This window comes from Xiphias gladius, chromosome 7, assembly GCF_016859285.1.
Source record: "Xiphias gladius isolate SHS-SW01 ecotype Sanya breed wild chromosome 7, ASM1685928v1, whole genome shotgun sequence".
NCBI lineage: Eukaryota > Metazoa > Chordata > Actinopteri > Istiophoriformes > Xiphiidae > Xiphias > Xiphias gladius.
Genome location: NC_053406.1, coordinates 24558796 through 24625683, shown reverse-complemented (window position 1 = coordinate 24625683; position 66888 = coordinate 24558796). Strand labels below are relative to the sequence as shown.

General features: G+C 44.0%; 4 protein-coding genes across 16 annotated transcripts; 2 read left to right on the top strand and 2 right to left on the bottom strand.

Moving 5' to 3' along the window:
* Positions 1 to 6287: 6287 nt before the first annotated feature.
* Positions 6288 to 20838, top strand: rasgrp4 (RAS guanyl releasing protein 4). 3 transcript variants are annotated; one of them, XM_040129887.1, is made up of 17 exons: positions 6288 to 6799; positions 12712 to 12884; positions 13624 to 13735; positions 13954 to 14016; positions 14131 to 14262; positions 14386 to 14527; positions 15151 to 15324; positions 15460 to 15576; positions 16446 to 16721; positions 16814 to 16894; positions 17189 to 17293; positions 17419 to 17528; positions 17667 to 17817; positions 17928 to 17964; positions 18056 to 18187; positions 18297 to 18499; positions 19735 to 20838. In XM_040129887.1, the coding sequence occupies exons 1-17, from the start codon at positions 6783 to 6785 to the stop codon at positions 19843 to 19845; spliced, it is 2136 nt and encodes a 711-aa protein (XP_039985821.1). In that variant the 5' UTR covers positions 6288 to 6782; the 3' UTR covers positions 19846 to 20838. The 3 variants fall into 3 exon arrangements, with proteins under 3 accessions (XP_039985821.1, XP_039985824.1, XP_039985822.1); XM_040129890.1 differs by lacking the exons at positions 6288 to 6799; positions 12712 to 12884; positions 13624 to 13735 and adding an exon at positions 13744 to 13873 and having other exon boundaries at positions 13961 to 14016; positions 14135 to 14262; XM_040129888.1 differs by lacking the exons at positions 6288 to 6799; positions 12712 to 12884; positions 13624 to 13735 and adding an exon at positions 13744 to 13873 and having other exon boundaries at positions 13961 to 14016.
* Positions 20839 to 20903: 65 nt separating this feature from the next.
* On the bottom strand, positions 20904 to 35101 carry hnrnpul1 (heterogeneous nuclear ribonucleoprotein U-like 1). 4 transcript variants are annotated; one of them, XM_040129883.1, is made up of 17 exons: positions 35083 to 35101; positions 34820 to 34918; positions 34053 to 34318; positions 33264 to 33524; positions 30635 to 30848; positions 30434 to 30507; positions 29055 to 29194; positions 28413 to 28512; positions 28183 to 28295; positions 27629 to 27895; positions 27166 to 27288; positions 26947 to 27075; positions 24106 to 24274; positions 23071 to 23334; positions 22631 to 22776; positions 22315 to 22530; positions 20904 to 21814 (listed from the first exon to the last, which is right to left on the bottom strand). In XM_040129883.1, exons 3-17 carry the CDS (start codon positions 34282 to 34284, stop codon positions 21698 to 21700), a joined length of 2565 nt encoding a protein of 854 aa, XP_039985817.1. In that variant the 5' UTR covers positions 34285 to 34318; positions 34820 to 34918; positions 35083 to 35101; the 3' UTR covers positions 20904 to 21697. The 4 variants fall into 4 exon arrangements, with proteins under 4 accessions (XP_039985817.1, XP_039985820.1, XP_039985818.1 ...); XM_040129886.1 differs by having other exon boundaries at positions 22315 to 22527; positions 34820 to 35095; XM_040129884.1 differs by lacking the exon at positions 35083 to 35101 and having other exon boundaries at positions 34733 to 34820.
* A 229-nt stretch (positions 35102 to 35330) lies between these two features.
* Positions 35331 to 37368, bottom strand: opa3 (outer mitochondrial membrane lipid metabolism regulator OPA3). Its single transcript, XM_040130010.1, has 2 exons — positions 37092 to 37368; positions 35331 to 36285 (listed from the first exon to the last, which is right to left on the bottom strand). The coding sequence occupies exons 1-2, from the start codon at positions 37231 to 37233 to the stop codon at positions 35957 to 35959; spliced, it is 471 nt and encodes a 156-aa protein (XP_039985944.1). The 5' UTR covers positions 37234 to 37368; the 3' UTR covers positions 35331 to 35956.
* A 719-nt stretch (positions 37369 to 38087) lies between these two features.
* ppp1r13l (protein phosphatase 1, regulatory subunit 13 like) lies at positions 38088 to 52441 on the top strand. Of its 8 annotated transcripts, none has more exons than XM_040130689.1 (13): positions 38202 to 38311; positions 44509 to 44571; positions 44682 to 44803; positions 45322 to 45862; positions 46786 to 46878; positions 47048 to 47136; positions 47461 to 47833; positions 47939 to 48411; positions 48807 to 48944; positions 49648 to 49781; positions 49918 to 50084; positions 50690 to 50883; positions 51015 to 52441. In XM_040130689.1, exons 2-13 carry the CDS (start codon positions 44535 to 44537, stop codon positions 51048 to 51050), a joined length of 2397 nt encoding a protein of 798 aa, XP_039986623.1. In that variant the 5' UTR covers positions 38202 to 38311; positions 44509 to 44534; the 3' UTR covers positions 51051 to 52441. The 8 variants fall into 8 exon arrangements, with proteins under 8 accessions (XP_039986622.1, XP_039986623.1, XP_039986626.1 ...); XM_040130692.1 differs by lacking the exon at positions 38202 to 38311 and adding an exon at positions 38655 to 38735; XM_040130693.1 differs by lacking the exon at positions 38202 to 38311 and adding an exon at positions 38754 to 38774.
* The last annotated feature ends 14447 nt before the right edge of the window (positions 52442 to 66888 follow it).

Here is a 66888-nt window from a genome sequence, read left to right as displayed (position 1 = left end):
ACCCCTGACCCCGACAGTGTTAGTGTCAAAGATAAATCCACTGAAGTACACAAGACATTAATAATTCAACTAGAGCTGCATTGTTTTTTTTTCTTTTGAAGTGTTAGTGTCTAATAGTTTCTTCCTGACTGAGCCTCTTGAACCAAAGGACGAACCCGATGAAGGCCTTCAAAGCGTTCAGCCTTCGTGTTTCACAAATCATTTGCCAGTTTCTGAAGAGAAGAAAAAATAAACCCACAGTGTATAGTTGTGTTATAGAAGCAACAGCTGTGTGGCTCTGTAATGCTGCCTTGTGGTTATTATGAGCTGACACCACAAGCTTGACAGGAATTCCGTCTGTCAACTTAATTTGCTTGAGGTCTTTGTGTATGCCGCCGTCTGGGCTCTTTTGTACTTGTAACTATTATTTCACAGTTAAGTAAACTCCGCAGGAACGGCGGTGGTAAAGCAGAGCTCCTGTCCACTGTGCGGGCATTTGGTTGATGCTCTTCTCGGAGACAAACGAACTGAGCAGGGACGAGTGTCCTGTCTCTTGACGTTCATTGGCATTGTATCGTGTTATTGCTTAAAAACATTTTTTTTTTTTTTTGTGGTCTAAATTTATGAATTATTATTAAAAACCAACACAATTAGGTATTAAAGTTTGTGGGGAAAAAAAATTGTGTGATATAATGAATACCAGTGGAATCTACTATTCAGGAAAAAAAGCTTCCCTCAATGTACTGATATTGATTTCATATCAGTAACCAAAAAAAAAATTCTTCTGGCATTGATTTCAACCATATTGTGTTGCTCTAGATGGAAACACTGACTTTTAGAGTAATGGAACCTATTATCTTCCAGGTGAATACTGGTGGCAATAATTGAGAGATTCTCAAGACTTTTCCTGAATACCTTTTTAGGTGCAAAAGGTGGTAGGGTTTAGGATTCATGTGCATGGAAACAGCATGGGTTAAACGAAAAAGATTTGATTTAGTATTTTTTCTAATATACTGCATGCTTCTCGCTCTCGCTCTCTCTCGCTTTAGCTTTGGAAACCATTTCAGGAACTCAGCTGTTTTAGGACAGTTTCGGGGTCTTCTCCCACTGAGTCTGAGATTTTGAAGGGGATGTCTCCACAGTGTGACTCTGCGTTGGCTTCTCCAAGGAAGACACGCAGCCTTTGGCCAGCTGTCCCCCTGCGGGCCCTGGGTGGCTTGTTGCTCTGCCTCCTCACCCCACACTGATAGGCTCTACTTTCCACAGATATAAATAGATGACGATGCTAACAGATGCACCAGCCCCTGTCTATCTATCGGTGCTCACACACACACACACACACACGTGCGCACATACACTGTTACCCACTTATTCCTAAGCCCAGAACATTCTGGAAGTAATATAAAAGAGATTAGGCGAGACAATGCAGTGCATTCTGAAAAGATCGAGATACGATCACGTAATGTAGGTTAACAACCCGAGATTTGCGCACTCACAAGAGATTAAAGAAATCAATTACCGAGTTTAAAGAGAGCAACTAATAAGCGGGTCACGGCACATTCGGGGCGCTGCAAAAATACTCAACTATATACAGAAGCGGGCCTGGTCTCTGACAACTCAACCTCAGATTTGACTTAAATATCCAACACCAGAAAAGCAAAAGTGATAAAAGTGAAGAAACCGGGAGACCAGAGGACACTGAAGGAGCAATAAAGTTGATGTTGGTAGAACATCAGTCAGATGTAGGTCAAGAATTGAATCATGTAGAGTATTAATTAGCTGCTTCTCCTAAGTAAAAAATAACCTAATTTCCCTTCTCAGTGTTTCTAATAACAACTCGCCATCTCCATCACCTTGTCCAGCCCCAAACCTCCCAAACTCCTCTCCAGCAGCCGGCGCAGGTCGGCCCTCACGAAAAGGAAAGTAAGCAGGACTCACCGTTCGCAGGAACTGAATCTCCTCCTCTCCCTCTCCCCCTTCTGCCATCCTTCACCGAGGGTTATTCGCAGCTCCTCGGGAGAAAAGAGAAAATCCTCCTGTTTTCTCTCTTCAGGATTTGGATTTTTTTATCTCCTTTGCTACGTCCCTGCGTCGCTCACCGGCCTCTCTTGCCTCTGTTCCCTTCTCTCTCTCTCTCTCTCTCTCTCTCTCTCAGTATCTCTCACTCTCAGCGCTAGTGTGTGTGGGTGTGCTGGAGGACAGCGTGAGTTCTGTGACGGGAGGCGAGTTTCTCCCCGGCTCCTCTCTCCCCTTGCCTTGCATCCCCCAACCGCAGATGAGGGAGGGAGGGAGGGATAGTGGGTGGGTGAGGGAGGGGCAGGCACCTTGTTACACATTTACATCGCTCCCATCCCACCGTGCCACCATGTTTGTAGAAGTGGGCCACTCCTTCACACAGGCTGCCCCCAATCCAACACACTCACACACACACACACACACACACACACACACACACACACACACACACACACATCTCCCTCCCCTCCTTCCACATGTCTGAGGCTATAAAAGGCAAGGGGGGTGAGGACTTGCCTGTGGGGAGTGTGCAATAAGAACAAATGCACACACACTTACACAAACACACAACTTAACTCATCAAACTGCACTGTTAAAAAAAAAAAAACCCTTCTGAATCAGGGTGTGGGCGCATTAACGCTGCATCTGCTGCTCCGCACTCAAGGGATGCACCATAACACAGCATCTGAACAAGAACAACAAGTACTAAGTTTTACAAAGGGGCTGATTATTCATTTTGTTGTTGATAAATCTATTGATTAAAATAAACTTGATTTGAAGTAAAATTCAAATTGGTAAATTCATGGAAACACTGGACGTCACCTTTTTTTTTCCAGCGCAGCCCCACCTCAAACTTACTTTAAAACGGTGACCTAAAACATTAATATCGGCATCTCTAACTCAAGTCAAGTAACAATGTGGTCATGACTCCATCACTTTTAGTAGGCAGCTGATTAAGAAAATAAATACCTAATATCTCATGTTTTCAGAGTCCTCTGTTATGTCCTCAGACGTCTCGTGATGTCTGAACAACAGTTTAATAACCCAGGGGGAATAATTTTACAAAACACGTTGCAGAGAAAAGCTGCAAAACTAGCAGCAGGAACCAGTGAATGTTTGAATGGCATGTTGCTCGATATAGGACTTCAAAGGGAGACTGAAATTATTATAATTGTTGTTGATTCATTTCCTGTTGGTTATGAGCAATTACATGAATAAGAATTTCAGCTTAGTTTACAATTACAGTTTCAATGACCTAAAACCAGGAAGTTGTAAATCTTGCAAATGTAATTCATGCTCTTCCCTAAGTGATCGGGAAATCTTAACTGGAGAACTGACTTTATCCTGGAGTAATTTAAAATCTGTGTGATCAGAGCAAAGCTCAGTCGACATCTTTGGCGGAGAAGCTTTGCACTGACATTATGTCAGGCTTTTCATTAGCTCTGTGCAGTTTCACACTTTATGCTACAGTGTTAGCAAAGGTCTTAGTTAAAAAGGGACGAACCTGTCATGTCCCTTATGACTGGACATGAATCCAAAAAGGTCATTAAGTTGAGACACTTTGCCTGAAGAAATTATCCTAGTGTTCTTTTTGTTCTTTTTATTTTATTATGTTTTATTTTTGACAATGTTAGAAATGAGATTCTTTCTCCCCCCCCTTCCTTTTTTTTTTTTTTAAAGAGGGGCATGAAAAGTGACTTATGAACGGAAAATTCAATTTCTCCCAATAACTGATCAGTGTGTTATCATTCATCAGGCAAAAATGCAAAAAAAAAACAACAGCTGGTTTCAGCTTCTCAAATGTAAGGATTTGCAGGTTTCTCTCTGTTTTACATCATTTTAAATTGAATATCTTTTTCTGTTTTGTGGACATTGGAAATTTGACGACGCCGGCTCGGGCATGGGAAATTGAGATGGGTATTTGTTAGTGTTTTCTCTTATTTACAATTAGTTGAATAATAACAATAATAGTTATTATTAATAATAATAATTCTGCACCCTTAGTTAGAAACATCCAATTTAGTCTAACTGGATATTAAAAGGTATCCATCCAGCTTCCCTGTCAGTCCTTACAGCCTGAATAAAATCCCCTTCTTCTTTCAGCTCTGAAAACATATATTACACCCTGACACAAAATGGCCAATCGATTATGAAAAAGCAATGTACCAGAGGAGAATTTTTTTTTTTTTTGCAGACCACTGACGCGCCTAACGGCGGACCTGGGGGGCTGCCTTCCGACGGCACCGCCGGCTCCGTCTGGCTCAGCCTGCCGCCTCTGTGAGGCAAAGGAGCGGATCCGGGGGGGTGCACACCCCTCGCGGTCGCATCGGCCGCAGCCGGGGATGCAGCGGAGGAAAAGCGCGGCGCACTCCCACCCAGAAACGGTGACCCGCCCTCGGACGGACGGGCGCGTACGCACATCCCTTACCTCCCCGGTCTCCATCTGGCATCCCGCCGCATGCTCTCCCTCTCGCCCGTCTCCCACTGCCACGGCGGCTCGAGCCGTTCTGGGACGCCGCTCGCCGGGATGCTGCTCCGTTCGGCGGGCGGAGGAGGAGGCGACACGCCGCTGAAGCAGAACTAACGTGAATTCTGGGAGAGCGAGTCCTGATTCAGAAGTGTCCTGTGCCTGCCTGTTTCTTTTTCTTTTTTCTTTTTTTTTTTTTGCCAACTCATGAATCCGCCTCGGTTTGCGTGCAGTTGCGGCGCCGCGCCTGAGGATGGCGACATTGCAGGGAGAATGGACCTAAATCACTACAACGTCCTCCGACCCTGACTCCAAAACTAGCAGGTGCTAGCCGCGGCTTTAAATCAGTAACGGTCAAACGGAGGTACGCCTCGGCCCACGTCCTCTACACCTCACAATTCCGGTTCCTCCAAAGCGAATGAGATCAAAAACATATGACACGAAAGCCCCCAAACACCGTAACGTAACGCTAACGTTACGCCAGTTACATTACTTTGCTAGCGGTGACAGAAACTGACGAACTTATCACAGGTCACAAAAACGGGCCGGACCCGGTACAAATGTCCGAAGTGCGCCCTCCTCTCCCGCGCAGGTTTCAGTCGAAGAGGAAACCTACGAGCCCCGAGAGTTGCCGTTACTCTTTTTACTTTTCGTTACCTCGAAGGCGCGTCAGTGCCAGCAATTCAAAGGACTTCCGTTTTTACAAGAAATTAAAAAATAATAATAATAATAAATAAAAGCCTTAAAACGAAAGCATAACCCACACACGGTGGTCTGCCAGTGCAACAGCCAAAATTTCATTTCGTTGTTGGATCATAATAAAAAAAATGAAGTTCAGTAGCTTTTGTGATTTTTCAGCCTGTGTCAAATGTCTTTATTTTCACCAGCTGAGTTGATTGCAGCTCTTCCCGTTTCAAAGAAGGATTGCTTAAGTTTACAGTAAGATTACCACATGGCTTGTTTTCTTCTTTGACATCTCCATACACCCTGGTTAGGTCCTTCAGTGATCTCTTTTTCGAACGCAATTTTAGGTGTTTTTGGACTTAGCATGCAAAGGACCGCCGGCGACCTGCCCTGTGCGTCTCTCCCTGCCTTTGAATGCCATATCACCCACTCCCTCTGCCAGCCAGTCAGCTTCCTCCAGCAAAGAAGCCACCTCTGCAGACTCGGGGACATTAATGTCCCCTGTTTGATCGCCTCTTCCTCTTGGTGCGTTAAAACAAGGATGCCTTTGAGTCTCCCTGTCCAGCTGCACGGCCACATTCACAAGCACAAACACTGCCTCCCTGTTTAATCACTCGCTGCCCTGAGAAATGACGGAGGGGGTTAAAAAAAGAAAGAAGAAAAAGGAAGAAATCAGAATGATAAACGTGATTTGGGGAGCCTGGAGAACCTGGACGAACAAATCTAGCGGGGAGATGCGTGTCATGATTCAACAATGTTATCAGACACCTAATTATTTCTTTTCAGGAACTGATTCTTTTGCCGAGTTCAGGCTATGCCCCAGAAGACTGTATCAAAAACCGACATTTAGGTGTGGCGCATTTTGGTCTATGTTGATACTCTGAAAAAGAACCACAGATGTCGCTTCCTGGAGTACACTGATGCTGCTCAGATGATTGCTCATCACTATCTCTCCCCAACTCTCCTCCTCCTCCTTCCTCTATTGGTACTGCGTCTGTGTTCACTATTCTCTCTCTCTCTCTCTCTCTCTCTCTCTCTCTCGCTCTGCCTCGCTCTCCTCTCCCCTCCCCCTTGTGCACACGCACACACAGAGACACACACACACAGAAACTGATGTGAGTTCCCCTATCTGTCAGAGCCAGTTCCTCCATTTAAGATGCTGACTTGTTTATGTTGAAGGGACAAGTGAATGACTTTTGTTAGCTGTTGCACTCTACTTAGAAGCTGGTTTGAGGCTTTTTTTTTTTTTTTTTCTCAACAGGTCTTCTTTTTATCCAGAGGAAGCATGAAGTCTGCGTTGCCGCTGATTTGTGCTTAATAGATATCTGATAGCTATCTTCAGATAACCGAGACAGGGAGGTTCACTGACACACTGAGTGTTTTGACAAGCAGGGTTTAGGCGTGGAGTTTAGTCTAGTCGATGACTGGTAGGTGGCCGGCCGTCACCCACAGCAGCTCTCCGTCCTGCGCCCGCTCTTGCCGTCCTGGGCACATAAACACATAGAGGACACAGAGGAGGAGGAGGAGGAGGAGGAGGAGGAGGAGCAGGGTCAACCATGGAGCTGTAGGGACACGCTCAGATGCCCGTGCGGATCACCAGTGGAGGAGGAGTGCCGCCGAGGAGAAGAGCTCTGCAATGAACAAGACCAAGAGGTAATTAAAAAGAAAAGAGGAGTTTGCATCAAAACTGAGAGTCTGGCGCACTCAGAGCCACTTGCAGCTCAGTTTCCTAGCAAGTGTAAGTCTAAGTATGTGTCAGCAGCAAGTGTTTTGTGTGCAGCAGAGATGTGTGAACCTTGAGGTTATATCTGAGATGCGGTGTGGTTTGTGCAAAGGCTCTCGACAAGTTAAAGAGAAATGAGGGCATTTACTTTTATTTTCCGCTTGGTGTGTGTGTGTGTGTGTGTGTGTGTGTGTTTTTTTTTCTGACATTTATTTGAATATACACTGTGCAGTGGAGAGAAAGAGAGGCTTTGTGTTAAAAGAAAGGTTTCAGACACATATCACACGTAAACACTCAGACACAGCCACAGTTAATGCATTTGACCTGCATATCAGTGAAGACTATCAACTTCTCAAATTATTTGTGTGTACTGCACACAAGCGAGCCCTGACATTCAACAGTTGTGCGTGCCTGCTCACCTTTCCATGGAAATGTGTTCTGCTTTTCTGTCCTGTCCAGCTAATCCCATTTGCATGTCAGGTCAGAGATGTTGTTTTGCATTTGATCTTAGATACTGCTGAGAAACAACAAATTTTTTAAGTTGTGCTTTCAGTGGTACTTTTTTTTTTTTTTTAATGCTGTAGTTGTGACTGCAGCTCTTATCAGATTGCCTGGAATGAAAGGATTTTGTGTTGAATGTTGAGGTAGTCGGATGTGTTTCTTGTGTGATATAGCTACCTGACACTAAGGTGGACTGATGGTGTGGTCACATTACTGTGGTTCCACTTCGGAGGCAAGGTCATCTCAAATCAGTAGTTAGAATTAACACGTGATGCTAAGATAAGGTTTTGTTAAGATGCACAATGATTGAGAAACTGTGAGGAAAAAAGAAAATACAAGGAAATAACAAATACATTCTATTTGAATGAGACTTAAAAAAATATATAAATAAAAATGTATCTATGTATCTTCAGCCAATAAAGAGAAAAGAGACATCAACATGAAATGTAAATCTTAATGAATAAAACAAGGGGAAAAAAGTTGAAGCAGAATAACCGATGTAGTGTGTGTGTGTGTGTGTGTGTGTGTGTGCATGTCTTTTTCTATGGTTGTGTGGACAAATTTTGGTTTCCAAAGTAGAGAACAAAAGAGGGAGACGACAAAGGTGTGTCTAATTGCACAGGTAAGATTTCATAGTCTAAGAGGATTCATGGCTGCAGTCCCAAAGGCTTGATACTTCTTTATACCCACAGAGCCGGTGAAGAGGTTTATTAATACTTGCCATACATTTTCTGGTGCTAACCAGAGTGGTTAGTACAGTGGCTTTTTGGAACAAATGATTGAATTGCTCACTGCCGTGGATGCAACCCCGTGAAACGGAGGGAACAAGAACGCAGGTTGTGAGAGGGGAGAGCAAGAGAAAAAGAGCAGCTCACAAACAAGGCCTTCAAAGGGCCCTGGCTTCAATTAATCAATTAAGGAAAGAAAGAGAGGAATTTGCATATCCCCCTGCCAGCGTGAGAGCGAGAGAGGGGAAAAGGGGAGGGTGGAACTGGATCTGTGGCCAGGAGTCCTGACACGGATGGGAAGGGGAGTGAGTGGGGTATTTCCAAAGAAAAAAAGGAGAAGCTGTTTCCTGAATGGCGTGAATAGAGCGAGAATGACGGAAGAGGGAAAAACTGGGTGAAGGAGGTGTCGGGGGGGAGGGGGGTTCGGGAGATCTTCCTAAAAACAAAATCAGTGATATGATGGACTCAGACCCGCGTTCATTAAGGTTTAAAAAAAAAAAAAAAGAGAGACTTTTTTTCCTCACTGTCATGCACATAAGGATTTCCTGTTTTACCATCAAGTTTCAGCAGCCATGTGTTTCCATGGATGCACTGTTAAATAAAGAAGGATACTTATTATATTACCCAATTGGTGTGTCCGACTCCTAGGAAAAGGTGAATGCGGATGCCAAAACAGTAACTCCACTTGAGCTCAGATTTGCGTGGGAGTCCACCACATGATGACTCTATTTACCAACAGCGCTCGGTCTGTTCAGCTGGCCACGCTCGTTACACAGAAAAGAGATGACTGACTGCTGTGCCGTGTGTTACCTGCTCAGCAGTCGGCGGGAAATTCCCCGACAAGCGTCATGACATCAATAACATTTCCCCATCAGCCCTTCTGTTTGTAGTAGCGATCGTGTCTCCTCATGAGTGTGACTGCCTTGACAGACAGAACTGGAATTCACTCTGAGTCAAAGAGAGAGATGACAGCCTGTAAAGGGCACTGTGATAAGAAACCCCTTGATCAGAAGTCAGAAAACAAATGGCCAAATGTATAAACAATTACATTTTTAATTACATTAATTTACACATTCTGAAATACAGAAATCCAAAAGTTACGCATGGGGATATTCGTGTATATTTTACAGGATAGAATAAAGAATGAAAATAGGAAAAGTCATTCATCAAGCAAAAATGCAAAGCACACACTTGTTCCATCTTCTCAAATGAGAGTGTTTGCAGTTTTTTCACTGCTGTTAAACTATAATACTTTTGGTTTTTGGACTGCTGGTCACATAAAACAAACAAGAGGACTTTGCCTTTAGCTCTGGCAACACGATAGGCATTTTCACGTTTTATTGATATTTTTAATGAAAAGAAGGAATAAATAGACTAGTCAATAATTAAAATAATCATTAGTCAAATATGGCCCAGAGCCCTAATGAATAAGGCATCAGCCTCCGAAGCTGTGAATTGTGGGTTCAAGTCCCACCTGGGTTCTGTATGTCAAATGATGTATAGCTTACACTAAATTCCCTCTTGAAGTTCAAAAAAGTGCTAATTTTAAATGATTAGTAATCTGCTAAATGTTGTCAGATGAAAAACTTTCTCACAGGCTTAGGAGGACCACCTTGTTTTAAGCTTCAAAAAAAAAAAAAAAAAAAAGCCTTTCTGACATTGTTTAATGGTCTCTCTGAGATGGTTTTACTGAGCATAAGGGGTAGGCTAATATTCTCAACTAATAGGGAAGTTAGGTTGAGTCATTATTATCTATATAGCACAAAATCACAAATTACACAAGTCCAGCTAAGGGCTTTACTGTCTGTACAGGAAGCAACTGAGACGACGGTCTAAAGGCAGAGAGATGAATATAATCCTTCAGTGTATCTTGATGCAAGGACATCGCAGAACATGGGATGAGATGCAACGGCTTCGCTGGAATATATTGCAGAAGTGTAATAGGTGGCTGAGGTATAGATAAAATGAGCTCAGGCACCTTGATTGTGTCCTTGTTTGGTTTCTCTCGCTAATGTTTCCCTGTGTTGCGGGGCTTACCCATCCTTAATGTAAAACAGTTCACGGCGGTACATCCTGTGCTGTTTATTGTTAGTGTTTTGAGTTCAGTAGCCGGCCGGTGTAATGAGGCGAAGAGGAGGGGAGGTGGGGCTTTGTTGCCCAGCAGGTTTCCAAACCAGTCGCCTGGAGCCGGACTACCAGGACCCAGAGAAACGGGGTCGTCACCGACATCCCCCCCCCCCCCCCCATCAGGGTTTTCTGAACCTGGGAAGGGCTGAGGGGGAAATGTGTGGCGCGATAACTGTGACGGCTGGATGGAACAGCACGTACAGGCAGGAGAGCAGGTTGTGGTATAAATAGATTAGCGAATGTCACCCTGTATGCCTGTATGAAATGGTGCATCCATGAGTGTCCATTCATGTGTTTTACATAAAGCAAACCTAACATTTTTATGTGACTGGAATGTGGATGCATGTGTAGGTTGACTTATGCATTGTGTGTGTGTGTGTGTGTCTGTCTGTCTGTTTTGAGAGTGTGAGTGGGCTGGGGAAATGAGCTGCACAAACAAACAGAGGTTAAGAGAAGGGGATGTAAGTCTGGTCATTCAGGGAACTTGTCGCCAGTTCTCTGAACTCACATTATTTCCTGGTAATGTCATCACATTTGCTGCAGTGTAGGGACTGACACAGTCCAACCGTGTTACATGCTACACAATTTTTGTACAGATAGACGAGGGCGAAATCTGAAACACCCAAGCGCAAAATCTGAAGTGTTACCTGCTTTTTATAGAGACAGACGCACACAATGAACAGGTTTCATTTAAAGTCTGGTTTCATTTCAAATTTGGCAGGAGGTCTGTGGATCAAGCTGTTTCCTTGACGCTTTTGCAAAACTAAAACAAAGGTACCAGTTTATATGTACAAAGTATTAGAAGAGTCAGTTACGGGTTATTGTGTAATACAGTCAGGCATTGCTAAACTGAGCCCCTGATCTGAAGAGGAAGCATTAATCGCATAATGAAACAAAGGAGTCTCATTTGTCTTTTTAAGGGCATTTGAAAAGACCTTAAAGCGTAACATTATGTTCACACTCCAGAAAATAAGTGTTGCTCATTGACCTTCTCTGGTTGAAAGGTCTTTTGCACTTCCAACCCCGCTCTGCTTTCACTGTAGGGTGTGGCCAAAGGTGTGGTCTACGTATATATACATGCTATGTCTCACCGAAAGCAACGTCCGCCAACACTTCTTAAGTCAAGGTTCCTCCTGCTCGCAGACTACCGCTGGAAGCCAAAGGAACCGCAATCAGCACCGGCCTCGTCCCGCATCCGTGGTCCCCGACCTTTTGGACATCAGGGTGATCCCTAAAACCAAGTGATCTTATAACCCCTTCTCGCAGGCCGCATAGTGTGTGTCTGTGAGCTGTGAGGAGTTAAACCGAGGAGAGATCTTTCCCTCTCAGATAGATTGTTTGTAGATAACTACGTATATAAAATTATTCAGTATTTCACAAGAACCAAAGATAGTAAAATAAGCTATTTTGTGTTGCAGAATTTTTTTCTTTTTTTTTTCTTACTCCTTCCTTTTGCAAAGCTCAGTGTCCCTGGCAACAGTGACACAGGGTGACAACACTGTATATGAGCAGCATTCATACATTTATTATTTATTTTATTCTGGACTGTGAATGTTGTTCGTTAAGATCAAAAAAGCCAGAAACACGTCGTCCAGCGTTGAGCGTACACGGTGTCATTCTTCTGCTTTGCGTGGCAGACCGCTGTCTCCTGTATCCTCCGTACTGTACACAACCTGGGCAGTAAATAACCCCACCGGCTACCGTGTATGCCTCCATTTTCAGAGGAAGCGCTGAAAAATCACAGTGACTTGCAAACTGGTGCCGCTGTACGTGCTACCTCATCCAAATGTGATGTAATAATGTGCCTTTTCAGCCCGACTGTCAGATTTTCTGGGTATACTGCCGCTACTGTGTAAAGGCACGCATCAGTAGTACAAAGGCAGTGGCCCGGTGCTGGCAACTTACACCAGAAGTGATGTAGCTCTCAAAATGATCAGCTGCATTCGAAAGCCACTTCATAAACGGAGCTGTGTCGAAACTCGTGCATGGAGTTACAGTGGTGATTATAATTGTGTTTACCGCGTTGACTAAGAGCATATTAGTCCTCTCTCCATATTTTTAAAGAGGATGAGGTGTTAGCACTTGTGACCAAAGCCAGAAACAAATGTGCATCAAAACACCTCAATAAAAGCTTCTGAAAGTATGGAGCACGTAGAAAGACAGTGCACCTCCCTGCAACAGGGCCAGTTCTTTCTTCTCCTGATCCAGGGGGGGTCTACACCATCACAACCCGCAGAACCTTGTGCCTCTTACAGCCGGACAACATTTTCTCAAATAGAGAAACACAGAGAGCTGTTAAGCTGTTCGCAGTTGCTCTGCCTGTGCACGATGGTTCAGACAGCTGCAGCGCTGTAGCACAGCTTATCAGATGTGGGGAGCTGCATTTCCTCAGATGCTGACCCGCACTGCCTCACCACACTGTGCTCTACTTATTTCTAGGCTACTTATACTCCCCCTCTGTGTCTGCCTGTCTCTCTCGCTGTCAGGAAACCCAGTGAGAGCCCTGGTGTGCTGAATACAAGGAAGTTGGTCCAGCGGAGGAGGAATACATGCCCCAGTCCTCAGGACATCAGCCGGGCCCTGCAGAGCCCCAGCCATGCTCCCAGCGCCAGCGCCGCCAGCCTGGATGAGCTCATACAGCGCTGCCTAAACTGCTTTGGTCAGTCTCTGTCTCTATGTGTTTGCACGCGTCACCGAAGTCTGCCATGTGTCCTTACTCTTTATCACAACCAGGTTATATAAAATGAGGGACGAGGGAGAGTGAGAGGAGAATCCAGGGTGAGAGAGAGAGACCGGCAGGGAGGGAGGGAGCAGCCGGGGGAAACAAAGGGCAGTCTCATACAATCAAGCTTTGTTCTGTTGGGCTGCAGAGGCCAACTAGCTATTCCCATGCACTGTTAAACTATATAGGTCTCTCTCCTCGCTCCCTCTCTTTCAGTGGCCTCACACTCTGCAACGGTCAGTTCGCCCAAATCACAAAAAAACATGCCTAGATATCCCCATTGGTATGTAGCATACAGATAGTTATCAAGGCTCTGGGCGATTCACTGTTGAGAGTCCGGCTGCCACCGCAGTGACGGTGATTAGAATTTCTTGTTTGGCTAGAGGGCAGAAAAGTAACATCTGAAAAACTCAACCACAACGTGTCTGCACAGAAATAAACTCCTGTGTTGTCTGAGCTGCATGTCTTCGGGCTGTGACAGAAAAACAAAGCACCTTGAGTGAACAAATTAGAAAATCTAAACCTACTCAAGTCCAAACTAACTGACTGACTCAAATAAACTGAACTGAACTGGCTGAACACTGAGCCGCGGTGGAGCCCACGTTGTTTGGTTGCTGTTGTTTTTAACCACAATAATCCTCATTGTGTGAAATGTGCTGCTGTGTTTTGGTTGCAGATTCAGAGGGGAAGCTTTCCAGCCCCAGAGGGTCCCAGCTGGTCCACATGACGCTGATGATGCACAGCTGGGTCGTGCCATCCCAGACGTTCACCCAGAAACTTCTCACCCTATATCCTCCGCTGTCGCTCAGTGCAGTACTCCGGTCCCACCGGTGCACTGCTCCCAATCACATGTCTACGGTCATTAATCAGATCAGGAAACAGACAGGGCTTTGTTTTGCACTCTTTGTTGGCAAAGCAGATTTGAAGTATGTATCCCGGCTGGGGTGTAGCGCAGTGGTGTGCCATATCTGCATAGTGTCTTGAGATCCTTGACTCTTTCTCTCACTTATAAGGATTGTCCCACGGACAAGAGAGGGCTGAGGCGGACACAGATCTGCCACCTTGTCAGGTGAGTAAGGACACCTGGCACACGAGCCTGTTGTTTGACAGTGTGCGCGACAGAACTGGTTATCCCGCTCTATTTGCGGGTAGTAAACATATTTCTGTCCTGCTTGGTGGCAAGGCAGTGGATCAGCCAGTTCCCGGCAGTGTTCGAGGCAGACCCCCTCCTGGAGCAGACCATGGGGGACCTGTGGGCGCTGGTTCGGTCAGATGGAGAGGAGACGCACTCGCAGCTCATCGACACCTCCTGCTTGTGAGCCATCTTTCGATCTGATTCACCGTCATGCCCTGGAGGAATTGTAGTTAACAAGTTTCTCTATAAATAGAAAAACCGCGTGCTCTATTTTTGTCCTGTTGTTTGGCTATCTTTTCCTAGAAACCCCCACGTGAACATATCCCAGGCACCCTCACCCTCTGTGAAGAAGAGGAAGGTGTCTTTGATCTTTGACCACATGGAGCCAGATGAGATGGCTGAGCATCTCAGCTACCTGGAATTCAAGAACTTCTGTAACGTTTCAGTAAGTTCAGCGACCGACCTCTCACCGTTTGCTGCGGCCGCAAGATGTTGCCATGATTTGCAGATATGTATACTAGGCCAAAGTGCCATCCATGAAGATTTCATAACATGCTTAACTGTCTACATGCCGATTAAAATGCCAAATGTCATATGGCTATAACTGATCCCCTGATAAAGAAAGAAAAATTAGGAAAACATGATTTTACGTGATAGTTAAGCACAAGCTTTTAAGGTAATCATGTTCTCTCCGCGCTCAAGTAAATTAAGAATGCACTGGCACCTTTGTATAACCCTGGGTTTGATGCATGCGGAGACAGTGGTGCGTAAAATGAAATGCCAGACTGTGAGAGTATGGACAGGACTTCACCAGCGTGAGCAATGCTGGTGACAGCATTGACACGAGTCTTTTGAATTTATCTTTGGTATCAGTGATAATCCTTTTCTTAGACGAACTGTTGAGTGGCCATGTGGTAAGAAATTCTTTCGGCCGGTGTCTAACTTCTCCTGCAGCATAACCTACTTTGCATTCTTACTAAGTTCGAGGATTTCATCAACAAGACTCAAAGGATAGTTTGACCACTTACTTGTCCCCCTGAGCCAAAACTCTGTTCCCTGCCTGGCCAGTTCCTGGACTACCGCAGCTACGTGGTGCGAGGCTCGGTGAGGGACAACCCCGCCCTGGAGCGGTCGGTCATGATGTGTAACGGGGTCTCCCAGTGGGTCCAGCTGATGATCCTCAGCAGACACACGGCCCAGCAGAGAGCCCAGGTCTTCACCAAGTTCATCCACGTGGCTCAGGTAAACCGGCTGAGGCTCCGAGGGATATTTGTTGGGCTGCCAAGAGCTGCGCTCGTTTGGGTTCTGTTTTCGGGGGAAACGACGTGGTGCTGTTTCGTACCCTGCAGTCATCCACTCTGCCCTTTTCCTCTGTAGAAACTTCGGGCTCTGCAAAACTTTAACACTCTAATGGCAGTAACTGGAGGCCTCTGTCACAGCTCAATCTCCCGCCTCAAAGACACCTCTAACCTGCTGCCTCCTGACATCACTAAGGTATTTTAAACATTACACATAACCATTAGTCAGCCTGTTGATGACTACCTCACCACGAGCCTGCGAGGACCGAGCTTCTCTTTGTTAAATTAGTCTACTTCCTGGACTTAACCAAGAAAGTTCTGTTACATGTGTTTGTTAACTCTGTCCTCCCTGTCAGGAATTAGTTGAGTTTGGTGAGATGTGGGTAGCATCAGAAGACTGAATTTCTTTCTTAGCCTCAACTATGAAAGTAGCATGCTGGTATGTGTCTTTACAGTATAAGCAAGAGGAATGATGCATTTGGGTGTAACAGCAAGTTGGGAGAATTGTTTGGTAAAGGTGACATTTTCACTTCTTGTTTTCCTGTGGGGGACAACGTGTTCAACTCCCCTCTTGAGGTTTATTTGTCTCATCTTTGTGTTCATTCTTTCTTTTTTTGTTTTGTAGTTGTTCTATTGTTGTTCTGACTTAAAGGGGGGGACAAAACTAAACACCATTCACACCCTAAACGAAATAATTCAACGTATAATGTGATTCAAGGCCGTCACTGGAGAATAACATTTACTGTACATACAGAATGCCATACATGAATGGCAGGTACAGCTATGTCCTAAAACTCATGAGCTTTGTGTAAAAATTGCTCCAATGATCCACATTCACTGTTTATAGGCTTAAATAAGAGAGCAGCCAAGCCTGAAAATGCTGCAGCAAGACCACGTTGCTAATACTTTTTTTTATTTGCCGACGGAATTGTATCTTATATAGAATCTTGTTTGGACCAAATGTCCGTATGTGATCATTTTGATTACAAAAGTCTAAGTAACTAACCACAGAGACACACGACAGGCTCGTTTTTCATTCACCTCCTCATCTTTCTCCTCTCTCAGGCCCTGAGCGAGATGACAGAGCTGCTCTCCTCGCGCAGCAACTACAGCAACTACCGGCGGGTTTACAACGAGTGCAGCGGCTTCAAGGTGCCCATCCTGGGCGTCCACCTGAAGGATCTGATCTCGCTGAATGAGGCCCTGCCAGACTACATCGACGAGGACAAGATCAACCTGAGCAAGCTACAGCACCTGTACAGCAACATCAACGACCTGCTGGCCATCCACGGCTGCACACCACCCTTCGAGGCCAACAAGGACCTTCTGCATCTGCTCACGGTACGAGACAGAAACGAGGAGATGACTATTAAGAATTCACATGAAAAGATTCCACCGAGAACATCTTAAGTTATGTTCTTTTAATGCTTCAGCTCTCTCTAGATTTATACTACACCGAGGATGAGATATATGAACTTTCATACACCAAGGAACCCAAAAACCCCAAGATCCAGGTCAGTATGTGCCTCATACGCCTCTCTGAAGCTAAACTTAACCTAATGCCATCAAGCTCGCACTTGTATTGATCGCTTTTCGCAAGAGGAGGGACATTTGTGTACTTTCTGTGGGTGCAACATCTCCAAAGCTAAAAGCACAAACTATGTGCCGAAATATATCAAAGTCAGCCACATCAAAGTGCTATACGTTAGGGAAGTGTGTTATGTGGTGGGTGTGCTCTTTTTTTTTTCTTTTTCGTTTTCTTGCACGCAGTCCTTCGTGTCTCATCACTGAATCTTGTCGGTCCACAGCCTGTGACTCCAGTTAAACCACCGGTAGTGGCAGAGTGGGGTTCAGGAGTCACCCCCAGGCTCGACCCCGACACCATATCTAAACATGTCAAGCAGATGGTGGATGTGAGTATGTGACTCTGCGACAACCTCCTGTCTTTCACTTCCTTATTACTTGGCAGGCTTAAGCAGAACTAACCAGCTGCTCTCAAGTGCAACTGGATGTCTAATTGCTCTGTTGCCCCCTGCAGTCCATAATGAAGAACTACGACCAGAACCAAGACGGCTACATCTCACTAGAGGACTTTGAGAAAATAGCAGCCAACTTCCCCTTCTCCTTCTGCACTCACGAAACTGACAGGTGAGGAAGCTGCAACACGCACAAAGCCCTCTCACCATGACGTGGCTGCAAAACAGAGAAAAAAAAATGATGGATTATGAAAAACCTCAACTCACTTACTCACTTTTGTGTTGCACTCTGGAAAATTTTTTTGCCCAGGGAGGGACAAATCAGCCGAGAAGAAATCACCTCTTACTTCTTGAGGGGAATGTCAATATGTGCCAAGCTGGGCTACAACTTCAAAGATGCGCATAACTTCCATGAAACCACATACAAACGGCCAACGTTCTGTGACAATTGTAGAGGCTTTGTCAGTATCCATTTTTTTTTTTTTTTTTTTTTTTTTACGTTTTTTTGGTTATATCGGTTTTTTTGGTCAATCAGACTGTAATATGACATATCATGTCTGCCCTCTTGTAGCTGTGGGGAGTCATCAAACAGGGCTACCACTGTAAAGGTAAGGTCACGAAGACAAAAATGAACCTCATGCAATGTCGTCATTGAGGAATGAATTCTGTTAACGTCTGAATCTTTTCTCTGTCTCTCAGACTGTGGGATAAACTGTCACAGACACTGTAGAGATCTGGTGGGAATGGAGTGCTTGAAGAAACACAAAAACACAACTGGGTCCTGCCCGTGCACCCCCGCCCCTGACTTTAGAACCAAGGGCAGCAGCTGCAGTGCGTCCTTCCTCCGTCACACACAGTACACCGAACACACACGCACAAAATCCCCTCCCCATAAAATGACCTTAAACACGGTGCACTGATGTGTAATGTCCCCTGTCAGGTTCAGAGGATGAGACCTTTGTTTTCCCCCAAAGCAATGAGACGGAACACGACAAGGGCACTTCGGTTTGGAAAAACAACACCAACGATTCGACTATGTCAGACCGCTCTACTCAGACGGATCCTGGAGTGTGGACACCTGAGAAAAAGGACAGGACGAGAAACAACCACAACTCTCTTGTATACGTGTCCCCAGAGAGAAAGGTGAGACGCGACGTGCGTCCCTATTTTTACGTCTCAAATGCTCAACTGAACATCAGTGTGTCATTTTAAATCGCTGGAGTGACTCCACGTGCTGGATAAAACCACACAGCAAGAGCTTCCAGCAGTCATTCACTTGGGGCAAACACATTCAGCTGCCACGACAGGAGCTAATAAATGATGAGTCAATCACAAATACTGGCGGCGCTGAGTGTAAATTTACCACTTTATATGACTGTCCTGACTATAATTTTCCTGTGAAGGCACGTAGTAAAATCTGTGGTTTCCATTCCACTGGTGTGCTGAGATTTACTACGTAGCAGCCAGTCATTTAAAGCCTCTCTGTGTAGAATCTTTGTACGGCAATAGTATCTTTCCAGTGATTTTGATAGCATACGTTTTTTTTGTCTGCAGAAAAGTCTCAAATTTCTGCCAGTCAGAAAATTCTAAACTCCACATACCGAGGCTATCTTGGCGTGTTTCGCACCCCTTTTCCCTCTTCACCTGTTACCAGACATTCCCGATTTTTGTGCACAGGCTGGAAAGTAATGTACTCAAAATAAAGAGCTTACTGTTCTTTAATCCTTTTTGATTACAGTCAGAACCCTGGCCTCATTTACAAGGTACCTCTTATACAACCAAAAAGTCAGAATGAGTATAAGAGATACTGAACCAAGACTACTGGTCTATTTTTGAAAACTTAAAGCTCCTACAAAGGTGTTTTCACTTAGGCGCCTGTTGGCTGATTAGACCTTTTGTCTAAAATCCCGCAGCAAAATTAGACCAATAGATAGCCACTTTTGTGTCCAGGTTGTACATTTTTGTCTTATTTACGATAGAGAACTGAGAAAAGTAGCCTCAGCCAACTCACCCTCCCCACTGACGGCACTAAGCTCACAGTTTTGGTTTTTCTTTACTGAGTTTTTGAGTACAAAGGAGGATTTTTTTTTTTTTTTTTTTTGGTGATCAAATAATTCCCGAATTATATTTGACAAATTCAAAAGCAACATTTCTCCCAAAACAGTGTCCTTTTTACTGATGATAATCCACATACCTCACTGTCCACAGTGTTTAAGGACTAAGCACTTCAAGTGCTTTCTCTGAAGATAAAGTATAAACTTTCTGTGGCTCTTGACCACTAGTGTAAAGTTAGAATTTTTTTTTTCTCAGATTTTTGGTGAACCCACCTTTTTATATCGCTTTATTGATGGTAAATTTGTCCTTTCCGTCTTTTCCAGGTCAACTCGCTGCCCCCAAGGGCCCACGGTTGCTCCATGCCCGTTTCTTTCTTGCAGGAGAAGATGGAGGAGCTGCATCTCTACAAAGACAAGAGCAGAGAGCCAGACTGAGCGTTGTATCTGCTAACATTTCCACACACGGACAAAAAGCATCCAGACACCACCACGTCTCTGACAGAGCTGTGTCTGACTGGTGTTGAACTGATGAGATTTACTGGCCATTCACTTTCGAATGCCAGCAATCATAAATGGACTCCTTCGTGTTTCGAGGTTGCTTGTGACATGTTTTTATTTTTTTTCAGTCTTAGTTTGGCTTATTGTTTAGGCTTGGAACACCGATTCTACTGTAATTTATGAACACCTCATTTTTGTTTTTAGGACACGTGCCTTGGTTCACTGGTGCTAAGATTCTACACAACCTACAGACAGACAGACGCAACAGTTTCCTGATCATATATACTCATTATAAATGCAGGGTAGGAAATGAACACTAACCTCAACAATATTTTGGTTAATTTTAACTTTGGCAGCTACAGTATACAACAACTTTGCTCATGAATTTGGAGAGTGCCCTGGTAAAAACTTTAAGAATTCCTATTTGTTTGGCTTTGCATTGGTTGATATGATGGTCGTCCCTTCCTTTATCATCTCCTCTCTCAATGGCAATATTTGCTTTATTGGATTTTTGCAATTTGGCTATCTTGGCATCTTCATCTGGTTTGTTTCTCAGTTAAATTTCCATAGAAATGTTCATCACAATTTCCATTGCAATCACAAAACAAAGTCAAATCATATATAGTGTCAAGACTTGGCGCATATTGCCCAACCCTAATTTTGGTCAGTAAATAGTGAAAGGAGCTTGTGAGGCCTAATCCCTCAGCCACGTTAACTAGCAGCAGCAAATGTTTATTTCCTGCCCTGACAACATTTGTGACTTTCAGATTTCTCCAAACGTTCGTTTAAGGTTCAGCAGGACTGCACTGGAACTATATGTATGCTCCCAAATTGTCATCATTTCTAGCTGAGTGCTTATTTGTTTTGTCCTTGGTCCATAATTTCAATTTTGTTGAAAATGAGAAAAATACATGAACAATGATAATCTTGCGGCATGTGTTGTGTTTGACCTAAATCTTTGGCAGAAAAAAAAAGCATATTAACATCTACAGGCGTATACAATTGCATTTATTGTATAAAGACAAGAAGACAACTTGGGTAACTGGTCAAAGTCAGATTTTCATCTTCAGGTAGAAAAAAATGGGTTTGACAGAACAGGATTTAACTACTGGACTCAATGAAGAGCTATCACAAAGTGATAAAACTGCACATACAACTACTAAACAAGAGTGGCAAAATATTTTTCTCAATCAAAGACTGGGTTAACGTTTAAATACTACAGTATTAACACCTATAAAAAATGTCCCATTATGTAGGAATTCTACCGGAGTAAATAAAATGTTCTCATTCGGTAACTGAAAAACAAAAAGCAAGACAAAGGAGAGAGTCATGAAGGTAAAAAGCATGCATTTTGTTCTTTAAGCTTCTCAAAACACGCAAAATTATTCAGGCTTTGCTGTATTTTTCCTGCCCTGTCATGTTTTCACGCTATGCATCCTAGAAATATACAATTACCTCTTCAACCTGTAGGAAATGTGGAGTTTGCAGTTCAACAGACATCCACGTTCAATGCATAATAGATAACATTCATTAAATCTTTTGATACCTATCATCTACCACCTCACAGTCACTGCTTAGATAAGACTTCATTCAGTAAAAAAATGAAAAGACATCAAACTGTATACAGTTTATGTGTACACTGATTGGAGAGGAATGAAGGATACTGTGTTAAACCAGACAAAGACAGTTATGTTTGGTGACGTAATGTGGAACTGTACAAAATCGATTTGCTGCAGAGGTCAGAGGTGTTTAGGACAATAGTAGATGCAGGTACAGATGTAGGGCAAAGCTACTGGGAACCAGAAGACGAGCCCTGGCTGCCCTGTCCAGGGTAGCTGCCATACTGGCTGTAGTACTGGTTCCACTGGTTCTGGTTCTGGTAGTACTGCTGCCACTGCTGAGCATACTGGATGGAAGAAACAGAAAGCACACACACAGCAGTGAGAGCATGTTCACTTTTTTTTTTTGGTTCCAAACTGTCCCTGCATTTTTATAGCAGTTCATTTTCAGCAAAAGGAATTTAAATCGGAATGGAGCAGTGGTTTTTCAAAAAAGGCTATGAACATTTTGATTAACATTTCTACTGTGAAAACTAAAGAACATGATTTATTGTAACTGCCCCTTAATTGATACTGACCAAAACCGGGTGGGGGAATGAGTGATGAGTGGTCGATCAAGGCATTAATTGCTGTCTGGCCTTGCGTCTTTTTTAGCACAAACTGGCAGGTTTGGCTCACTCTCACTCTCCATAGTGTTATCAAGCCAATTGGGGGTACTAGTGACCTAGCCTAGCACAAGGCGACACTCTGACAGCCCCATCTCTCAATCCCCAACATCCCATTTTGGTTGATTGTCAAATGTTTGTAACAGGCAGGAACAGGCAGTATTTCATTACTCTTCAACTACCTGCTGATATTGCTGGTTGTAGCTCTGTTGCTGCTGTTGCGGCTGCTGCTGCTGCTGCTGTTGTGGCTGTTGCTGGTGGTGGTTGTACGTCTGTCCAGTGGTAGGTGTCTGGCTGTAGCTCTGGCTGTATCCTGGGTACTGGCTGTAGCTGCTGTAGTAATTCTGGTTGTAGCTGCCTTGGTTGTACCCTTGATTGTAGCCCTGGTTGTAGCCCTGCTGGTGAAGCAAGTGGTGCAGCAGAAGAGATTATTATTAAAATTTGTTTTTTCATTTTATCATTTCACACATTTTATTTCATAAAAGTCACGCTGAGTACCTGGTTGTATCCTCCCTTGTAAGGGGCCGGGCGATTATAGCTTCCTCCCGACTGCTGGTTGCGGTTATATCCGCTGCGTGCATCAGAGCCTCCGTCACGGTAGCTGTTGCCCCAGCGATTCTGGCTATAGCTGCCACGATTGTAGCCTGCCGAATAAATTAAAAATCATCATACAAAAGCAATATACATAGCTCACTGTACACCGACACACAAGCCCCAGTTTGTGCCTCTCATTCAAATCCGAGCTAAGCACGTGGCAGTCTTTTTATAACAGCCTTAAGTGTTGTTAAACAAACTTCTCTGTTTTTGAAAAAACATCACTGACTCATCTTACTGAAAAAAGGGTTTTTAGCCATGTGACTCAGATGTAACCAACATGCTACTACAGTGTTGAGTGATCAAGAATACAATGCATGAGGTATGCCGGCTGCCCCGCTCACCTCCTCTGTACCCGCTGCCGCCATCTCCGCTGCGATTCTGGTATCCACCGCGGGACCCATCGCGGTTATCATACCGCTGGAAGCTACCACCGCCGCGGCCGCGGAACCCGACCTGCCTGTTGTCGAAGCGTTTTTCAGGGGGCGGGCCAGCCTTGCGACCCTCCTCATTGTACTGCTTTAAAAGCTTTTCAGCCTCATCTCGCTGCAGCTCAGCGAACGCCACCGCCTCCAGAAAGTCGCAATCCTCAGGGAGAGTAAAGTTGGCTTGGAGAATAACAGAGGTGACCACAGGAGGAGGAGGAGAGAGACAGCCCATCCAGCAAGAGACGGATGGAGGGACAGAGAGAAAGAGAGAGAGAGAGGGGTAGGGGTTGTAGTGAAGACCAGAGCAGCCACACCACCGGAAAACAAAATGAAAAATAATTACTACCATACAGAGGCGGTGGAAATCATAGAGAAACTAAGAGCAGATAGATGAAAGCAGAGGGCAGGGTAAAGGGAACAAACATTACCTCCAGTGGAACATGGAGGAAACATTTGTTCAAGCAGACACAGGGGAGGGAGGAGACTTCAGTAGAGGTGGGGAGGGGGACAAAAAGGACAACTAGAAGTTTGGTGAGAAGAGGAAACAGCACTGCAAACCAAGGACAGCTGATGTAATGCTATTACAAATTAACTTCCAACAACCTGAGCATGTGACTGCTTGTAAGTTTTGCCATTTGGAAATATCCTTTTCAGGGAAGCCAATTGTGCAATATTAGCTCTACTATTACATGACCTCAACAAGGCCCAAGTCTCAGTTTGCAGTGCATTAGAAGTAAGCTGAATGGCAAGTGGCAGATAGAGGGCAAAAATAAGGAAGAATCAAATTCATATGGACTGTTTAAAAAAATGTCCAGGTCTGATATCTGGCCAAAGTCTATGATAGGGGAAGGGGGGTAGGGGGCATCTTCCAAGTTTGATTTTAGAGACAACACATAGAAAAAGTAAAAAGTAGATCTGGTGTTTTATTTGTTGTTTCCACAGCATTCCTACCTTTCATTTCTAAAACAGCATGATCGGGCACATCCTTCCCCTGCTCATTGGTTTGCTTTAATGTTCGTTCTTTTAAATCCTCGTCCGTGGGACAAATTACAATAGCCTTGCGTTGAAAACCTTCAAAAGGACGCATTTTTCGTCTCCTTGCTGATCCATATACATTTGTCTAGCAATGGTGACAAGAAAGAAGTAGAAGCTTGTTTGTTATTGTTTACTTGTAATGGCTTTCCACTGGAAGGAAGCTGGAACCCTGCAATAATGAAGTGAGAGAGGTTTGGCTTGGATGTCAGTCTACGTTTTTACTCAAGTACTAATGGCCTCTCGTCACTCCCCAGACTTACCTCACAGTCTGTGCATCAACGTACCCAGTGACTGCTGATGAATGGTAATTATGGACACAGAGGGACCCCAAAAATATCCAAACTGACTACACTGTACATATGCTCAGTTACCTAATGAAATTTAGACATGAGTTCTGATCAATAAATAATAAAAACCGATATTTAAATAGCGGTTATGTTGTTTATCCCAGTATCTCTTCAAGCAGTGATAATTTGCTGCATTGTAAATATGCTTTCAAAATGTTGTAGAGTTATTACTTGATTCTACTGTGGGCAATTGCTGATTTAGGAAGTGTGCATTTTGTCCAAAGGCTACACCACAAACTATAACCCAAGCTATCATGCCCTTGCAGAACAGAACAAACAGCGTAAATGCAAAGTTAGGATGATACAACATGCATGTTTTCCAAATGTGTCCTGCAGTATCTATACGTCACCATTACTCTTTGACAATTCTTTGCACATTATCTTAGTAAGGAAAATATAAATGTATATATGGTAAATACAAAAAAAAAATAAAAATTAAAAAAAAAATTAAAAAAACACAGACAAACTTCATCTGCCATTAACTGTCATGGGCTCATAAATAAAGGTGTGCGCATGATTCTTATTGGTTACACGTTGAAATTAAGAAAATATAGTTTCTGTTTATCTTGCCATGACATATTTGATTTAGTCAACTTAATAATAACCATTCTGGAGCATTATGAAAACTGGGAATGTTAAAAGTGAATCATTAAACCATGCAGTAGGTGATGCGTCATCGTGTTAGACAAACTTCCTCCATTAAAAAAAAAAAAGGCACGAAGTGGAATTTACGCATAAAATCCAACATCTTGTATCACTACTGTTACTTGTAAGGATATTGTAAACACTATACACGGTCACTAACCCATGTATACTGGCACGCAGCAGGTCAAAACTTTCCTTAAAAAACAAAACAAAACAAAACAAAAAAAACTGATAAATGGATTCAAAACATTTTCTTCAAAAACATCTGTGGGTGTTTTAAATCTACAACTGCTTCCACTTAAGAACTCTATCTTAATAAAAAACCTTTTATTAGGTCAATTTACAGCTTATATTCAGAATTCAAACTGCTACAGACACAAAGTGAGCATCATGCTGCGTCATGTTATTTAAACAGAGGATGTGCTGTCATCAGCGGTTACACTGACTTTACCACTCAACAGCAAAGCTTCTGAATAGGCAAACAACTCAAAAATACCGGCTGCAATCAAACAATCTCCCTGTTCATTCAACAGTAACCAGCTGTTTCTACACTCACCAACATGACACTACAACACTGTTCATTGTGTTCATGTTCGGTTCGACATTAATGTCAATGTCACACTCATATTTATATGAAAACAACATTGGAATAATCAGTAAACAGGATTTTAAATTATTTTTTTACAAGTATCGTGGTATTGGAACAGTTTCACTAACTTAGTAACTGTGATTTGATGGTTTAACAATAAGCTTTTACACGTCTTTGTTACTGGGGACAAAGCTTTGAGAGATAACTTGTTTACCTTGTTTAATACCTTAAATGTATACTAAAATGATAAAGAACTTTGAAAAATATTGCATGCATCTGATTCCTAATGTTGTACCCTACTGCTGTCTTCCATACACCAACATTTCCATGAAAAAAATCTACAAATCCACCACATCCTGCTGACAATTCTTGATTTTAACATAAAATTCTCTTTCTGAGCTGCCCAATTTGCAGTAAAACTTTGTTATGTCACAATCAATCTGATACACTTATCTACAAAAAAAAATAAATGCTACATCAAAAACTTGCTATTCGGACGGGTCCCCCAACACTTACCTCGACTTACCTCATCTTCATACGAACTCTAGTCCCATTCAAGACAACAACAGACAGATATAACTTACCTGCAAATACTCACAATGTCCACTGAAAACCAACAGTCCACCACCAGACCCACCTACCTTTTTTCACATTTGCCGAGCACAAGGATCTGAAAATCTAAAAGCTGTTAGTCATTACTTACCTTCAGGGTCAATTTATTAAAAAACACACTCAAAAGTTCCATGTATCTCACTTAAAAATAGCTTTTAAAAAAGCTATCAACTCTGTCTTATTAAATTAGCAACAGAAGGTGTTTTTCTTACTCACCAGTCAGAGCTTACTTGTTTCTCAACATCTTTACATAGTCATGGTTTACTTGTACATTGTTGAAATTCACAAGACAAACAATACTGTATTATGACAAGAGATAGCAAGTGCAAATATACCGAGGGATGAAAACATGAAATATTCTGTCACTTATGAGAGCCATTAATCATTTTCTTTAACAATGCATGACAAGCAAGTGACAAGAGGGTGATCAATGCTTCTTCTACTCTATAATACACAGAGCCACCCTGAAAGATAAATAAATAGTCCATTAGAGAGAGTGAGCATCAGGGCACATTGACTGACTGTGGCGAGAATCAGGGCAGAGTGTGGGTGGGAGGGCAGTACCTGGTCCAGGATGTAGTTGCGTCTCTTGCGGGCAGCGATCTCGATCAGCCTGTTCAGACACTGGGTGGCCTGCTGTATCAGAATGTCCCAGCGCCCAGCGTAGTTCCTCTGGCGACGCAGGCCCATCACCTGCAGGACAAACAGTCAGATGAGAAAATGATGGACTGCAAAACTGTTTGTGTCCTTTTTCTTTATTTGGGGGTGGTGGCCCTAACCAACCTTCATCTTGTCCATGATGGCATTTGTGCCTAGGATGTTGTACTTCTTCTCAGGGTTAGTCTCTGCATGTTTTATGGCCCAAGTAGTCTTTCCACATGCAGGCAGGCCAACCATCATCAAGATCTGAAACAAGTTAAAGAAAACAGGGTAATTCTGCACCACTTTTTACTTCACAAGTCCAGTTCCTATTAAAATCAATCTAAAATGTATTCCTTCTCTTTGAATTAATCTAAATGTATTTCCTAAGATCAGGTTACTAAGATGTATTCCAATTAACGTTTAGGTATTTTTCTATTCATCAGAGTTCTAATGACATTCACTATGATTATCTTAATGAAAAAATTAAAACCAAACTGAAAAAGGGGTAAATAAGTACCTCACTTTTGCGCTGCTTGTGTCAATCACAATTCAATACGTGGGCAAAAATGTCACACACTGTTCTTTTATTTCAGCATTCTCCTACCTCGCATTCTGATTTGCTGGCAGGTCCCTTGGTGCCTCTGATCTTGTCCTCCATCCCTAGATTGTGGATGTAGGTGTATCCCTCTGGTGGGGGGAAGTAAGGCTCCCGCTTCTGCCCAAAGTTGAATTCAACAGCACAATTCTTCACCAGCACATGAGGGAACAAGGCACGGCCTGCCAACGCCTCCTTGGTTGTCCGGAAAGCCACACCCAACCACACTCCATTCTTAGAAAAGCCCATCTCCACCTCATCGCCACTGTCAAAGTCCTAAAATTCCAGTCATGAGGCAGAAAAAGCATCATGAGATTAACTTGTTAATACTGTACTGTCAACTACATGCACACAAAACAAGAATTATGAGAAGTGATCACCATAAATATTTGTTAAAACCACAAAATCAAATATGAATTAATCAAATTGATTTCAATTTTACTTAACTGTATTTCAACTTAAGAGTATGATGTGTTAAAAAAAAAAAAAAAAAATCCATATTATCCTTACATGACGCTATTAAAAGAAGATTAAGTAATTGAATAACTGCTGCCACAACTTACAATGTAACAGCCGATTACATCGTTTTCACCAAACTTCTCGCCAAAGTTTGCAAACTTGCAGTCAGATGATTTCTTTCCTGTTCCTCCATATCCAAAGGAAAAGGGCTCCTCACCTAAAACATGACAGAATTAAATGCTTTGTTTCTATTCAAGACCATAGTTCTCTGTTACTGCACAGATTCATCCATGCCAAACATCATCTTGATTGTTTGGACAGTTTCCCCTCTCACCAAGCTGAGTGCTGCAGTGGTTGAGGGACCATCCAATTCTGACCACATGGGGATCTGGCTCACCACTGGGCAGGTGCTTCACAGGAATTTCCTCATTGATCTGAAGAATGGGAGACAAACCAGGTCAAAACAAGCCTAGAGATGACTCTCAGGAAATACTTCGCGCTATAAAAAAGGAACAAGTCATACCACTAGAAGGTAGCTGACAAACTTTGATTCAGTTGTGTTTTTTTGACAGGTAAAATTTCCTAAATTGTGTAAAAAGAACAGGGTGTTAAGATTGAGTTCATGTTCATGCCTATACTGTTTGAAAACCTTCCCCGCCATGTTAGTTTCCAATAGCCCCCATAATATGGGTGGGGCTGACATCAGTTTTAAGGCCAAAAGAGTAATGAAACACTTAAATGTAAAGATACGGTATGTTAACAGGAGAATTAAGAAGCTGCTCATTCACAGTTTCAAAAATAACAACAACATAGAGCCTGTGTCATGCATTTATTTACAGCTACACAGTGTTTCACTAGATGAAATTCTCTAGCTCTGTCAGAAAAGTTAGCGCAGCCATTTTATTGGTTGTATGTGTGAAGCCTACATCTGTCTAGTTTTGCCACTAGAGGAAGATATTCATTCTGTGAATATTACCTTCATCTCAAAACACACACGACCCTGGGTGACACCATGTGTAGCTCGTGCTCCGGCCCACAGGTAAGCAAAGCCTTCGATGGTCAATGGATAACCACTGTAGCGATCTCGGGACACTTTGAAGTGCAGGTCACAGTTGTCTGAGAAGAGGCCAAAACAGATTTTAAATGTATGTGTTAGCGAAAACTGGCAGTGCAGATTAGGGCCGTGACATCAATTCAACAAATTACCTTGTTCAAAAGATTGTGGTGTTTTTACAACTTCAGGTTAGAGGATTGTGATGTTTATTGCAACTTCAGCAACATTTGCTGCCTTAAGTCTCATAGCTTCGACACACAGCTCCAGTCTGCAAACGAATTTCTCTCTGCCCGTCTGTGCCTGTAGCCGTCAGGGTTGATAGGCTATAATTCGTGACGTATAAACAATAAGATAGTCCTGGGGCAGGACATCGCTCAAGACCACAGAGTGGTGACTACACAGCGAGAGGGGGCTGCATCAGAGTGCATTTTTAAGTTAATCTATTTTATCGGCAATTGGAGAAAAATGCCGATAAGAGTAAAAATGCTGAATATCGGATCCGATAATTGACCCCTACTACAGATGTAGCATTTTAAATTCAAAACATGAAATAAACATCCATTGCTATAGTCTAAACTGTGCGACTGTATGAGGCAAGTGGTTAAAGTTAAAGTGTCACTTGAACGAGCTTTGGCATTAAAATGCTTTTGTGTTAAAATCATTGCTTGCAGTGCCCAACCTGCAGCTTCTCTGGATCAATTTTTTGGGGACTCCTCGGTCTTTGGCATACACCTCTGTGCAATGCTTTTGGCATACTAACATGTTACTCTAAAATGTACCAACACAATCAGCAGAGATATCTTTAGGGGAGACATCTTGCAAGGCACTAGGAGTAGTGTTAAAGGTTTTGGAGCATGCTGGGGTAAAAGCATCTAACACTGTCTGCAGCTGTTGTTTAGGAGTTGTGAGACGGAGTCCATTCCTGAGTTCTTACTATCATTGCAGGTTGTACACAACCCAGGGCTTGCCTGAATGCAAAACACTGCGGTCAGGTTATTCACCAACTAAACAGAGCTGATGGTCAGTGACTGGCTTTCAGTTTGTGCACCACCACAGACAAGAAGCACTGCAGATGTTGGCAAAGTTTAGGTCGTAGCTGAAAGTACCTGATAGTGATGGACCTGACCTCTGGAGAAATGTTACTATTGTAGGATAACATTAATAACTGAATTGGAATCTAAAGAACTAAACTGAAATTAAATAGAGATAGAGAACTGGGGCAGCAATTCATAACAGCCGTGAATACATTTTTCACAAGTTATCTGTACTTGGGCAGAGATCTATTATATCCTCTTACTTACATGTATCAATTGTAACAAGAGAGTCATCTATGTTCTCTTCCTCATCTTCAGCAGGGGGTTGTGGTGTGCGGGATCTGTACAACATCAGGAGAGTATGAAGTTAACAGCTTTTACGGCCACTTTCATTGACTGACATGCATTTCACTTATTCCGCTACGGGTGTATTGTACTGCAAAATATCATAATTTCTGATGAGCATACCTCTTGTCCTCACGGTGCTCATAATAGCCGTAGCCCCTGTTCTCTTCATATGGTCTCTTACGACTATAGTGTCCACCCCTATCAGCTTCCACTTTGACTTGCTCAGTTTGACCTGCACCATCTTGTTCGTGCTGCTGTTCTGTCTCTGGAATATCTTGCTGTCTTTCTCCAGCAGCCTCAGGGTCATCTTCCACTTTGACTTCCACTTTGACTTCTAAAATGATAAATGAACAATTACAGTGAGTTACATGTTTAGTATTACAACAGTGCAATCAAATGTAATCAAAAAGAAAATATCTGCAATAAATTCAAATTTTGTGATGTCAATGTAGCAGAGAGATGTTTCTAATATTCTGTTATGTCTTTACCTTGGGCTTACAGAACATGAACAAGACCCCTAACTACAGTTGAATGTAGACTTCTCCAAAAGCATCATCAAAAAATTTGATCATATACGCCTCCTAATTTATCAATTACAAAGCTGTTGTATGGCATCGCATTCCCTTAGATTGTGCAATTTTACCTAATAAATTGGGAAAATTAAGTTCTTGCAATTCACAGATTTTGCTGACACCATATCAGAATTAACACACTGACCTAAAACAAGAGACCATCTTGCGATGGGATGACACCAGCCACAATGTCGGTCAGCATCGTGGCATCTGACCCATGAGTAATCAGTAGTTATTCCTACATTACTACACGAGTACTCAGAAGTCATTACTACATTTTTACATGAATACTCAGTGCGCACGGGTCAGACCACACCCTTCTTCTAACTCGGCCTTCGTATCTTGCATGGTTGTGTGAGACATATAAACACCTGCCAAAGTACTCAAATCCACCTCTGTGGTAGTTCCCCCTACGGGAGGTGTCGCCAGGAACACATTTTGCCATGATGAAACACGGATAGAAAGACACACAAAACACACATGGTGCAAACAATACCAGCCACGCTGTCGTGGCTAGAAAAGAGTGTCTGTGCGTGAATTAAAAGTAAAATAAATAAATAGATAAACATCTTAAGGATGGAGCACCCTGATAGCCAAACGGTTACAGTGCATACCACATAACTGCAACATCCCGTTTGATCCAGCTGGGGACATTTATATCTATTATATTTATTTCCTCTTGTTTCTTCACTATCAACTGCCCAACAGTGAAAATGTTTTTGTTTTTTTTGGCCGGGTTGTGTTTCTGGTTTATTTCCTTTTTTACATCACACTGCTCTTACCTCTGTGCATTTCCATGATGAATCATGGCAGTCTTGCTTAAGTTGTGACATAATATGAGCACGTATGATTTCTTCTTCCCTGCCTTTTTTGGTGCATTGCTGCACATCTTGGCGTGCTACCGCCAACTGTCGATCAGTGGAATAGAGTGCCACCATTGGTAGGACTGTGTATCATGTCACCCATGCACACATATGCATCCTGGTGTGCATGCATGAGAAACAGAACAGGGACCCACTTCAGTGTTAATTTTGGCAGCTGGTTTTGGTTGAGTTTTAGTCTTAAGTCTTTTGATGAAAATGTGTATTAGTATTAGTATTAGTCAAGTTTTAAACATTTTATTTTTGGCAGTTTTATTTGACAAAAACATTTTAGCCTAGTTTTCACCAGTGACATGTTTTGTTGTCATACATTTTCATTACTTTTTCCTTTATCCAGGTAGCATTTCTAAACTGTCTGTTTGAACAGAACTGCTCGCTCTGATCTAATCTAGTACAGTTGTTGTTGCTAACCTGGCAGTACTGCAGCTACCTGCGCTGTTCCCTGCAGAGCAGTGAGTCATTCAGAAGCTGGATTCATTCACTTGTTTAATAAAACACTGTTCATGTTCTAGGTTTATTTTCATCGAGACACTAGATGGTTGGATAACACCAAGATCAAGGTCAAGCACCTTAATCATCTTCCGAACAACAGATGATTTGGGCACTGGAGGAAACCTTTTACTAAAGAAGAGCTACAGTGTGTGATTCTACAGATGCAGATTGTTGAGTAAGACTTTGCATAACATTATTGATTAGTTTTTATCCGTTGAAGAAACATGTAATGTAAAAATAATTCGTCAACAGATATCTTTCGTCATAATGAAATCAACGCTGACCCACTCACATTCTGAACTCTAATGTGGTGTGTCACTTGAAGTCCGACAGACCCTCACAGGTATTTTCAGACAGGAGAAAAGAGTGAAAACAAGTGTACAGGTAGTTGTTGTGAAAGTTGTTTGAATTAGAAGGACTTAAAGTCAACTCCAACGTAACTCTATCAGGTGACAGTACTAACCATTGAGTCATGTGACACCCTTGAATTACCATGGGTTTGACCATTAAAAAAATATATACATATCAGTAAAGCTTTGCAGTGTATGATGAGTTTTTCTCTCTCAACTTTATTTTTATCTTCACTATCCTACTAGTGGTGAATATTTCACCACTAGTGAAATATTCACTAGTGCTGAATATTTCATGGGGTAACCATCATATTAAACCATCTTATTTTGTATAATCACGGAAAGTCAAAAGTGAAATTAGTGAAATTTGCAATTTAAAAATCCAAAAAATGCACCTGTAGGCAAAACACTTTGTCTACAGGGCATCATATTGCATGTTCAGCTGAAAAATCACCTTGTTTGTTCTCAACGTTCTCCTCTGGCTCCAGCACAGGCTTGGTCTGTTCCTCAGACATCATTTCAGATTTGTGTAGATCGACATCTGCTGTGAAGTCAGGCATGCTATGACCCGAATCTGAAGTTGGTTGACTTTCGTAAGGCTCGCCATCTGCCTCCTCTTCCTCATAGTAACCACCTGAATCTCTACCTTCATCTTCCTCTTCAGGGACATCACCTTCACCATCCCCATCATCATCACCGTAATCCTCAGATGCCTCTGCAAATGAAAAAGGGAGATTCAAAACTTTTAGTTCTCACTCAAGCGCATTACAACATGAACATATATACTCAATGCACTCTTGTGGAGCTTGTATGATTTTCACACTTTCTTCCCTTTACCTTCTCGTCTGCAAGTGCATTTTGACCTATTCAAGTGAAATACATAGAAGGGGCAATCCTGCAAAATACCAGCGAAGGGCCCAGTTCACAGGTCAGAAACTAAGGATTGTATGAGATGGGTTTTTAAAAAGTGGTTATTAAATAAACTTTGTCAAACAAGAATTTAGAACTAAAATATCGATCCGTTGCAGGTTAGTGTGTATATAAAGAGTGCAAATACCTTAAAATCACGGATAAAAAAAACAGGGCCTGTCATTGATGTCATAAAGCTTAATTCGTGAGTTATATAGATCTGAAGACAAGGGACTCTTTCGTTTTAATATTACGCATATTATCAGAGCCAATGTCTGATGGGAGAGAAAAATATCTATTTTAAAAAAAAACAAACAGAATCAACAAAGCGTACCTTGTTGCGCTTGGGCATCCTCTCCATCTTCGTTTTCTTCGGTGTCTCGATAGTCCTGGCACTGCTCATCCTCCTGCTCCCCTGGCTCTGAGGCATCCGCCTGAGCCTCAGCCTCCAGAGCGGCTTTCAGCCTCTCCACCAGGTCTGCCTTCAGGCCTCTGGTGTCCAGGCCGCGGCGCTGGAGCTCCTCTTTCAATTCGTTCACTTTCAGTTTCTTCACGTCAACACTCATTGTGTTTCAGATGTTTCTTGTCTTTATTTATTTGCTAAAACAAAATGAGAAGTAGAAAGTGCTCAATTACAGCCAATAACACTGTGTCCTGCTAACTTTCAAATCTATATCTGTTGCGCGGCAGTCTGAGCCAAACAGGCTACCTTAGCTAGTTAGCAGCGATGGATGGATATGGCCGGATTATACCTTGTTCCTCTGTAGATTTATGAACCATGTAATCCCAGTTTTATAACCAACACTTGCCTATATAACTGTTTGCGATATTAAACTACCGCTAGAATATTTGCTGTGTTTGTTATTTGCTTCATGTTGTCGCTACGTGGCTAACGCTGCTAACCTTCTTAGCCTAACATTCGCTAACCTCCCGCCAACCGACGCAGGACAAGTAACTTTTAACAATGAGAATATGCAAGAATCAATCGCTACTCTGTCTTCGCATGGACCTTACGTAGTCAGTGCATTGTTCGCTCAGTTTGTAACACAGTTATGATGCAAAGTAAGATTATAAAAAGGTTTAAATAACGTTAAGGCCTACCTCCTCTCACGCTAGTTGCGCTGGTCAGCAGTGATAGAAGATCGAAAGGGTTCCTACCGCCCTCCAGCGTCGAAAGCTCAAACCGGACGTTGACAAAAGCTGCGCGCACACACACACACACACACACGTTCATTTGCGGCTCCTACTGCGATTTTACATCAACAGTGGGAAACACGTAAATGTTTCCAGCGAGCAAGTATTGCTAGGTTATGTTTGGACGGCAAAACGTGAGGGAAAACCGACACATTACCCTCGCTGGTTACCTGTTATGCACTCGGAACACTCCAACGTATGAAGTGATGTGGTGTTTACATTGAAGGCATGCTGGGTAATGTAGTATTATAAATGTCCCCGCCTAATGACCCCTGCCTGCAGTTGACACATTTCATAAAGTTGCAGTTTGTTTACATGAAGTGATGACTACAGTAGGGCTGCCTTGGGCTCAGTTCTGCTTTAATTTTCCTCTTTTTTTTTCCATCTTAATTTGTATATAATGTGACACAAACTCCAATGACAGACACCGTACGGTTTTATTTTATACCTTCCCTTTACAGTTGTCATCACATCCAGTGTACATGAACCAGTAGCGTATATACAATGTGACATGAGCATGAATCTGTAGGGGCGGATACTGTCGAAAACAATCCACCAATGTGACCCGATGTTTGTCTGTTTTTGAGTGGCATTATAGAGCCACTCACAACTGAAGTCAACGAAGCATTAGAATCTGAGTTTCCTAAGCGAGTAAGATCAATGAGGATCACTGAAATAAAAAGTAATGTGTTGGACCTTTTACCAAATATAGTAAGGTTAGGTTCACCATTGCCTTGTACTTTAAATCTTCACATACAATCAAGTCTTACAATGAACATGCAAGATGAACCACCGAATATCACTATGAATATCATAGCAATCTCCTTTTACAACTGGTTGCTCAAAACATGAGCTAATGATAGCACTCAAATCCAAAGCGCACTGATATGCTCATGTCCAGCCCCGCCACCCAACTTTGTGGGTTTAGGGGACAGTGTGTGAAGCAGTGTTGTCATCGGGCTGTACATGTGGCAGTGCTATGTTGGTTCCTTCACACACAGATCAACAAACAGTGCCAAGCCATACAGCGAAGAACTAATTCAATCACTTCTTGGTGGGAGCAGGAAAGAACAGCAGCTGCCTGTTGACCTCTCTCAGCCGGGCGTCCAGAGTCTCTGTGGTAAGTGTTACTTCTGCTAGTTGAGTCTGTAGGCTTGTGATGGTCTCGTTCAGCTCCTCCTCTTTGCGGCGGGAGTTAGCGGCCTGCCTGCTGTACTCCAGCAGCATACATCCACCACCAACGAAGAAGATGACCGCCTCTCCCAGCAACTCCGCGCCCAGCTCTGCCGCCGCATCCTCGTTCAGCGGCTTAATGATGGAACCCCGAAAGCCCATGATCCGCATCTTTGTTCTCATCTCAATCCAGTGGTAAACTGTGAGGACAACGGGCATGCGGTACACAAAGCACGTTAAAATTAGGCTTTCAATATAAGATGTGGGTCTTGCTCACATTTCCAGGTGATACACATGAGAATGCATGTATGATCAGAGATGCACGTGTTCACATGTGGTATGTATTGTGAAAGGGAATGCACCACTAACTGCACTGCAGGACTCCTAAGACAAATTTGTAGTGAGTTTATAGCACAATAAATCTCTCAAGCACTGTTTGTTGGCTACACTCAAGTAACTGAGGTTTTCTTCCATGCTCTAGCTCTTTCTTATGTCTCTGTGTTCAGTTGCTGTGTATCATTTTGTGTGAATAGTGTGATTATTGGTGATTATTCACAGCTACGTAGGCGTTTTTTTTTTTTAAGTCCTATGAGAAAAGGTTTCACGTACAGCACAGCACACGCAGTATAAATAACATGCTATAAGATTAGCTGTACCAGACATCTTGTCAGTGTTTTGAACGACTTCTAAATGTCTGAACGACAACTGGTTATAATAAATCCACCTGATATCACAAACTAAACAGGACCTGAGGGGAAAACCATTCAGACAACTGTCCTGTCCTGGTAAACCCAAAAGCTACACACTATACCCTGTTCAATGACAGACAAGACCCGCCCTCTTCGAGCTTCCCTGGCTGCTATTGGTCGCTCAGATAAACCCATGGAAATGATTGGGTGAGCGTTCCTGTCCGGTACAATCTCATTGGCTGTCGCGTTAGACACCGACCGGGCGTCTGACACTGAAACCCCAGCGGTCATTAGCCGCGGTTAGCTCGGTTACTCACGCTGTGCCGGCGGCAGACAGATGTAGTTCTTGAAGAACTCGCTCCTCCGGGCTCCCGCTTTTATCCGATTCGCCACGGGCTTGCTCATCTGCCTCACTCCGAGATAGAGGAGCTTGGCGATCGGGAAAGCGCCGACGACCATCTTGGCGGAAACGCAACACCGGCGTGGGAGGGCGCACGTTAGAGGTTACGCGATGACGTTGACTCCACCGACGTTAAATCCTCGACAAAAGTCAGTCACGAGCCTCCCCGCGTGCGCACACAGTGGCTCACCTGGACACGGCCCGCGTGGATTTCACAATCCGCGACGTCGTGATACCGCACCTACTTAGTCCCCGCAGCGGTGCCCCTCCTTTATGCCGCTGGTTTACTTCGACGACACCGGCGGGGCTCAGGATGGCAGGACGCACCGATCACTTTCCTAAACGAGCCTGTCCGGCCCAGGAACTGATGTGTGACACACGGTGCTCCCCGTAAATCAGCTCTTACCGACCACAGAACACGCAAATAAACATTGCCCTCTTTTGTTTAGACAGATGGGTAGACAGAGCCCCTTATTAATCCCCGAGGGGAAATTGCAAAATGTAACGTCGTACACAAGCATCATGCAATACAGTATATCATACGGTGAACTTTATTACTAAAGTTACCGAACAGCAGTGTTTTTATAAAATCTGTATGAAAGTGGCTGTAATTATGTAAAACAATTATTTTGCTCATAATTATGTTGTACATCTTTCAACATAATTCATCAAATAAATGTACAAAAGTGTTATTTCTATTCAAAGGGACGTGAACTCGCAAATTAAAAAAAAATTTAAAAAAAAAAGATGCCATTGATTTTATGCCTGTGGGGGAAAAAAAGAGATGCAAGGCTTCGCGTACTTCAGAGAAAACTTCGGTCGAAAGTGTCGGCTCGAACGCCGCGGTGTATTTTACCTGGGCCAGCTGTGGGAGAAACACCTGGCTCGGGTTACAGCCGCGGAGGGAACCGGAGGGGCTGGACTCGCGGCCGAAATACCTCGGCTCGCTGCGCAGCCATGACTGAATGTCTGGAGCACACCGCCACGGGAGACACACACACACACACACACACACACACACACACACAAACACAACCAGTAAGGAACCGGACGTCAGGAAGACAAGACACTTGGAGCAGAGCTCAGCTTTTTCTTTCCAGTCCCGGACGAAAGAACAAAAGGACTCTCATTTTTGAAGTAAGGAACTTTTTTTTTTAAACTCGCCCCGCAGCACGGGCTAGGCGTCTGGTTATACTGTATAAAGTGGAGATTGTGTTTTATTATTGGCCATCACGTCTGTGTCGTCGGGAGTAGTTCACCGTTGGTGTAGCTATTTGAGTCCAGCTGTTGTGAAAACGCTTCCATTTTCTTCCTCTTCTTCCTCTTCTTCCTCTTCTTCTTCTGGAGACTTCTCTCCACGGTTATCTCGTCCTCTGCGAGGGGTCCTGTGTGCGAGGGGTGGGGTGTGGGGGGGGGCCCTCACCCCTCACCCCTCACCCAGACTAATGAGAGTCAGATGTTACCGTCCCCGCCTGGCATGCCTCGCGGTCTACAGCCTCGGAGGAGAGAGGCCTCGGTGCCCCAGCCGTCGGCGGCACATTGACCCACCGGCGTGCGGCCGGTACGGCAGCCACTCACCGACCGGTTTAAGCTGACAGTCGTATGTTATTCAGCCATTTACGACCCATGGGAACCGATGCCAGTGAGGAGTTACTATCTTCAGGGACCTAATGGGTTTTGTGTGTGTTTGGTTTTGTTTTTTATCAATGGTGATTTACTAGTGATGTTATCTGACTGCAGTGTGTTTTTATGACCTTTTATATATTATTATTGCCGGGTGTCCACCACGCCGTGACCTGTCGCCGATGAATGGTATTAGTGAGGATTTTTAAAGCGCTGCCGGGCCAAACAAGAGAATCCATCCTGGCACTTGGATTTCCCTTCGCGCCCTCCTCCTGTGCCAAGTCGCCAGCTATTTGCCCGACGCCACTTTAATATGCGAGCAAAAAAACCCAACCGGCCTGTCAGATCCGGATTTAGATGGCATTTGTCTCACCTCTGTGTGCTCTGCACCGGGACTCGGTCAAAACCAGCTGGGCTACATTGTGGCACACGTTACCAGGGAACTTTTTCATCAGATATTGCTCATGCTGTCGCCAGAACACCTGGAATTTTACTTCCCTCTCGGTGATTAAAAATTCAAGCATGTGCACATTTGCAAGCAGACAAACATACGGCATTTTGTCATCTCTTGGTAATGGCCCTGCTTTGCACTCTTTTTTTTTTTTTTTTTTCCCCCACCTCAGCATGAGCATGACACACTTCAGGCATTAGACGGAGCTAGGAACTTGCCAGAAATGTCAGTTATGTTGTGTAGAACTGAGAGATTCCTAAGTCACACGCTGTGGGGGGACAGTATTGCTCTAGAGGGCGAAGAGGAGGGCAAGCATAGTGCTAGAAGCCACCGTGTCAAAGGAGAGTCTCCAGCATCAAAAGTGAAAATTAAGACAAGTTACACCGTCGCGAGGGATTAGTTATTGTGGTCTCGGGAGACATTCTTTGGTCCATGCGTAGTCTAGGTGCTCCGAAGTGTCTGCTGAGACTGGCTCTTATCCTCAGTTTGAGAAGATCAGCAGAGCCGCGCTGTGCGAGGCCGCTGTCTTTGGCAGTAACATTTGCCTTCACGAATTGAAAGTGCTGTGTGTGTGTGTGCGCGCTCGTTTGTGTTGGTGTTTAGGCAGAGAGGCACAGCACTTCAGTTACCGACTAGGCTCGGACGTGCGGGTGTGAGCTTCAGAAAAGAAGGACCCTGTGGTGTGGAGCCTTTGTATCCGAGAGGCTCACGGCGGACGGAGTCTGGACGCAGAAGACCTGACTGATCTGTGAGCTATTTGTGGAAGGTCATACGTCAGCATGGTTCTCATCACTCAACAGTCAGATTTAACTCGACCACTCGTGTGGCCCGGGAAAAAAAAAGTCAAGATAGCTCGTTAATTCAAGGTAGTTTTGGTCATAGTTTTGTAAACTGTAAGAATCAGGTGTTGATGTGCTGCGGATAAACCTTCCCGTGAAACCCTTTTTCTGCGTTGGTGGCGGCAGATACTCAAGATGAAAACCGTAATTGTGCCGCATGCCCTCCGTCACCAGAGCTCTGTGACACAGATTCCTGATGTTTTACGAAATAATTACACAATAACTTCCACCTGCATAAGCACAGGGAGCCTTGGCCTTTATCTGCAGTTGGAGTCCACAAATACCAACAGCTCATTTCAAATGATTCCCTCTACCAATAGTGGTGAGCTAATATAAACATTGCATTGGATGTTATCTTTGATGTTGAACTTCTGCCGACGGATATTGTTCTGGAGATTTGGAATCAGGCCGTGCGAGAGCGATTAAGAAAAGCTTGCGAAAATTAGATTTTAACACCAGGGTTTATGTTTTTCCGTGGAACGTAAGGGAGCGCATCACCGCAGCCCTGTAAAACCCCAGCTCCAGGGATCGGCAGCAGGTTTATTCACCAGCGGGACACGATTTAGTTTGTGTCGCCTGCATGATTACATGCCACCGGGCTTACGTTTTAGGACTCCACGACAAAGAAAAGCTGAAAGGCAGGCCGCAAAGGGAGGCGTTTTGTTGAAGCACAGGAATTTTTTTCTATCATTCAGACTCAGCCAAGTTCCCCGCCAGGAGCGAACATGCACAAAGCCAGACCGATCTGGAGGAAGGATATGAAAAAGGGACCAACAATTGTGTAACAGGAGAAGGAGGAAATTAATCGACGCCAGGGTGGAAGTAAGGAGTTCAGCAGAAACCAGAGAATCAGTTAGATGTGTAATCCTGAATTGCTGGTGAACAACATAAAAGGAATGGGGACAGGAGGAGGGACTGCTTGTAGTCTTGGTGGGACACACCCTGGCATTCTGCAAAGCTAATGATTATTGTCTTTAATCCTGAAATCTCTCTGCTGCTTCCCACAGGATCTCTCTACTTTTCTGAGTGCCCGTTGACAAAGCTTCTGAGTTTTTAAAGTACTCCTCCATGTTTTCATCTTCGGGCTCTCGTCTCGACTTTACCACTCGAGAGAGCTAATTGTAGCATGTAAAAATGGTGGAACCAGCTGACATTGTGATCTAAGCACTGGAAAGGAACTGGAAAGAAAATCATGAGGTTTTCCCAGAAACTTAACTTGAGAAAGCAACATAAGTGCAGCAGGTCAGCGAGCACCACTGCAGTGACCACAAACTGTCGGTCCACCTTAAATTTAAAAATGATTCAGGTCTCTGTTCTTCATTGCTTAAAGACGAAGGCCCAGAATAAGGTTATGTGCTTTTATCTTTATATTCTTTAATGTGTGTACCCTTTAAGATGTGACATTGGCCTCATTTGATAGACTGTGTGATATCTGCTTGTACGTTGGCCAATCAAAAAACGATTCACGATATGCGTCTCTATATGATTCTCCTCTCGAAACCGGGACTTTACTAAAAAACTAGTTTACCTTAGTTTATTTGCACAGCAGTAAAACAGGCTGATAGGAAAAGCAAAAGGAAGACGAGGTGAAAATGAACGGCACAAATGATAAAAGATAAAAATAAGGAGATTATAAAAAAAATTAAAAAAAAGTCTGTCACTTCAAAACCACCAAATAACAACAAGAAAAATTGAAAAGACCCAAGCCAAGCCAGAATGTAGGAATGTAATACAGCAGAACATAATATGGTGGAAACTGATAGAAAAAGAAGTATAAAGTCATAAGGGAAGTGAGGTAACACCCTTGATCCATGCATAAACCTGTGAATGTACCGGTTAAAATCCTTTATAAGTTGATAATAACAACTCTGTTAGCTACGGATGTTTTTAATTACATGCTGTTACAACTGTGTTCTTATTAAGTACTTAATGTTTACTTTCAGCACTTTTGTATATGTTAAGACACATTAACACAGCGGGATGTTTTTGTAAAGAGAAATATAACCCTCATAAACAAAATACAAAAGTGTTCACGAGTTAACTCTAGATATAAATTCGAATGAATTATAGTTTTGCTGGTGAAGTCCCGGCGTGCCAGTAAAAACACAGCAACCAGCACGGTAAAAGTTGTCGCAGAGAGCGCCATACGGCACGCAGAAGAGTTGAAGAGTTGAACAGGGAGCAGAGGGGTGGGGTGAATGAATCGCTGCGCAGGAAGCGGGGAGTTCACTGTTCGAGGGAACGACCTGACCTTTGTGAGTCAGTGAGGGTGTAATCTCTTTCTGTGTGAGCTGCTCTTGACGGAGATAAGCGTCCCGGGCTGTGTGCGAGGTGAATGCCCCACCGGGAGGAGTCTGTCACCAGGCCCGGCTGAAACACCACAGGTCCCTGCCACAGTACGGCATGGCAGGACAGTGCGGAGAAACACTGCTTATCTGACTGTGCTGTACGCTTCAATTTGAGGACCTTATATAACATGTTTTCCTCTTGCCCTGGCCAATGTTCAGCCGGTGTTGGGGGGGTTTATCCTGTGAATGTGAAGGACGTGTCAGATGTAGGTGGAGGTTGGTGCACAAGATTTTTTAAGATTTTTAAGTATAAACACACCTATTGTATCAGGCCCTTTCTCCTCTCTCTTTGTGCCCAGATGGACTCAAAGGAGCTTAAAAGAACCCTCCAGCCTTTTTTTGTGAAATATTAACTATCTTCCGTCTTTATCATGTACAGATAAGTGAAAAACATGCTTTGCAAAAAAAGGTCAAAGAAGGAGGGAACCCTCGGCGTCCGTCGAAATTGAGAAAATCCTTTCAAATTGATAATCAAATGTAGTTTAAGAGTGTCTGTGGTTTGTTTCTGAAGTAAGAGACATACCAAAAATAGCTCACAGAAATGGTAAGTGGTCACACAGCAGGCCCAGCTGCTGAATCATCATTGACAGACTATTCATTGTTTTCCACATGCAGAAAGACTGACTTCACTTTCTGTCCGCCTGTGTAACTAAACTTGCTCGGCATTAACAGTTAAACTAGGGCAGGATTGCAAATGGGAGGCAAGTGTGTGGGGATGGTGCAATACACTTTAGTAAGCATGTGATTTAACCACAGTTTACTACAATTTTTATCGATATTTTATTATCTCCATTCACATTCTGTATTTAATCATTAATGGCGGTAACATGTTAGCTTTATACTAACATGGCATTTATTTTATCTAGATGCACATGAAGGCCATGTCAAGACCTACTGGTCCATTTAAGAATGTCATGAACCAAAGGTTCCCTACAATATTAAGTCTTTATGGTTCTTAAAAGAGGAACAGGCAGTCAATTTTGTATTTTAATTTTATGAAGAAGATGCCACGGAGTATTTCGCTTTTCTTTTTTTTCTTTTTCTTTTTTCATTCCCCCTGTTAATGAATAATCACACTGGAAAATTTATCGAGGAATCGAACTCTCTATTTTTCTTTTAATTTTATGTCCACAAACAGAAAGTGACAACTTAACCCCTAAAGTTTTACAAATACGTTATTTTATACACTTTATTTTATATTTTATACGCACGAGGATGAGCAGAAATCAGAAATTACGAATTACTTTCTACGCCGATATTTTACGTGATTATTAGGCATTAGGCATCGATTCTTTCGGCATTTGCACGTGAGTTGGATAGCTTTCTGCACCCAGTCTGGACGAACTGACGTGTGAGCATACGCAACTGTCTGGGGTACTGCTATAATCTGTCTTCCACTCGACTAGCTGTGTAATGCACCTGTCCGTGTGTCTGCATGCAAATGGATTTCAAACAGTCCAGTCATACTGTATGTGAAGTGATGTCAGCCGGAACACCTGGCACCACAGATGATGTAGTTTAGTCAGCAAGTAGGACGGACAGCTGGTGCCAGCTCTCATAAAATGGGACTGAAAGGGCTGAGATGTCATTAAGCGCATTCACATAAATATGTGCCTATAAATTATATTTTTGTTTTCTTCGTTTTGCAGTTGCTACAGTCAGAAGAAATCGCGCCTTGTTTAGACCTGAAGGACGTTTCGGGTTGTGTGTTGACAAATTGTTGGCAGTGTTGTCAGAGTGCCTGAGGGGAGCCTGCAGCAAGAGACAAAAGGGCAGGGTTGAACACTACTTAGCAAGTTCAGCTTGAAGACACAGCGAGACTTAATTTTATTGCATCGAGCCTAGCGTCAGAGGCGTAGACAGATGGAATGTGAGGAATCCGGAGGGCAGGGAGGAGAGCTTGTTCGTACGAATCTTTGTGCTGTTGTGTTTTCACCGTTTGCAGGAGCGGAGCCGACCCCTGTTAAGTGTCTATGCTGAGCGCACACGCATCTCAGGAGACTGTAAAAACATTGTTGGCTGAAGGTGGCGTGAGACTTTTCTCCTAAAAGCCGTGGTGCTTTTCTTTTTCAGGAGCAGAACGCTGCTACCTCGCAGCCATGAGTTCACAGGCGAGCTCTGGCCGCAGCATGCTGTGTGAGTTTCCACAAACCCTTGATTTGTCTTTTTGGCTCAGTGTCTATTTGCTCATGTGGATGTAATATCCTGTGCTAATTGTCTGTGGTACTTATGTGGTTTATATTCAGTCCAGACCATAAATGACGACCTAAATGCGTCGCTGGCTACAGCGGACGAGTTATCCAGAGAGTTTAACTCCATGCTGAAGGAGGCCTCCTCCAGCAACAACAATACACAGGCGGGGCCTCAGGTACACACACGTACGCACACTCTCACACACACACAGACCTTGAGTACTGGTCTCTCCTTTTAGCTGTCAGAGTTATATTCTTTGTAGTCTTTGAAGTGTGGATTCATCTGAGAGTGTCCCACTTTCGTTAGTTGTAGTCCCGCACCCTCTCCTAGCTAGCCTCTAGGGGTTCCTTTCATCGTTCTTTCTCAAGAGCTAAAATGTGTTCCCGGAGTTTTCCTGTCCATATTGTTAGCTCTCTGAGTATCTACTACTGTACTGACCGGTAATATTTAAACGCTTTGTCTCATTAACCAAAATAAAACTTATTTTGTCAGTATTCTTCAAAAACGTATCCCATGAGTCTTAGCCCTGTGCCTGCTGTCAAAGACCCGTGAGTGCAGTAATTGTTGAATGCTAACAAAATGATTGATGTTTGCTCTTTGTTAAAATGACACAGTGCTCACATTTAACTATCCAGTGGTATAGTGTAGCCTTTCCTTATAATTTGTAACAGAGTTCTAACATTTTCCCTGCAGTCCAGGACTACAGTCACCAGAGAGAAGCCTCCGTCCACTGAGCCGTCCACCGCCTCCATCACTACAAGGGAGTCAAGCGGCAGCAGCAATGGTAGCTCCAGCTCTATGCCTTTCTCCCCGAGCTCGACATCTTTCCCTCCCGTGGACTTCGTCATCTCCAGCAATAAAAATGCACCATCCTCCCCTGTCTTCACCACCAGCCCACTCTCATCCCCCAAGATCCACAGGGGGGCCCACTCTACACATCCTGAAGCTAGGTCACCTCACACCCCAAGGCGTTACTCCCCCTCTCAATACGACAGGAGCCCGCAGGGTTCAATCGGTTACATAGATAGGAGCCCTTCTCCGAGCCCCAAAGCTGTTCCTTTTGACCAGTCACCTCGCTCTGCTTCACTCCACTCCTCCTCCAACCTGCTGAGCCCTTACGACAGCAGCCAGATGGGCCGGAGGTCGCCTCGGCCGGACAGAAGCCCCTCTCCTTTGTCTTTCAATCATCCGGCTTCCAACACGCTCCCTCGAAATTTCGGTTTCAGGCAACATGGTAAGCGGCTGTAGTTATCCAGCAGTAAGACAGTTAGCCAATAGTCGTTGGGCCAACTAAACCCAACAAAAATATTTAATTATCATGGGATTAAGTTAACAATACTCCCATTGTAGTCATTTTGACGTAGCTTCGCATAAAAGGTTTGTGCTGTAATATTTACAGTATGACCAGCACTGTTATGTTTGTATGTGAAGAAGTAGTGGTTTTGGAAACAGTTTAATCTTGGTGTGGATGTTTCAGTCACATACGTCATTTAAGGGCTGTTTAAGCAAGAAGCTGGTACCACTCACTCAAAACGATTAAAATGCCCCATTTTTGACCAGGAATTCTGAACTGTCCCCTCAGCGTAATGCTAGAGAGCTACTGATAAACACTGCTGATCTTATCGAATTGATTGTGTGCTGAAGTCGTGAATCAGGTATTGTATTGCTTATCATGGTATTTAGATATGGTATGTCAAAGGAGCGGGTGTGGTCAGCCATGGTGTCAATCCTACTGACATGTTCATGACCCCCAAACAGTTTGTTGTCGTTAGAGGTGGGTGGAAAGTTTTGGAAGCTGATTTGGTACCAATGGGCCTCATAGATATACAGTATAGTAGTCCTACCAGTTTGTCACAAAAAAAAAAAAAAAATACTGCCACTTTTCAAACATTTACACAAAAAGAGCTATGAAAATACACTGCAAGCTATCACTGAAAAAGTACTCTGTGTCACCCTGCCAACCCACCCAAAGGACCGAACTACTCTTTAAAGTTTAATGTGACTTTAATGTCAGAGATTCTTTAGCTCTACAAATAAAAAGTCTATATCGACCTTTAAAGTACTGTTCTTTTTAAAGTTACCTCTTTCTAGCCCTCCTACTCTGTTTTCGCGTTTATTTTTGCTTAATCTCCTTCCATTTTTCCCTTTCTCTCTCAGATGAGGGTGCGCAGCACCAAAAGAGTCCTGGCAAGTGGAACGAGACAGATCTCGACATGTCCTACGAGAGAAAACCTCACCACACCTATGACAGTTGGTTGATTTCTGCTACTTTTTGTTTTGATTCCTCAACTTTTATTTTGAGTGTGAGATATTGGATTTAGTTCTGAGAAAACTTTAGGTATTAGACCGAAGGAGCACTGGTTCTCTCCCTGCACCCTATGCAGTCTTCGTTTTTTAACTTAACTCTTTCCTGTTGCAGAGACAGAGTGGCTGCGGCAATCTGTGCCAAATAGCAGCTGGAGAGAATCCAACCTCGATGGCCCCTCTCCAGCCATAAGCCCCAAAAAGGTGGGTGGTGTTAACAGAGAGACTTTCAAAGAGGTTGAAAGTTAGTTTCAAGTAATCCACTTTTTAATTGATAAGTAAATGTTTTGCCATTCCTTCAATTGCGTAATTGCCGATGAAAAGAAGGCAAGACTGAACCATACAACAAAAATGTGCCAGCAGTAAAAATTTGAAAAATGAGCTAAAAGAGGCTTAGGAGCTCCACCGAGCTGCAGAATTAACAATAACTCTCTGTGATTTGGCCCCTATAAGAGACCCTTCACATTCCATCTGATTCAGTGGTCTGGGATAATCAAGAATTTATCCCTCTTTATTTTTCCTTTCCAGCTTCCTCACTCTCAGTCTCTCCAGTTTTCCCATGGTTCTCTTCCCCGTAACACACGTATATCAGTACCTCCAGATGTTTCATCCCCGGCCCACTCCCCTTACTACCCTCAGCCCATCATCTCCCGCATTTCTATTCCCCCAACTTCTTCTCAGTCCCGTCAGCGCAGACCCATCCCTCTCTCCGTCATCATGCGTCTCCAAAACCCCCATTGGGGAGCAATGTCAACCCACCACCCCAGAGTCCTGGGAGGAGAAGGGGACATGGCGCCCCACCAACCGGCTGGACCCGTCCCGAGGGAATTCATCCACCAACCTGTGCTCCAGCCTCAGCAACAGCCGCCTGAGCTGAGACAGCCAACCATATATAGCGATGGTAAAACATTTCAACAATTCAACATCTGCACTCTGTCTATGTTCACAGGATCTTTGTTCAGTTAACTTTGCAAAACAAACGGTGGTGTGCTTTCCATCTCTGCAGTGCTGAACCCAGGGGATATAGAAGCGGAGTTAGAGCGGCTGGACTATATTCATCACATTCCCGTGATTTCGGATAATCCCAGCATGCCAGAGGGTGGTAGAGAGATAGAGCAGGGCGTGCGGGCTCCTCCTCGGCCCCTGAGCCCCACCAGGTTGCAGCCAGTGGTGGCCCCTGAGGCCCAGAGCCAGGAAATCCCTGACCTGGAGGAGCTGCTCCGTATCCGGGCAGAAATCCCCCGGGCACTGAAGAGACGGGGCTCTGTGGACCAGTCACGGCCCATGAGGAGGGCCTCACATTACCAGCCAAACCAGTACAAAAATCTCATTGACAAGCTTTTTCGCAAAAAGGACCACCGCCAGAAGGGGGAGCAAGGTAGCGAGACTAGCAGCTCTTCAGACGGAGAGGACAGCGCTACACCTCCCGCCCCTGTACCTGCACCTCAGACATCCACACTGATTCCCCATGACTTCAGAGTAAGAAATGGGCTCCCAGTAACCGATGATGCAATAATCATAAGCAGACACATGTCAAACTGTAAAAAACAGATCCTTTCAATTGGCTGAAGATGTAATAAGGCCAGTTAATTTAAAAGAATGCATAAAATTATCATTGTGTCGTGTTAGAAATGTGTTATGTCACACCTCAAATGAAATGGGATCAAGTAATGATGGGATTTATACACTGAATGTATTACGATGCTTTCAGTGCATTGGAAAGGGACATTTTTATGTTACTACAGCACAATATCTGGCAACAATTATCATTATGAAACGGCTAATGTTACATTTGTTTTAAATGGTGAAAGAGATTCCCTGCAGTCAGGTGTTTTTTACTTTGTACACTTAAGCATCCTGTTTGTCCCCTTCAGAGCTACCATTCCATTCTGCGGCGGTCCAATCGGGAGCGCAGAGGTTCTGGGCAACGAGCTCGGCTCAGCCCGCTGGTCCTGCTGCTGGACGGAGCGTTGGTCGGGGAACTGGAGACGGTGCAGAGAGCGGTGCAGGAGGTGTGTGTGTGTACAGTAATGCACATATACCTCATTGCATTTACTGTCACTGCCACTACCACTACTATTGCATTGCAACTACTACTACTACTCTGCTGCTACTATTACTCCCAGTAATAGTATACCTAAAATACTAAACCCATAACACCAATAATTATATACAAGTAGTATTTTTTTTTTTTTAATAAACATGAAGCTTTGGTTCAGTAAGTGAAGCAAAATCATAAAGCGAGCAGACAATAAGGGTGAAATGAATTCAAAGAAAACCCTTGAAATTCTTTTAGTCTTACATCAGCAGCCTCTACAAATACATTTTGTTGTGTTAGAACTCAGACCAGTCCAGACTAAGACCGAGACAGCAAAGTGTAGTGCCAGCCTGGTGCACCAGTTCTGAATTTGGGCTTTAAGAAGCACTGACAAAACGTGTCATATTTAACTTACGTTTTCTCCTGGAGGGAATGCTGAGCATTACTCAGTACAACAGCTTCTGTTTCCATTTTAGGAGTTGGAGGTTAGGTGCTTTGAAAATGGATAAAGCCAGTTGCAATAGACAGAAACGCTTGTTCAACACTTTGTTAAACATCACGCTTGTTTGATATGTAGGCAGATGTGTAAGAATATCTGAGGGTGGAAATCCTTGCGGTGTGTAATCAATTACAGTTCAAACTGGTGAAACCACTCTGTGTAAAAATGTTTTCTGCAGATGAACGACCCTAGCCAACCGAATGATGAGGGCATCACTGCCCTTCACAATGCAATCTGCGGGGGCCATTACAATGTGGTGGACTTCCTTGTTCGCATTGGAGCCAATGTCAGCGCACCAGACAGCCACGGCTGGTACGTTTTTGCTTATTCCCTTACACCTTAATCCTCTCTCTCATTGACTTTGGCCATATGTGAAGATTAATTGTTAAGCCAGCACATAAAAGGGGGCACGATTTTTTATTTATTTTTTATTTTTTTGGGCTCACAGGACTCCACTGCATTGCGCAGCCTCTTGTAACGACCGTCCTCTGTGTGAGTTTTTGGTGAGGAATGGAGCTGCTGTCATGGCCGTGACGGAGAGCGACGGTGCGACCGCCTCCCAGAAGTGTGATCCTTACGCCGTTGGGTTTGAGGGGTGTGAGAGCTTCCTAAAAGGTGAGGCGACTTCCCACGCATTAAAACCACCACAACACATACACACACCCTATGACACTGTACTATTACAAACTTAAAATCCGTCATCTACAAAATGAATCATAAGATGACACCATTTGACAGCTGCTGCACCACACTTTTAACCTCTGGTTAAATGTCTAGTTTTTAAGCTTAGTCTCCCATCAATCGTTCACACACATGCACACAATATAGCCGATGCTAAAATAAAAAAACCTCCAGTTTACATTCATCGCTCTCATTTAAAATTCTCATCCAAAGTAACATAAAGGGAACAAATAAGGAACAAAACATTCTGGTGTCTCAATCAAAGTCACGACAACAAGACACATTATCGTGGCAAGCTCTAAAAAAAAAAAAAAATGGGATTCTTGTGCTTATTTATTTCATACCAAATCTGCATTTTTGGCAAGGTGGAAAACCATTTGAGACACCGTCTAGAACCTATTATACTAAAACTTTGGGTGTATTCACTGGAAGTTGAAAGTCTGGGAAACATTAGGCTTTTTATACATACATATATATATATATATAATATATATATATATACACACATACAGTATATCCTGTATTCTTTTTAATATCAGGTGTGGAGGAGGCCATGGGGGTGGAGAACAGCGGGGTGCTGTACGCCCTGTGGAGCTATCCGGCTCAGGCAGCCGATGAGCTGAGCTTCAAAGAGGGAGACATGGTCACTATCCTGCAGAAACCCGAAGGGTCCGGCTGGTGGTGGGCCTCGCTCTGCGGGAGGGAGGGATTAGTCCCAAACAACTACTTTGGGGTAGGAAACAAATTCCCGATAAACAGTGTAGCCTTCACTTCCTTTACCACAGTGCATGTCATAATGAAGGAAAAAAAAACATGGTAGTTTTGTTACATTTTTGTCTTGTTTTTTTGTTTTGTTTTTTTCAGCTTTTCCCGAAGGTGCGACCGAAATCTCTCTGCTGAGTGGTCTCTTTATCATCAACCCTGGTCAAACTAGTGCAGAGATTCTGTCCCGGAAACCTCGTGTCGCGGCTTCACACTGTTGTTTCAAAGGATTATGTCTGTGTTATTATGAAAAGCTTGTCCTGCTGCAGGGCATGAGAAACGTTTTTGATCTGTCATTCATGGAGAGTTGTAGGAGAAGTCTCTGTATTCATTTTTGCCTTACTGACGAGCATAAATCTTTACAGGTGACGTAGTTTGTAGTAAAGCTACAATGCTGTACTGTGCTGTGCCTTCCTGTTGGGGTATTTCTGTCTCTCCGAAGGTTACAAAAGAGCCAGATTAATGCTGTTCCTGTCAGTCGTGGACATTTCTGACTCATCAGCTAATAATACCAATAATCATGAACGGGGCGGCTGCTGGTGTTCAGTCCACTCCTCAGCGAGGTCAGTGTAGCTGTATGCCATCAACGAAGGTGACCCGCGATTGCTCAGCAGCGAAAAGGGCGGCTTCAATCAGAGCAAAATCCGCCTCTGCTCATTACTGGAACAGAGAGGCATTGTTCGCTCCCTGTGAGAGAGCGAGTGTTGGGAAGTTGACGCGATATTTCGAAAAGCCTCTTTGTACACGTCGCTGTTTTTGCAAACAGATTCTTAGGTGTCGGTGTTGGTCTCCATGGTCAACTTTTTCTGACCACAGTGGCAGATTGACCGTGATAACAACCACATCCCACTTTAACCACTTTACTAGCCAAATACGTTACGTTTCAAGAGTGATGTTTTCCTACTAATGTGGCTGTAGACCTTACATTGTATTTTTCAATCAGCCTCACTAAGATTTCGCCAGCATTGGGCTCGTTTCTACTTGGCTGTAGTCCTTTATACACGCTGTTGGTCCTCTGTTATATTTTTATGCTTCCTATGTAAATGAATCTCGTGTGAAAGAGAATGTGTGTGTGTGTGTGTGTGTGTGTGTTTTCGATGACAATGAAACCCAGTCATTTAGCGGATGTGTTTCTATTCGCAGTGGTAGAATGAGTATTTGATTATGCGTTTGTTTTCGGATTTTTTCTGCAACTCTCATTGCTAGGGACTGCTGTGCACTTAACCTGTAAGCCCTCACAAGGGGCACGCAGTGACAAAATCTTTAAATAAATCAATAAATAAATCAGTTGAATGTTTTTGGGTTCCATTGACAATGTCTGTCATGCGTTTGTGGCTTAAAATACGACTGTGAAATGTCCTTTACTGACCAGCAGATGACACTGTATAATCAAGAATAAATTCAGCACCAACATAGAATTTACATTTTACAATGCTACCAGCTAATGTAAACTAATATACAGTATTACACCATTTATCAAGGCTGCTCTGTGAAGTATCATTTCTCTGTGTTGTGCTTTGTATTAAATCTTCTTATCACTTTGATTACTCTTCCTTGATGTTATATTTATTCTCATGCTCTTCCTCCCTCTCCTCTTCTCTTAAACCGCCTGGGCGACTGCTGTGATTCTTAACGAATTAATTAGCTGCACTATTATGTATATGTGCAATTACTAAAAACAAAAAAAAAAGAAAAAAAAAACTACACACACGGTTAATATTTTTTTAATTAAGTCTGACTCTAGCCTTTTGATCTGCTGACTATCTCTACCCCACTGGTATTAAGAAAACACCAACACTTGTATGTTTCATCACAATCCCCGAGGAAGATTAGTGTCAACGTTGTCTGAGGCTGACTGCTGTTCCCCTTTAATGTTTTTCTTTCATTTTCCTTTTCCTTTTTTTTTTTTTTTTTGAATTTTACGTAGAATACAAAAAAAACAACTGATGATAACGCACACACATTGACAATTTGTTCTCACACACTGTGGCGAGCTAATGTGGTGTTTCCGATTTTCCGGTGAATAATTCAAGTGGACTGAACTGTCCACTGGCCTCTGGCAGCATAACAGATCTCCTGGACCTGACTAGAGAGGAGCAAACACTGCAAAACAAATGCCCATGTTAAGTCTCATCTTTATTCACAAAACATTATATTTCTTGATCCAAGTCAACAACTCAACCAAGGAGGTGAGATATTGTGACTTATATCACTGTAGTTTCACTTGGCATTTTTCCTCTCTATATCAAAGAGGGGATGAGTAACAATAAATACTAAGAGTCACTTCATCAGATTGAAGATGATTTTTTTCCACAGAGGGAATTAAATTTCTTTAATCATAACTTTTTCACATTTTCTGTAAAGTGACTCTGGTTTTAGATGATAAAAAGGATGAGTCACAGTCATTTCAATCAATGGTTTCCAACGTGGGGGTCACAAGATGATTAATAGGATAAAAGAGATAAAAAAAAATTTTTTGCTTTACAGCTTATGTTCACTTTTTCTGACTTTTCTGTTATCATGTTTTTATGGTGAAATACTGGAATATTAAGGTTCTTCGGAAGTCTTAACTATTCAGATGAAACTGTGAAAAGGAAACATCGAACATCGTCATAAGGGCTCTCAAGTCATAGATACTATATATGCAACCTGTGACATGTGGTCTTGGGAAAACATTTTTAATGACTGCTATCAAAAGTGTCTGAGAATGTGCTGCACAAACCACCCATTGCCCCCTCACAGTGTAATACATAAGATACATTTGTGAAAGTTTCTTGTTGAGAATGAAAATTAAACATTGCCTCTCTCTGAGATGCATCTAGTGCAGGGCTGTTTATTGCGGGGATTAGAATTCATTACACTGTGTTGCAGGGGTTTCTTTTCTTTCTGATCACCGAGTCTCGGACCCGCTCCTGTCTGCAACCACAGATGCACATTTTCGTTGGGCCTGTATGACCGCGAACCTTCACTCGTGCTCAGGGCGCTTGTGTCTCGCCGTTGCTCTTCTAAAGCGCCGCACCGGAGACGGAACTGCATCTGCAGCAGTGAAGAGTTTTGTGCTGAACAGTGATTCTGTTCAAGCAGAACTCGTTTGATGCCTCATTGAAACCCCATTATAGCCACGGTGGAGCAAAATGAACTGTTATTGACGTGGTCTGCAGCCAGCTGCTTCAGGGTGGCGGGGGAGTGCGGTTGCTCGCCCAGTCCGCGGCGCGGTTGCACATTTTTATTTTTATCTCATTCTCATTTTCGTCACCGCATTCAACTCTGCCTCACCGCCCCCGCCGCCCCCACCGACGCACGCACACGCTGCGATTTCAGACGTGCTCTTCGTTGTCGGAGCCTGCCTCTTTGGCCCATCGGGTTCTGAACCCCACTCGACACGACAGGCCGGCCCCTTCGCCTCCTGCTTTCGAATGAACACATGAGAGGAGTGAGAGCGGACGGGCTTTACCGCCGCGAAGTAAACGACAGAGCTGGGGAGGCTCTACGGACAAATAGGAGGGCCGAGACAATGACACAGCGGGATGGGAAAATCGAATGACGAGAAATAAAGACTGGAATGCCCTTCTGAGTGCGCCACACAATTTTCTTTTTGATGGGATACCTGCTAGAGGAATGCAAGGATAATCTATAAACCACTCAACCATGTCAAATGTGCTCCATTATGCCTGCCCTGACTGACAGCGAGTAGAGTCAAACTATTACGACCTCAGATCTGTGCTGGTGTTGACCAGAAGAAAAAGAAACTAGAAAAAAGAAAGAAAAGGAGGGATTCATTTCATATTTTGGTTTGTGAATTATGGAGTTGAAGTAAAAAATTTGGTAAACAAACTCGCATCCATACACACAGACATTGTTGCAGACATGACCGGGGAATACGATGCCTCTGTCTTAAGATGGAAGCCAGAAGACCCACAGGTCATCAATGTTGTATGTTTTTCCCTTTTAAGTATTGAACAGACGCCCCTCTCACTTATACTTCTGAAGAGATTGGTTCTGTCAGAAAGGCAGCTGGAAAGTATCTTATAATGTGATCTCAGTAAGAGCTCCGCTTCATTATTTAGGGCCAACAAACGCGTGTGTGCGCGTGTGTGCGTGTGTGTGTGTGTGTGTCTCTGTGGCTCTAAATGGCTGCGACAACAGTTGGGTGATGGATCATACCGCATGCCATGTCTGTTTTCCAACGGTGCAGACCAGAACTGGACTGATGTCTCCCTATATTTGTGAGTATTGTACATGACAGCCAGCAAACTGCCTTGGAGGGAGACCCTGTTTGTGTGTGTGTGTGTGTGTGTGTGTGTCTGCATTTCTGCATGCATGCTCCACTCTCACTCAGACGCTGAGGTGAGCAGACAGATCCGTGGCCCTGCAGAAACATAGAGCTTCACTGAGCCCAGCCAGCCCCTGCATCAAGGGCACGGGAAGCAAATAAAATATAAATATACAAAAAAGTGAAAACAGCAGCCAGCAAAAATGTCCATTCCGCTTCTGTTTCTTTCTTTCTTTCCCTACCTCAACTCTTCTGGCCACGCTCCCACTCTGTGCTCCTGTGGAGTAATGAATAATAGAGGAGTGCTTGTCCTCCCTCGTTCCCCTAGTTAATCAGAGCTTGCCTGGCTGCCCTCTTCTCTGCAACTCCTCACTTTAATAAATCATTCAGGGCCTTCAGGACGACAGGTCCGTCAGTGCAGGCTAAGCAAGGGCCACGGTGGTAAAAAAAAAAAAAAGGCCTGACGTCTTTTCTCACTACAACCTCTTCCTCCACTCCAAAACCAGAAACAGCCCTTTCTGAATATCTACTCTCTTTCCTCTGTGTGTCCTTCACTTAGTCCTTCACTTTTAGTTGCCCCATCTCCTACGTCCTCCTCTCACTCTTCTTCTTGTTAGAAGACAAACCAGACTGGCAAGGAGTGGCGCTCCGTTTCTCTGCCCCTCTCTGGCTCTCTCCCACGAGGGAACCATTTCACTTAAGCTCTCGCTCTGCCAGGGGTCGACCCCAGTGCGCAATGTTCTCATTCCTCACCTCTTTCCTCCCGCTCCACCTTTACGCCCCTACTTTCTCCCTGCCCAGAAATTCCTGATGACGGATGACGTCACGTGAATGTGTCCCCAGCGGATGCTGCTGCAGGGAGGGTCGTAAGAGGGATGGATAAAAAAAAAGAAAGAAAGAAAGAAAGAAAACATTGCAGGATGTGCTGGGAGAGACTAATTCCCCTGCAATTGTTACATCTAGTCATAGCTACAACCATTTTGCTATTCAAAGATTGCATTAGCTTACAGGAACTTTTAGAGAAAAGACAAATGTGGGAAATTGCATTGGCTGTTAGGAGGAACGTGTACTTGACTAACCAACTAACTAACCAACAGAATTGTATTGTGGTCCTCTGAGGCTATTGCCATTGATGAAATTGATGATAAAGAAAATTATGGATTTTTATCAATGATCGCTGAGCATCGGGGCAAAAATTGTGAGACCAGAACAAAGCGATGAATTTCAACCACCAAAACTGGATATTTACAACCACCAGCCAGCAAAAGACTACGAGGACTTCAGTCACAAAAGAGCTCGTGACAATACGTCCCAGGGTCAGTTGGGATTTGTTCAGTTATGAGCGTGTGCAAAGGACAGGACTTCTGAGAGGTTGTGTGGCGTCAGGACAGGGCCACAAAGCCTGAACGAATTGCTCCTAAAACCTTTGTCTTTGTGCTAAGCTAGGGTAAACATGTCTATGAGCTGGAAACTGACTGACTTTGATCTCAAAGTCATCTAATTCAGTGAGACTGCAAACAAAACAAGCACATTTCCCTAAATGTTGGCCTCTTCGTTTAACAAGGAGCTGTACTCAGATTCTGGATCAGGTCTCTATTGAAAGGACAATCAAGGACAAATGCCAGAATGGATTTGTGTGTGTGTGTGTGTGTGTGTGTGTGTGTCTGGGGGGGCTTTTATAAAAGCCTTTGTTTCTCTCCTAAACCTGGAAATGCTCTGTCACTTTATGTTGTTCTCCCTTCTTCTCCTCTCCATCCATCCATACTCTATCTCTCTTCTCTTCCCCTGCCCTCGCTCCTCCCTCACAGCCTCAGTATCCTCCCTGGGTATCGCTTTGTGCAAACAACCTATCTCACTCCTCTCTCCTCTCCTCTCTCTTGTGGGTGTTCTCAGCCTCTTTGAGTCCTTTACAGGCAGACTTCCCGAGCAGCAATTATTCTTAATCTGGCTCCATTAACTAAGCCCCCCCCCGACTCCTCGGCGGGAGGGTATTAATCACTTTAACTGACAAAAATCCGGAGACCCCCATCCCATCCTCCATCTCTCATCCTCTCTCTTTGGATGTTTCTCTCTCTTCCTCTCCATTCCTCTTTCATTCTTTCGTTTCCTCGGTCTCTCTAAAGCTCTCTCTCCCCCTCCCTCTCTCTACATTAGTGCACGAATGACTCAACTTGGGCTTTTTCTTCATCCAGGCTCCCCTCTCACTTTGCACATCTAATCCCCTTAAATGACCACTTAGGCATTCAATTCATTTTTTACCACAATTTCATTATAGTAAGCAAAATACAGTAGAAAAAAGGAGGGTATGGGCCCGTATGTGTGTGTGTGGGCGTGCTTGCGTGCTTGCGTGCGTGCCGAATATGCCCTGGCTTGTGCGAATGCTCTGGTGTTTTCTTGCTGTCTGATCTGATTAGTGGATGTTCCCTTTAAAATGTTCATAACGAGGTGCTGTTTCAGTTCACTGTGAGGTTAATGAATAAGAGAAGGAAGATGTGGGGGAAAATGTGCTGCATCTGGGGAAAAAAAAATATTACAGGGCACCAAAAATAATACGAGGGAGAGAGAGAGAGAGAGAGAGAGGACAATAGACTGTTGAGTGCAGAGGAGGGTTGTGTAATATCATCATTTTGTGTGGTGACCTCAGTTAAATAGTGCAGTCTGCCTCGTCGCTGTGAAGCACTCTGCATCGTGCAGCTCCCTCCATAGCTAGAATTTAAATGCATTTGTAACACACCTGCTGCAGAAAAAACAACCTCAGCACAGATTGTTGATCATATCTGCGGAAACAGGAGCGAGAGTCCACGGCCACGCCGGCGGTTCTGTGAGGCTGTGCTAAGGCACAGTGGTGCCTTGAGCTAAGTGCTGCCGCAGCAAGTCGACAGTTAACATTAGCGTGCTTACGGTGACATTGCTGACATGCTAATGCTAAGCAGGTGTACTGTTTGCCATGGTGTGTTGGCCTGCCAACATATGGTAATTATAACTAAACGCAAAGAACAGCCGAGGCTGATGTGGCTGATGTCATTCGTTTCGCAAAGCGCTGGACAAACGCAAATTTAGACCTGATGATGGCGCTCAATCATCAATCGTCATCAGAGTCATAATAAATCACCCTGAGTGGGACGTGAAGGATTGTAGCAAATTCCATGACGATCCATCCAACAGCCGTTGAAGCGTTTCGCTAAAAAAACACAGAAGTCAACAACATGGTGGGTTTGGAGGAAAAGTCAGAGGTCATTAAAGTCAGTAGAAATTCATCCTCTGGGGAATCTGAATTTTCTGTGTAAAATTTCATGGTAAACCTTCCAATCATTTGTGAGATATTTCACTCTGAACCACAAATGTCAACCTCATTATGGCCATGGGATCACCAAAGTTGTTCGGATGAATCCTCTGGGGACAATGAGCGCCTGTACCGAATGTCCATTGCAGTTTATCCAATGTTGGTTGAGATATTTCAGTCTGGACCAAAGCTGCGGACCAAGCGACCGACCGGGGATGGTCAATTTTGTTATTTGTTCTCAAGTGTGCAGTCTCAAATATAGTGTGTTTACAAATTTTGCTTTTGGGAAGGCCTCACCTTTCGCTTCTGCTCCTTTTTGCATATAGTGCAATTTTCTTTACACTACGAAAAATAACTTATCTAATGCTGTTCACTCAACCAGTTCAGTTGTTTAAAATAAAACCAAGAACTATGAAACATTTGTATTGAAATTAAAAATTATTCATTAGTTTTGAGAAACAATGCACAAAGTTTAGCACATCACTTAAAGGTGAAGTCATTTGTAATGTTGTGTTTTGTTTTGGTTATAAGGACGAAAATGAAAAAGTATATTCAACATTTTATTTTTCGTGCAGATCTCTTTGGTCTTTGCACGTCATTACAGTTTTGTTAAATTTACACGTTTACCTTATCCCCATAAGCCCCCATTTTGTTTTTCTTTTGTACCTAGCATCTTACACCCACCATCTGGTCGAGGTTTGTTCCAGGTTGGTGTGTTGTCTGCTCTCACATTCCTCATGAGGATGGATGTTAGAGAGGAATGAAACTGACTGCGACTATGCCAAAGAGACAGGGGACAGATGAATAATCCTCTGGAAGCTCAGTCCTATTGCAAGAGGATCGAGCCGCTGAACCAATCGCAGTTAGGCGAGCCAGGGGCGGTGTCCCATCAATAAAGTGGACAGGACTGTTTCTCTTTTGGTGTTCGCTTTCCCGAGCGCTCTTCATATCTCTCCCTCCGTCTGTTTTTTTTATTTGCCCAACTATTAAAAGTGATACTTGACCCAAAATCTATCTTCTGGCTATCAAACACTCTTTGAAATGTGGCTGTAAAAAGTTTTGGGTTTTGTCCTCAGCAGAGAGCTGCAGCCGTGGTCAGCTTGAATTATGACAGTTGCAATAAATTTCCGAGTTTTTCCAAAAGTCGGTGTTGCACTATCACCCAGTGCATACGCCAAAAAAAGTGCAACTGTGCATTAACGTCTCTTTCCCTGACCCTGCACTCCGTCCCATAGACTTCACACTAAGATGCTGTATAGGCTCTAGGGAAGTTTAACAAAAGTTAAACCTTCACGGTTATGATTGATCCTGTTCGTGGATCAAGGTGTCGTTTTTATAGTTTTGCGGGTGTCTTCTGTATAATGGTGGTCCCTGTCAAAAATGCTTTTTGAGCAACAGGGGGATTTTTTTTTTTGTTTCGTTGCAGAAGTGCAGGCGGCCACTGGGACAGCTCGGCAGCAAGGCTGACTCGGCTATGCCGTACTCAGCTCTCTTACCACAGATTTTCTTCAGGAGTAAATTCACACAACGGTTTTACATCAACCTCGGCCTTGGTGAACAGTGTCGCCCTCTGAGGGGGGCTAACACATTGCGGAGGAAACCAGCCTATCACTTTGGCTGATGCTCTTCCAGGGTCAGGAGAAAATGGTCCCGGGTTAAAGAAATAATGCAACATTATGCTTTCTCGAGAAGATCGATACCACTCTCGTATCTGTGCGTTAAAAGTGACGCTGGAGCCACTAGCCGGTTAGCTTAGCTTAGCCCAAAGCCTGGGAACAGGTGGAAATAGCTAGGGAACAAAATCTGCACCAACCAGCACCTTTAAAGCTCAGTAATTAACAATTTATATATCATAGAACAATGCATAAAACGCATTAGCGTATTTCCCAATCTGTTGAACCGTTTCTCTAAAAGTGCTCCTGCAAAAAAAACAGACGCAGTCAAGGACACAATTGGTGTCCACCGGTAAAATAAAAATTGCAGTGCGCCGTTACGCCTGATCCTGTAGCGTGATCGCTTGCTCCTCAGTGGGCTTCGTTTATCGTGTGACTGGGACTCATGTATACTGAAGTTATTTAGTACTGACAGCTGAAAGCCTTTCAGTACAGTACTGATTGTTAAAAATAGCTTAACAATGTTATATTATGGTATTTCAGCTATGTTACTGACGATCATTTAGCTACAGTCGTGATGTAAGGGTGAGGTGTAACGGCCCCAAAGTCCAGCTTCTTCTTTTCATTTCATGTAATACAGACGACAATCGGTGGATGGAGACTTTCTTAATCCGAGGAGCCCGCTGATGCCATGAACGCTGAACTTTGATCACAGGTGTCTCACAGGTGTCGCGGCGATGAGACCGTGACTCCCGCCGGAAGTGTTTACATCACAACAAGCTGCTGTTGTGACTTGTTGGTCCCCAAACAGTGCATCACTTTTTGCCCCCCCCCTAACAACAAGCCCTATGATCAATTTACCGGTACGTTAATCTCTCCCCTGCTGAGAACCCCCCCGTGTCTTCCCTAACGTCTCTCTCCCCTGTTCATTCAGGAAGACCAGCACTCCAAATATTGAAAACCAAATCTAGCTCGGACCATGAAAATTATGGCACTTTTTCAGGCATCTATGATCACTGAACCATGCATCCTCCATATTCAAACTCTGCGTGTGTGTGTGGGTGTGTGTGTGCACGTACGTAAACATACCTACCTGTGTGTGGTCTGATTTGTGATGCCTAACATGTGACCCGTGTGCGTGGTTGTGTGTCTAATGCCGAGCTCTCTCCATTTTGATTGTCCTTGTGTCATGTAACATTTCTTTCCTTATGTAAGATAAATAATTCAGGCCTCTGAAGGCAGAAAGTGGACTGAGAACATTCATGGGGGGGGGGGATAAATAAATAAAAGAGCCATGAGCCCTGACTTTCCCCATGACCTGTCTTTCAGGGAGCGACAGAGCACAGGGGCTGCACTTCCTCTGTGGTGGCGCATAAAAAACCCGGTCTGACCGCAGCGCGAGCACAAGCCAATCAGCCCTCGCCGGCTGTGTGCAGCCCAGACGGGAGATCGAGCTGCTGCACTTGCATTTCTCCCAAAGTGCTTGGCACACAAACAGGATCTCCTGTTAGCCCCTCTCTGTCCAAGTTTAATAGATTACATCTTGCTAGATTATCAATATGTGCTCCGGGGCTGTTTCACAAAAAAAAAAGGGAAAAGCATCCTGGACACTTAAGCTCATGTTTTGTCTTTTTTTAAATATCTGAACTGAATAAATGAAATTTAATGTGATAACACTTTCTAGCTATAATTATGTGATTTTGTTTGATATTGCTTCCTCTCCGCGGTGAGCATTGGATCAGCCGTGTACTTACCACCTCCGGCTTTCTGCTAGTTGCACAGTCCCCCTCCTCTCTCCCTCCTTCAACCTCCCTTGCAGGGTTTGCTGAGGTGGCCGTTCATGAAGCGCTGTTGCTGCTCTGAACGGAAAAACACCAGCTTACTCATAGTGTCAAGCCTCGCTCTATTTGCCTGCAGCTTTTCTCATCTAATCAACAATGTTGTGGCTGCGCTTAACTTAAAGTCTGACTACACGGATTTTGCCGAAAACCCTGCTGTATGTGTGGACCTGCTGCCTCCCCGACTGCCTGCCGTCTCGGCACAAGGCGGTCTCTGCCTTCCCCTCCCCCCGTTGCCTCAGTCCCCCGGTTAGCCCGTTATTCTAGAATCGCATCGCAGGAAACGACAGGCAGGTTAAGGCGACGCGAGTCCTGTTCTCACCCTAGCGTCGCGGCCCATCGACATCAGACAGCGGCGAGCAGCGCGTAAATGCACACACCGCACACAAGGAGTCACCAGTTGAGGGCTGGGGTGAATGGGGGCGACAGTGCAGGGAGGCCGACGCCTCCCAGTGATATTTGTGAAGTGAGGAACGCGCACATAAAGAAATGAAAAACTGCTGTATCGAAATCATCCATTTTTATCCATTTTCCAAGCCCGTTACTGCATCGTTGTGCATCTTGGCCTCAACTACCAAACTCAAAGACTCAGGGTTTTCTTTGTTTGGAAAGTGATGGACCTTTATGGCCTTTACAACAGCTGGATACTGTAGATTATTTTGATACAAGGAGACAGCGCGTTTCTGGTTAAGAATGGTGGCTATGGCTGTGGCTTAGTTGGTTATGAAAGGGTCACTAACTCACTTTTTTCCGCACTGTTTTTTATGCGCTTGTATGAATTTGAACTTGTTTACACGACATGAATTTTGTCTCAAAACAAAAATATGGTGTGAAAGTTTTTTTCTGCTACATCCACCGATAGCAGGTGAGTGCTTGGAAGGCTGATACGGGAGCCTGGGGACAGAGGTCGCCGATATATTTTGGGTCAACAACCGATGTTTTCTTGCCGCTTGCAGGCCGGAGTATTTCAAAATATTACGTCGAAACCTGAAACACGCTGAAGCGGTGAAAGTGAACGGATGTGTTACAGGGCTGTTTCGCGTAGTCGCGGCCCAGTTCACGTTGCTGTCGTGTAGTTGGGGTTCATGGTATTAAGAGGCACACAGCACTGCTTGTGATGCAAGATCAATATCGGTCTGGCACGAAAGGAACATACATCGGTCTCATTCCGTCATTAGTGCCCTCACTTTACTCCTCCCACCGAATCGACTCTATCATCTCCTTCCCCGTCCTTTACTCTGCACGTTTCAGCTAATAAGTAGAGCAGAGAGATGAGGATGGAGAAAGACGATGGGACAGAGAGAGAGAGAGCAGGGAGGAGAAGCAATGGAGAACTACAGGAGGAAGAGAGGCGGTTAGAGCGAAAGAAGGAGGGGGGGAAAAAAAGAGACGGAAAATAGAGTGGTGAGGGAGGATGTGCTCAGACTGAGGAGAGTGTATTGATCCCTGCGTCCTGATGGACCGAGAGGACCCCTCGTCCCTCTGACAGCCAGAGACAAATGGAGAGCACGAGATAGGCGGCTTTGCGGCTGTGCTGACCGGATTGAAAGAAGCAGACAACAAAAACAGACACAAAACAAAAAAAAAAAAATAGCACAAAGGTCTGACCATATCTGGGGGAGGGGGATTCTAGCTAAGAGCAGTGCACCTCATTAAATACTCAGCGTAAGCCCTGTGGATTTCATTGACTGCCGGTGTCCAGTAATGCCTGAGCTTTATCTCGCACCGGCCTCCCCTGATAGAGGCAAAATGAGCATGAGCCCGAAGCAGGGACAATGGTTTGTTTGTTTTTTCCTTTTTTTGTTTGTTGTTTGTTGTTTTGTTTGTTTTCTTGCATCTTGACTCGTTTCCGACTGGAGGGCTTAACGTGAGCCGGTCTGGTGGACCAAAGTGGGTCACAGGGTGAAGTGGACATGAAAGGCCTGACACTAAGTGGAGTCATCCTTGCTGGGGGGCGTCTCGCTACCTCCTCCTCTCTGGAATTGCACATACACACACAAAGCCACTGCACCCCCCCCCCCTCCTGTTTCGATTGCTGCCTCTGTCCATTTCTGTGTTTGCTACATGCTGCAGCATCAAGGAGGTTTTCCCTCTCCTCACACGTCCACCTTCCTGCCTGTCCAGAGTCCGAAGACCCACCGGCGTCCCGACCAACACACGCGTTATTTGTTTTTCGAAGGCTGACCCTAAACCTCCCTGCTACATCCCCACTTTAACCCCAATCCTGATTCCAACCCAAACCCAAGCCCTGAGCCTTCTAATCCTCTTAAAGAAGTAAGAAAAGGCTAAATGTCCTCACTTAGACTGTGTTCTTCTTTCTATCCGTATGAAGACCTCAGAGTAATTCGAATAAAACGTACACACACACACACACACACACACACACACACACACGGTCAAGCAATGTGCCAACAGGCTTTAGGACCCAGCATTTCCGCCGTAATAAGGTGGAAGAGCCGAAGAAAGGCAAAAAGGAGGGGGGGGGGCATCAGTATTAGGAAAGTCAGGGAAAAGCTGAGCGTGGAGGGAGAAAGTTGACGCGGTGTGAGACGCACTGCAGCCGCAACAAGGATTAAGGAGAGACCTCCAGAGCGAGCCGAGCAGGACGCAGGAGAAGATGCTCTGCGGGGGGAAGGGGTGTCGCTGACGGAGCATGCACATTACTGACGCCGGGCTGCACAGGTGCAACGCGGGCATCTCCATGCGTCCGCGGCCGCGGCAGCACAGCCCGACGCGGGGACGTCGACAAGTTTGGCTCCGGCCCGGTCCCTCGGCGCTCGCGTCCGCCCGCTCACGCGAACACGTGTAGGAGGCGTGCACACGTCCGCTCCTGCCGAGGCTGACACGAACACACGCGCACACCGCCCCCCCCCCCCGCACACGCCCGCGCTGAGCGCACGCTCAACGGCGCGCTGTCGGTGTGTGGAGGCATCCGGTCCCACGGATGGTCGAGGCTGGGAGTCTGGATTCCGCCGTCTCTTCTCGGGGGACGCGTCCCGGGCACAGGACGGCAGGACAGGACGGAGAGGAACGGAAGCCGACTTTCCAGCTTAAAGGTGAGAAAAGACTTAAATACTCAAAGGAAGCCTTTGCTGCTGCTGTGTTACTTTGGGAGAAGTGTTTTGTTTTTTTTAAGAGAAAGAACAAAAGAAAACCCTGAGTTATAGTGTTTTATATAATGTTTATATATATATATATATATATATATATATACATATATATATATATGTATATATATATTTCCCCCTTTTCTGTTATCCCCTCCCCCCCTTTGTGAAACAGCATTTGTATATCTCTTTGTGAAGGTTAAAGCATAAAAGTACTGATAGCCTGTGTTTAACCCGTGTTTCTGTTTCTCCAGTTAAAGGTTCATACCATCCATAATGACTTACTCCTATTCAAGTTTATTTTGCAGCAGTTATTTGTCAGAGGAGGCCTTGGGTTGTTAAGCCGGTCTCTGTGTTGACATGAAACCCCTTCAATCGCTGATTCGGGGCTAATATTTGAGAAGGGGGATTTAGTCATTATGATGATGGCTCCGATGTCCGAGATCTCGATCTGATTCTCAGCACGTGAGGCAACATTCTGTGTTTCTGTGATACTGTGAAAAGGAGCTGGATGTCAGCAACACTGCAGGACCGAGATATCTTCCGTTTACAGTATCAATTCAACTGGAGATGAATTTTCTCACAGCTTTTTCTTTTTGTGTATAATTGTGCATATACAATGGAGGATATTCTGCTTCAGAGTGGAGCCCCAGCAGCAGCAGAACAACCCCCCCCCCCCCCATTACAAACACACACAGCGCTGCTCCATTGTTTATGTTTGCTTAGCTTTTTACTGATGTGTGACAAGCCTGTCGTGCAGTAATATAAAACCGGAGCACGCTCATGCAGTATTCCTGAGACCTCGGAAAGCATGACACTTCTTTTTCATCTCTTTTGTTCAGCTATGAAATCTGGTTTGAAAGATCACATTTATATCATCACATACTATATATATATATATATATATACACACACACACACACATATCAGGATAGTCTGAGTGCACACTGGGTGTTTTGCTTGAAAGCATTCCTAATCAAGAGCCAGTCTTTTCTCTGCTGCTCTTAAGCTGACTGTGCTGTGTGTATTTGTGTGTGTGTGTGTGTGTGTGTGTGTGTGTGTGTGTGTGTGTGTGTCTGTGTCTGTGTGGATGGGTCATTGTCAATTAAAGGCCAACAAATTTGCCCTCCCGCTGCGATGATGACGAGGACGGTGATGATGATGATGAGGAGACCATGTAATACATTGTCGCTCATGTAAACACCTGTGAGAGGCCGATTACCTCGTTCAGCTCATTGCTGCACACGACCCCTAACACACACTGGTTTTAGTTACTTGCGAGGGCATTGCCTTGATTCATGTCCGTCCCCTAAAGGCTTGAACGTGACCCAAAACGGCTAATTTAAAGCTTCAGCAAACCCAGGAAATCCTAAAACCTCAGTGGTCCACCTGGCACGCGCCAGCGTTTTGGACCCCAGATGGAGGGAGGATCCCCTCAATATGCGCGAACAGATATTTGTCAAAACATTGAGATTAATACTATTACACACAACCTCACACACACACACATACACACACACACATACATGTACAGAGTTAATTACATGCAGGCATGTACAGGTCGTAACACTGCAATACGTCTGATACAAACACAGTCAAGATGACGTCTATGCAGCCTTTGTGTAGTGCCTGTTAAGCCTCTCATCTAAAGAGGCTTTTTCCAATAACAAATTAGGACAATTAAAATGATATATTTAAACAATAACAGGCCGGTATTAGCCACCATTTTCTTTAAGGGGGTTTTTATGAAAAGTTTCGGCTGTAAATTTCATTTACACCGAGGATAAAAAATTCAGTTTGGAAGGATAAAACAGAATCCTCTTAATGTTTGGAATTTCTTTGGCGTAAAATAATGGACACAC

Bases quoted from the DNA above. Each gene is read 5' to 3' on its own strand.
- rasgrp4 (XM_040129887.1), top strand. The intron at 16,722-16,813 runs GTACGAGACAGA...TTAATGCTTCAG, and splicing joins ACCTTCTGCATCTGCTCACG to CTCTCTCTAGATTTATACTA. The intron at 17,529-17,666 runs GTGAGGAAGCTG...TTTTTTGCCCAG, and splicing joins TGCACTCACGAAACTGACAG to GGAGGGACAAATCAGCCGAG.
- hnrnpul1 (XM_040129883.1), bottom strand. From the start codon at position 34,284: ATGAGTGTTGACGTGAAGAAACTGAAAGTGAACGAATTGAAAGAGGAG. The intron at 29,195-30,433 runs GTAAGTAAGAGG...GCCTCTTCTCAG, and splicing joins TCTTGTTACAATTGATACAT to ACAACTGTGACCTGCACTTC. The intron at 23,335-24,105 runs GTAGGAATGCTG...TTATTCTCCAAG, and splicing joins TGCTGTTTTAGAAATGAAAG to CCAACTTTACTCTCCCTGAG.
- opa3 (XM_040130010.1), bottom strand. From the start codon at position 37,233: ATGGTCGTCGGCGCTTTCCCGATCGCCAAGCTCCTCTATCTCGGAGTG. The intron at 36,286-37,091 runs GTGAGTAACCGA...TTGTCCTCACAG, and splicing joins CTGTCTGCCGCCGGCACAGC to TTTACCACTGGATTGAGATG.
- ppp1r13l (XM_040130687.1), top strand. From the start codon at position 42,564: ATGTTTTCCTCTTGCCCTGGCCAATGTTCAGCCGGTGTTGGGGGGGTT. The intron at 45,863-46,785 runs GTAAGCGGCTGT...TTTCTCTCTCAG, and splicing joins TTTCGGTTTCAGGCAACATG to ATGAGGGTGCGCAGCACCAA. The intron at 49,782-49,917 runs GTACGTTTTTGC...TTGGGCTCACAG, and splicing joins GCACCAGACAGCCACGGCTG to GACTCCACTGCATTGCGCAG.